At 43.9% G+C, this 72,089-nt stretch overlaps 3 protein-coding genes and 1 long non-coding RNA gene across 5 annotated transcripts in view; 3 read left to right on the forward strand and 1 right to left on the reverse strand.

Moving 5' to 3' along the window:
* LOC127925880 (uncharacterized) overlaps positions 1 to 2,672 on the reverse strand; it is a 3,307-nt gene extending 635 nt beyond the window's left edge. The window contains exon 1 of the long non-coding RNA XR_008122689.1: positions 2,478 to 2,672. This is a non-coding gene — a long non-coding RNA (uncharacterized LOC127925880). The remainder of the gene's footprint in view (positions 1 to 2,477) is intronic.
* A 7,628-nt stretch (positions 2,673 to 10,300) lies between these two features.
* On the forward strand, positions 10,301 to 26,539 carry LOC127925882 (caldesmon-like). Its single transcript, XM_052511186.1, has 3 exons — positions 10,301 to 10,501; positions 24,991 to 25,266; positions 25,510 to 26,539. The coding sequence occupies exons 1-3, from the start codon at positions 10,301 to 10,303 to the stop codon at positions 25,681 to 25,683; spliced, it is 651 nt and encodes a 216-aa protein (XP_052367146.1). The 3' UTR covers positions 25,684 to 26,539.
* A 2,648-nt stretch (positions 26,540 to 29,187) lies between these two features.
* Positions 29,188 to 38,154, forward strand: LOC118372371 (zinc finger protein 436-like). 2 transcript variants are annotated; one of them, XM_052511183.1, is made up of 3 exons: positions 29,188 to 29,300; positions 35,223 to 35,916; positions 36,917 to 38,154. In XM_052511183.1, exons 2-3 carry the CDS (start codon positions 35,229 to 35,231, stop codon positions 37,999 to 38,001), a joined length of 1,773 nt encoding a protein of 590 aa, XP_052367143.1. In that variant the 5' UTR covers positions 29,188 to 29,300; positions 35,223 to 35,228; the 3' UTR covers positions 38,002 to 38,154. The 2 variants fall into 2 exon arrangements, with proteins under 2 accessions (XP_052367143.1, XP_052367144.1); XM_052511184.1 differs by having other exon boundaries at positions 29,198 to 29,293.
* An 8,453-nt stretch (positions 38,155 to 46,607) lies between these two features.
* mad1l1 (mitotic arrest deficient 1 like 1) overlaps positions 46,608 to 72,089 on the forward strand; it is a 90,449-nt gene continuing 64,967 nt past the window's right edge. The window contains exons 1-9 of the mRNA XM_052511180.1: positions 46,608 to 46,740; positions 48,157 to 48,336; positions 48,925 to 49,065; positions 49,346 to 49,525; positions 53,654 to 53,778; positions 54,142 to 54,223; positions 54,907 to 55,037; positions 57,633 to 57,747; positions 58,176 to 58,237. Of these exons, the coding sequence (XP_052367140.1) occupies positions 48,190 to 48,336; positions 48,925 to 49,065; positions 49,346 to 49,525; positions 53,654 to 53,778; positions 54,142 to 54,223; positions 54,907 to 55,037; positions 57,633 to 57,747; positions 58,176 to 58,237 (983 nt within the window). The 5' untranslated portion in view covers positions 46,608 to 46,740; positions 48,157 to 48,189. The remainder of the gene's footprint in view (positions 46,741 to 48,156; positions 48,337 to 48,924; positions 49,066 to 49,345; positions 49,526 to 53,653; positions 53,779 to 54,141; positions 54,224 to 54,906; positions 55,038 to 57,632; positions 57,748 to 58,175; positions 58,238 to 72,089) is intronic.

Below are 72,089 nucleotides of genomic sequence, written 5' to 3' on the forward strand. Positions count from 1 at the left end.
CTACAGAAGTAGTATTACAGTAGATAACTAAAACAGTATCCAATCTACAGAAGTAGTATTACAGTAGATAACTAAAACAGTATCCAATCTACAGAAGTAGTATTACAGTAGATAACTAAAACAGTATCCAATCTACAGAAGTAGTACTACAGTAGATAACTAAAACACTATCCAATCTACAGAAGTAGTATTACAGTAGATAACTAAACAGTATCCAATCTACAGAAGTAGTATTACAGTAGATAACTAAAACAGTATCCAGTCTACAGAAGTAGTACTACAGAGGATAACTAAAACAGTATCCAATCTACAGAAGTGGTACTACAGTAGATAACTAAAACAGTATCCAATCTACAGAAGTAGTATTACAGTAGATAACTAAAACAGTATCCAGTCTACAGAAGTAGTACTACAGAGGATAACTAAAACAGTATCCAATCTACAGAAGTAGTATTACAGTAGATAACTAAAACAGTATCCAATCTACAGAAGTAGTATTACAGTAGATAACTAAAACAGTATCCAATCTACAGAAGTAGTATTACAGTAGATAACTAAAACAGTATCCAATCTACAGAAGTAGTACTACAGTAGATAACTAAAACAGTATCCAATCTACAGAAGTAGTATTACAGTAGATAACTAAAACAGTATCCAATCTACAGAAGTAGTACTACAGTAGATAACTAAAACAGTATCCAATCTACAGAAGTAGTATTACAGAGGCAAACTAAAACAGTATCCAATCTACAGAAGTAGTACTACAGTAGATAACTAAAACAGTATCCAATCTACAGAAGTAGTACTACAGTAGATAACTAAAACAGTATCCAATCTACAGAAGTAGTATTACAGAGGCAAACTAAAACAGTATCCAATCTACAGAAGTAGTATTACAGTAGATAACTAAAACAGTATCCAATCTACAGAAGTAGTATTACAGTAGATAACTAAAACAGTATCCAATCTACAGAAGTAGTACTACAGTAGATAACTAAAACAGTATCCAATCTACAGAAGTAGTATTACAGAGGCTAACTAAAACAGTATCCAATCTACAGAAGTGGTACTACAGTAGATAACTAAAACAGTATCCAATCTACAGAAGTGGTATTACAGTAGATAACTAAAACAGTATCCAATCTACAGAAGTGGTACTACAGTAGATAACTAAAACAGTATCCAATCTACAGAAGTAGTATTACAGAGGCTAACTAAAACAGTATCCAATCTACAGAAGTGGGTACTACAGTAGATAACTAAAACAGTATCCAATCTACAGAAGTGGTATTACAGTAGATAACTAAAACAGTATCCAATCTACAGAAGTAGTACTACAGAGGCTAACTAAAAACAGTATCCAATCTACAGAAGTGGTACTACAGTAGATAACTAAAACAGTATCCAATCTACAGAAGTAGTACTACAGTAGATAACTAAAACAGTATCCAATCTCCACAGAAGTGGTACTACAGTAGATAACTAAAACAGTATCCAATCTACAGAAGTGGTATTACAGTAGATAACTAAACAGTATCCAATCTACAGAAGTAGTACTACAGAGGCTAACTAAAACAGTATCCAATCTACAGAAGTGGTACTACAGTAGATAACTAAAACAGTATCCAATCTACAGAAGTAGTACTACAGTAGATAACTAAAACAGTATCCAATCTACAGAAGTGGTATTACAGTAGATAACTAAAACAGTATCCAATCTACAGAAGTGGTACTACAGTAGATAACTAAAACAGTATCCAATCTACAGAAGTAGTATTACAGAGGCTAACTAAAACAGTATCCAATCTACAGAAGTGGTACTACAGTAGATAACTAAAACAGTATCCAATCTACAGAAGTGGTATTACAGTAGATAACTAAAACAGTATCCAATCTACAGAAGTAGTACTACAGAGGCTAACTAAAACAGTATCCAATCTACAGAAGTGGTACTACATTAGATAACTAAAACAGTATCCAATCTACAGAAGTAGTACTACAGTAGATAACTAAAACAGTATCCAATCTACAGAAGTGGTACTACAGTAGATAACTAAAACAGTATCCAATCTACAGAAGTGGTACTACAGTAGATAACTAAAAACAGTATCCAATCTACAGAAGTAGTACTACAGAGGCTAACTAAAACAGTATCCAATCTACAGAAGTGGTACTACAGTAGATAACTAAAACAGTATCCAATCTACAGAAGTAGTACTACAGTAGATAACTAAAACAGTATCCAATCTACAGAAGTGGTACTACAGAGGATAACTAAAACAGTATCCAATCTACAGAAGTAGTACTACAGTAGATAACTAAACAGTATCCAATCTACAGAAGTAGTACTACAGAGGATAACTAAACAGTATCCAATCTACAGAAGTAGTACTACAGAGGATAACTAAAACAGTATCCAATCTACAGAAGTAGTACTACAGTAGATAACTACATCAGTAAATCGTAAAACAACACACCAGATCTTCTAGGTCTTCGTCCGTCGGGATATCGCTGGCCACGAGAGACATCGTTGAAGTTTGATACAGATTATAAAATGATAAACTAATCTCTCTTTGGAGAAAGTGGACAGTTGGAGAACCTCTCCTTGCGTGTTCTTGTCATTTTCCTGTGCTTCATTTCGCTACGTTGACACGTTTGCCTTAGCTATAGCTGCGGGGAAAACAAGCATTTGGTAGAGATATAAAATAAAAATAAACGCCTCTTCCTTTGAGATCAAAACATAATCAAATGCCTGTCCTCAAAACGACACGAAAGCAACAATAGCCTCGCAGCTATAGCGATACCCCAAGCGATTATTTTAGATTTCGTACAATCTCTGGTATTACACCGTTAATCGGGAATAAACGATGCAGAAATGGAAATATAATTTAATAGTCTTCTATCATAAATCCTCTGATGTTGTTTCTCTGGCATCAGTAGTCTAGCAACAAACAACACAACAATTGTAGCGGAGCAGAAATACATTGATGTTCGTTTATGAGCGTCGTTGCTGCGCAGGTTTTACGCAGACCACGATCAGAGGGCTTCTTCTACGGTTTTCACTGTTCAGACAAATACCCCATAATCAGTGTAATAATATCTTATTATTATTGTGCATGTAAACGCACTCATTGACTAGCCTAACTCCAGGGTGTTATTGTGTGTATACATCGTTTGTGTGTTCATTTCAAGGTAAAGCTGTGCGCACTTCATCTGGAAAGTCATTGCTGTTTCATGCCAACGTGTGTATCCGCTCTCAGAAGCTTGTGTATGGCGTCATATGTTGCTGGAACTAGCTTGAATGCTAGCTAATGTGTGTGCTAACCCAGCTGGCTAGCTGTGTGCTGTTCCAAGGCAGGTATGGGACTCTGAATGTATGTCAGAGACACATGGTAACCCTAGCCTCCCTGTATGCTTGTTTGATCTCTACCAAGAGGTCTGGTCCTTCATGACACCGACAGAACAGGATTTCGCCAAAGATACTGATACAGTGCCTTGGGAGAATATTCAGACCCCTTGACTGTTTCCACATTTTGTTACGTTAAAGTGTTTTTCCCTCATCCCCTCATTTGCACTGTTGGTTAGAGCCTGTAGTAAGTAAGCATTTCACCTGTTGTATTTGGCGCACGTGACAAATAAACGTTGATTTGATTTGATAAAAGTACACACAATACACCATAATGACATCACAATACCCCATAATGACATCACAATACCCCATAATGACATCACAATACCCCATAATGACATCACAATACCCCATAATGACATCACAATACCCCATAATGACATCACAATACACCATAATGACATCACAATACCCCATAATGCCATCACAATACCCCATAATGACATCACAATACACCATAATGACATCACAATACCCCATAATGACATCACAATACCCCATAATGACATCACAATACACCATAATGACATCACAATACACCATAATGACATCACAATGCACCATAATGACATCACAATACACCATAATGACATCACAATACACCATAATGACATCACAATACCCCATAATGACATCACAATACCCCATAATGACAAAGTAAAAAAGAGGATTTTAGAAATGTTTCCTACAAAATAAAAATAATTGGATACTACCGTCAGGTGTCTGTAATCTGACACCTTGGTTAGATTTACAAGTTAAACCTATGTTTAATAGTTGTATCTTTTCAGAATTTTTACAATGAGTATTTCTGTATTTGAATTTGGCGCTCTGTAATCTCACTGGATGTTGGCCAGGTTGGACAGGTCCCTACATACCCCAGAGAGGTTTTAATGTTGTCGATGTTGGCCAGGTGGGACAGGTCCCTACATACCCCAGAGAGGTTTTAATGTTGTCGATGTTGGCCAGGTGGGACAGGTCCCTACATACCTTAGAGAGGTTTTAATGTTGTCGATGTTGGCCAGGTGGGACGCGTCCCTACATACCCTAGAGAGGTTTTAATGTTGTCGATGTTGGCCAGGTGGGACAGGTCTCTCTACCCCTCTCTACCACTCTCACTCTCTCTCACTCTCTCTACCTCTCTCTCTCTCTACCTCTCTCTCTCTGTTTTTACCTCTGTATCTGAAAGGGAGTTTATGGAGGTTAGGAGGTGTGGCGTCGACACTTGTGTGTGTTTGAGGATGTAGGACTGCTCATCTCCTCTCCTTCTCTTGTAGTTAGTGAAGAAACAGAATCAGTTCACAATAATGTGTCCAAATTCCTTTCACAAGAACAATAGACTCTCCCTCTCACTCTCTCATTCTCTGTCTCTCTGTCTCTCTACTTCTATCTCTCCCCCAGCTAGTCATGTTTAGGTTCTGTATTAGTGTTTTTCATCCCCCCTGTGTGTGTGTGTGTGTGTGTGTGTGTGTGTGTGTGTGTGTGTGTGTGTGTGTGTGTGTGTGTGTGTGTGTGTGTGTGTGTGTGTGTGTGTGTGTGTGTGTGTGTGTGTGTGTGTGTGTGTGTGTGTAGTAGTTACAGTACCCCACATAGTTCATGTTGTAATGAAATGACTGTGGAATGTCTTTAACTGAAACCAGACGCTCTAAGAACACACTATATTTACCAGTTACTATTCTATTAATATGAAGTTATATTACTATATTAATATATTACCATTCTATTAATATGAAGTTATATTACTATATTACTATTCTATTAATATGTAGTTATATTACTATATTACTATTCTATTAATATGTAGTTATATTACTATATTACTATATTACCATTCTATTAATATGAAGTTATATTACTAAACTACTATATTACCATTATATTAATATGAAGTTATATTACTATATTACTATATTACTATTCTATTAATATGAAGTTATATTACTATATTACTACTATATTACTATATTACTATATTACCATTATATTAATATGAAGTTATATTACTATATTACTATATTACTATTCTATTCATATGAAGTTATATTACTATATTACTATATTACTATTCTATTAATATGAAGTTATATTACTATATTACTATATTACCATTATATTAATATGAAGTTATATTACTATATTACTATTCTATTAATATGTAGTTATATTACTATATTACTATATTGCTATTCTATTAATATGGAGTATATTAACATCACCGATCAAGTAAAAGTGTACTAGGCAAGATGGCGGAGGCGGATGTTTTGTTTAAAACTGCTAGTCTGGTGAAGATAATTATTTATTTATATATATATATTCTGGTGAAGATAATAGCAGAGAGTGACAATGCGTGGGTTACCATGACGAAGAAGAAGGGAAACATGATAAATAAAGTTGTGGTGGATACTAGAAAACCCCAAGACTCGATTTTTGTCATAGTGATTGTAGCGCCCTCACATGGTCATAAACTGTACAGCACAGTTGGAGTCAGTTGGAGTTGTTTTCATTGTGAACGCAGCTGAACGTTTTTTGGGGATCTTCATGATTTCACAGCCGAAGCCTGAAATCCTGTCGGTGATTGTTCCGCCTGTGTGTGGATGTATTTTGGTTTTGACCGTGATGGGTTTTGTTTGTTGATGTGTTTATTTTGAATGTTGTCTGCACAGTTTCTTGAACATTATGAATGGACCATCTCTGATTGCTGCTCACGGACAGAAGAGATGGACTTCAAACATAAATAGCCAGGCGACTTTAACTTAATGTTAGCCAGCTAGGTGTTGATAGGGAGTGGTGTAACAGCTAGGTGTTGATAGGGAGTGGTGTAACAGATAGGTGTTGATAGGGAGTGGTGTAACAGATAGGTGTTGATGGGGAGTGGTGTAATAGCTAGGTGTTGATAGGGAGTGATGTAATAGATAGGTGTTGATAGGGAGTGGTGTAATAGCTGGGTGTTGATAGGAGTGGTGTAACAGATAGGTGTTGATAGGGAGTGGTGTAACAGATAGGTGTTGATAGGGAGTGGTGTAATAGCTAGGTGTTGATAGGGAGTGGTGTAATAGCTAGGTGTTGATAGGGAGTGGTGTAACAGATAGGTGTTGATAGGGACTGGTGTAACAGATAGGTGTTGATAGGGAGTGGTGTAATAGCTGGGTGTTGATCGGGAGTGGTGTAACAGATAGGTGTTGATAGGGAGTGGTGTAATAGCTAGGTGTTGATAGGGAGTGGTGTAATAGCTGGGTGTTGATAGGGAGTGGCGTAATAGCTAGGTGTTGATAGGGAGTGGTGTAATAGCTAGGTGTTGATGGGGAGTGGTGTACCAGCTAGGTGTTGATAGGGAGTGGTGTAATAGCTAGGTGTTGATAGGGAGTGGTGTAATGGCTAGGTGTTGATAGGAAGGGGTGAAATAGCTAGGTGTTGATAGGGAGTGGTGTAATAGCTAGGTGTTGATAGGGAGTGGTGTAATAGCTAGGTGTTGATAGGGAGTGGTGTAATAGCTAGGTGTTGATAGGGAGTGGTGTAATAGCTTGGTGTTGATAGGGAGTGGTGTACCAGCTAGGTGTTGATAGGGAGTGGTGTAATAGCTAGGTGTTGATAGGGAGTGGTGTAATAGCTAGGTGTTGATAGGGAGTGGTGTAATAGCTAGGTGTTGATAGGGAGTGGTGTACCAGCTCGGTGTTGATAGGGAGTGGTGTAATAGCTAGGTGTTGATAGGGAGTGGTGTAATAGCTAGGTGTTGATAGGGAGTGGTGTACCAGCTAGGTGTTGATAGGGAGTGGTGTAATAGCTAGGTGTTGATAGGGAGTGGTATAATAGCTAGGTGTTGATAGGGAGTGGTGTAATAGCTAGGTGTTGATAGGGAGTGGTGTACCAGATAGGTGTTGATAGGGAGTGGTGTAATAGCTATGTGTTGATGGGGAGTGGTGTAATAGCTAGGTGTTGATAGGGAGTGGTGTAATAGCTAGGTGTTGATAGGGAGTGGTGTAATAGCTGGGTGTTGATAGGGAGTGGTGTAATAGCTTGGTGTTGATAGGGAGTGGTGTACCAGCTAGGTGTTGATAGGGAGTGGTGTAATAGCTAGGTGTTGATAGGGAGTGGTGTAATAGCTAGGTGTTGATAGGGAGTGGTGTAATAGCTAGGTGTTGATAGGGAGTGGTGTACCAGCTCGGTGTTGATAGGGAGTGGTGTAATAGCTAGGTGTTGATAGGGAGTGGTGTAATAGCTAGGTGTTGATAGGGAGTGGTGTAATAGCTAGGTGTTGATAGGGAGTGGTGTAATAGCTAGGTGTTGATAGGGAGTGGTGTAATAGCTAGGTGTTGATGGGGAGTGGTGTACCAGCTAGGTGTTGATAGGGAGTGGTGTAATAGCTAGATGTTGATAGGGAGTGGTGTAATGGCTAGGTGTTGATAGGAAGGGGTGAAATAGCTAGGTGTTGATAGGGAGTGGTGTAATAGCTAGGTGTTGATAGGGAGTGGTGTAATAGCTAGGTGTTGATAGGGAGTGGTGTAATAGCTAGGTGTTGATAGGGAGTGGTGTAATAGCTTGGTGTTGATAGGGAGTGGTGTAATAGCTAGGTGTTGATGGGGAGTGGTGTAATAGCTAGGTGTTGATAGGGAGTGGTGTAATAGCTAGGTGTTGATAGGGAGTGGTGTAATAGCTAGGTGTTGATAGGGAGTGGTGTACCAGCTCGGTGTTGATAGGGAGTGGTGTAATAGCTAGGTGTTGATAGGGAGTGGTGTAATAGCTAGGTGTTGATAGGGAGTGGTGTAATAGCTAGGTGTTGATAGGGAGTGGTATAATAGCTAGGTGTTGATAGGGAGTGGTGTAATAGCTAGGTTTTGATAGGGAGTGGTGTAATAGCTATGTGTTGATAGAGAGTGGTGTAATAGCTAGGTGTTGATAGGGAGTGGTGTAATAGCTAGGTGTTGATAGGGAGTGGTGTAATAGCTAGGTGTTGATAGGGAGTGGTGTAATAGCTAGGTGTTGATAGGGAGTGGTGTAATAGCTGGGTGTTGATAGGGAGTGGTGTAATAGCTTGGTGTTGATAGGGAGTGGTGTACCAGCTAGGTGTTGATAGGGAGTGGTGTAATAGCTAGGTGTTGATAGGGAGTGGTGTAATAGCTAGGTGTTGATAGGGAGTGGTGTAATAGCTAGGTGTTGATAGGGAGTGGTGTACCAGCTCGGTGTTGATAGGGAGTGGTGTAATAGCTAGGTGTTGATAGGGAGTGGTGTAATAGCTAGGTGTTGATAGGGAGTGGTGTAATAGCTAGGTGTTGATAGGGAGTGGTGTAACAGATAGGTGTTGATAGGGAGTGGTGTAATAGCTAGGTGTTGATAGGGAGTGGTGTAACAGATAGGTGTTGATAGGGAGTGGTGTAATAGCTAGGTGTTGATAGGGAGTGGTGTAATAGCTAGGTGTTGATAGGGAGTGGTGTAATAGCTAGGTGTTGATAGGGAGTGGTGTAACAGATAGGTGTTGATAGGGAGTGGTGTAACAGATAGGTGTTGATAGGGAGTGGTGTAATAGCTAGGTGTTGATAGGGAGTGGTATAATAGCTAGGTGTTGATAGGGAGTGGTAATCTAGTTATGGAATCTATAAAACGTTAACCAGCTAAAGTTACTATAGCTAGATGTCTGTATGAAGAACCATTTATTTTTTAGCTAGTAGTTATTAAAACTGCATCGCCTGTCAATGCACGATTGTCATAGGTCTCAGTATCTGAGAGTTGTGGCATATTAGACAAGGGAACACATTTGGGGTTGTTTGCTAACGTTACATACAAATAAAGTGTCACTGGACTCATCGGGTCTGCTGTCTATTTGTCGGGCTGGAGACCAAGTTGCGGAGCCTTCTGCGGTCATTTGATTGATGAAGAGATCAGATCAGTAATCTAATTGTTGTTTCAGAGGAGTTCCTGCAAGAGGCAAAGGACATCCAGCAACGTGAACCAAGATTGCAAGTTGTTACATGTGTATATTTTTTTGTTGAACTGCATGCGTGGTAAAGCCTGAGATTTTGTATAATTTACTTGTCCTGTGTTAAATCTCCTGTGTCAAATCTGAAAGAGTCGCATTTCGCAAAATATCTAGCGAAGTCAATGAAAAAAAAACATTTGGTTGGCTTATCTCTCTAATGCTGTTCCTAAATGATGTATGGTGCTCTTAGTCTTTTAACCTAAAACAGTTTTTAGCAGTGTATGTTTTAGCTAATTTATTGTTTATTTTATTTTAGTAGCCCCTTTGGCGGGAAGGCGATGTCCGATCACCAAGGAGCAGTTTGAGTTCCTCATAGATTGTCATATGACTATAAGACTAATGGCAGATGTTCCCAATGTGTCGCACTCCGTGGTCAAGCTGCGCACGAGGTAAGTTATTGTAATTGAATAAAGAAATTGTAACACGAGAGGGTGATCTCTACATCCTGTCTAGATTTGATCACATTCCTGATTAATGTGTATTTTAGCGTTCTTTTTGTATTTAGTCATTTTCAGCTCATCAAATCAAATTGTATTTGTCACGTGCGCTGAATACAACAGGTGTAGGTAGATCAACAGTGAAATGCTTTACACGGAACCCAAACCGCGCGCCAACGAGTGACGCGGATCGCGCTGCAAGTTCTGCCTCTCCCATCTCATTGGTTATACCCACGTGGGTGACTGAAAGAGAACGAGGTCAGTGGCGTAAAGCACCTAATTTACATAAGTATTCAGACCCTTTGCTATGAGGCTCGAAATTGAGCTCAGGTGCATCCTGTTTCCATTGATCATCCTTGAGATGTTTCTACAACTTGATTGCAGTCCACCTGTGGTAAATTCAATTGATTGGACAGGATTTGGAAAGGCATGCCTGTCTATATAAGGTCCCACAGTTGACAGTGCATGTCACAGCAAAACCAAGACATGAGGTCGAAGGAATTATCTGTGGAGCTCCGAGACAGGATTGTGTCGAGGCACAGATCTGGGGAAGGGTACCAAAGAATTGCTGCAGCACTGAAGGTCCCCAAGAACACAGTGGCCTCCATTATTCTAAAATGGAAGAAGTTTGGAACCACAAAGACTCTTCCTAGAGCTGGCCGCCCGGCCAAACAGGCAGTGAACGAGGTAAGCTATACCAATCTCTGAACCTAACAGACAGTGGTGGAAAAAGTACCCAATTGTACAAAATACTAGAGTTAATGTATAGATCCCTTTTTAAAGAAAGTTACTCAAATGAAAGTCACCCAGTAAAAGTCTAAGTATTCGGTTCTAAATATTATTATTAAGTATCAAAAGTAAATGTTATTGGTGAAATATACTTAAGCAGTAAAAGTATAAATCATTTCGAATTCATTATATTAAGCAAAACAGATGGCACCATTTTCTTGTTTTTAAAATGTATGGATAGCCAGGGGTACACTCCAACACTCAGACATCATTTACAGATAGCCAGGGGCACACTCCAACAGTCAGACATCATTTACAGATAGCCAGGGGTACACTCCAACCCTACAACACTCAGACATCATTTACAGATAGCCAGGGGTACAATCCAACACTCCAACACTCAGATATAATTTACAGATAGCCAGGGGTACACTCCAACAGTCAGACATCATTTACAGATAGCCAGGGGTACACTCCAACAGTCAGACATCATTTACAGATAGCCAGGGGTACACTCCAACAGTCAGATATCATTTACAGATAGCCAGGGGTACACTCCAACAGTCAGACATCATTTACAGATAGCCAGGGGTACACTCCAACAGTCAGACATCATTTACAGATAGCCAGGGGCACACTCCAACAGTCAGACATCATTTACAGATAGCCAGGGGTACACTCCAACAGTCAGACATCATTTACAGATAGCCAGGGGTACACTCCAACACTCAGATATCATTTACAGATAGCCAGGGGTACACTCCAACAGTCAGACATCATTTACAGATAGCCAGGGGTACACTCCAACAGTCAGACATCATTTACAGATAGCCAGGGGCACACTCCAACAGTCAGACATCATTTACAGATAGCCAGGTGTAGACTCCAACAGTCAGACATCATTTACAGATAGCCAGGGGTACACTCCAACAGTCAGATATCATTTACAGATAGCCAGGGGTACACTCCAACAGTCAGACATCATTTACAGATAGCCAGGGGCACACTCCAACAGTCAGACATCATTTACAGATAGCCAGGGGTACACTCCAACAGTCAGACATCATTTACAGATAGCCAGGGGTACACTCCAACACTCAGATATCATTTACAGATAGCCAGGGGTACACTCCAACAGTCAGACATCATTTACAGATAGCCAGGGGTACACTCCAACAGTCAGACATCATTTACAGATAGCCAGGGGCACACTCCAACAGTCAGACATCATTTACAGATAGCCAGGTGTAGACTCCAACAGTCAGACATCATTTACAGATAGCCAGGGGTACACTCCAACACTCCAATACTCAGACATCATTTACAGATAGCCAGGGGTACACTCCAACAGTCAGACATCATTTACAGATAGCCAGGGGCACACTCCAACAGTCAGACATCATTTACAGATAGCCAGGTGTAGACTCCAACAGTCAGACATCATTTACAGATAGCCAGGGGTACACTCCAACAGTCAGACATCATTTACAGATAGCCAGGGGCACACTCCAACAGTCAGACATCATTTACAGATAGCCAGGGGCACACTCCAACAGTCAGACATCATTTACAGATAGCCAGGGGTACACTCCAACAGTCAGACATCATTTACAGATAGCCAGGGGTACACTCCAACAGTCAGACATCATTTACAGATAGCCAGGGGTACACTCCAACAGTCAGACATCATTTACAGATAGCCAGGGGTACACTCCAACAGTCAGACATCATTTACAGATAGCCAGGGGTACACTCCAACAGTCAGACATAATTTACAGATAGCCAGGGGTACACTCCAACAGTCAGACATAATTTACAGATAGCCAGGGGTACACTCCAACAGTCAGACATCATTTACAGATAGCCAGGGGTACACTCCAACAGTCAGACATCATTTACAGATAGCCAGGGGTACACTCCAACAGTCAGACATCATTTACAGATAGCCAGGTGTAGACTCCAACAGTCAGACATCATTTACAGATAGCCAGGGGTACACTCCAACACTCCAATACTCAGACATCATTTACAGATAGCCAGGGGTACACTCCAACACTCAGACATCATTTACAGATAGCCAGGGGTACACTCCAACACTCAGACATCATTTACAGATAGCCAGGGGTACACTCCAACACTCAGATATCCTTTACAGATAGACAGGGGTACACTCCAACACTCAGATATCCTTTACAGATAGACAGGGGTACACTCCAACACTCAGATATCATTTACAGACGATGCATTTGTGTTTAGTGAGTCTGCCAGATCAGAGGCAGTAGGGATGACCAGGGATGTTCTCTGTTTAGTGAGTCCACCAGATCAGAGGCAGTAGGGATGACCAGGCATGTTCTCTGTTTAGTGAGTCTGCCAGATCAGAGGCAGTAGGGATGACCAGGCATGTTCTCTGTTTAGTGAGTCTGCCGGGTCAGAGGCAGTAGGGAGGACCAGGTGTTCTCTGTTTAGTGAGTCTGTCAGATCAGAGGCAGTAGGGAGGACCACAGATGTTCTCTGTTTAGTGAGTCTGCCAGATCAGAGGCAGTAGGGAGGACCAGGCATGTTCTCTGTTTAGTGAGTCTGCCAGATCAGAGGCAGTAGGGATGGCCACAGATGTTCTCTGTTTAGTGAGTCTGCCAGATCAGAGGCAGTAGGGATGACCACAGATGTTCTCTGTTTAGTGAGTCTACCAGATCAGAGGCAGTAGGGATGACCAGGTCTTCTCTGTTTAGTGAGTCCACCAGATCAGAGGCAGTAGGGATGACCAGGGATGTTCTCTGTTTAGTGAGTCTACCAGATCAGAGGCAGTAGGGATGACCAGGTCTTCTCTGTTTAGTGAGTCTGTCAGATCAGAGGCAGTAGGGATGACCAGGTCTTCTCTGTTTAGTGAGTCTGTCAGATCAGAGGCAGTAGGGATGACCAGGTGTTCTCTGTTTAGTGAGTCTGTCAGATCAGAGGCAGTAGGGATGACCAGGGATGTTCTCTGTTTAGTGAGTCTGTCAGATCAGAGGCAGTAGGGATGACCAGGGATGTTCTCTGTTTAGTGAGTCTGCCGGGTCAGAGGCAGTAGGGAGGACCAGGTGTTCTCTGTTTAGTGAGTCTGTCAGATCAGAGGCAGTAGGGAGGACCACAGATGTTCTCTGTTTAGTGAGTCTGCCAGATCAGAGGCAGTAGGGATGGCCACAGATGTTCTCTGTTTAGTGAGTCTGCCAGATCAGAGGCAGTATGGATGACCACAGATGTTCTCTGTTTAGTGAGTCTACCAGATCAGAGGCAGTAGGGATGACCAGGTCTTCTCTGTTTAGTGAGTCCACCAGATCAGAGGCAGTAGGGATGACCAGGGATGTTCTCTGTTTAGTGAGTCTACCAGATCAGAGGCAGTAGGGATGACCAGGTCTTCTCTGTTTAGTGAGTCTGTCAGATCAGAGGCAGTAGGGATGACCAGGTCTTCTCTGTTTAGTGAGTCTGTCAGATCAGAGGCAGTAGGGATGACCAGGTGTTCTCTGTTTAGTGAGTCTGTCAGATCAGAGGCAGTAGGGATGACCAGGGATGTTCTCTGTTTAGTGAGTCTGTCAGATCAGAGGCAGTAGGGATGACCAGGGATGTTCTCTGTTTAGTGAGTCTGCCAGATCAGAGGCAGTAGAGATGACCAGGAATGTTCTCTGTTTAGTGAGTCTGTCAGATCAGAGGCAGTAGGGATGACCAGGGATGTTCTCTGTTTAGTGAGTCTGTCAGATCAGAGGCAGTAGGGATGACCACGTGTTCTCTGTTTAGTGAGTCTGTCAGATCAGAGGCAGTAGGGATGACCAGGGATGTTCTCTGTTTAGTGAGTCTGTCAGATCAGAGGCAGTAGGGATGACCAGGTGTTGTCAGATCAGAGGCAGTAGGGATGACCAGGTGTTGTCAGATCAGAGGCAGTAGGGATGACCACGTGTTCTCTTGATAACTGGGTGAATTAGACCATTTTCCTGCTAAGCACTCAACATGTAACGAGTACTTTTGGGTGTCAGGGAAAATGTACGGAGTAAAAAGTACATTATTCTTTAGGACTGTAGAGAAGTAAATGTTTAAAAAAATACCCCCCAAAAACGACTTAATTAAGTAGTACTTGAAAGTCTTTTCTCCTGAAGTACTTTCTACTGCTAACAGGCTGGGGTGGTGGTGGGAGCTACAAGCCAGAGCACAGCAGCAGCTGTACAGAACATCTGTTTACCCCTATACATAATACACATCCATTATCTCCAAGGTAATGTACAGAACGTCTGCGTTTACCCCTTTACATAATACACATCCATTATCTCCAAGGTAACGTACAGAACGTATGCGTTTACCCCTTACATAATACACATCCATTATCTCCAAGGTAATGTACAGAACGTCTGTGTTTACCCCTATACATAATACACATCCATTATCTCCAAGGTAATGTACAGAACGTCTGCGTTTACCCCTTTACATAATACACATCCATTATCTCCAAGGTAACGTACAGAACGTATGCGTTTACCCCTTACATAATACACATCCATTATCTCCAAGGTAACGTACAGAACGTCTGTGTTTACCCCTTTACATAATACACATCCATTATCTCCAAGGTAATGTACAGAACATCTGTTTACCCCTATACATAATACACATCCATTATCTCCAAGGTAACGTACAGAACAGAGGTGTTTACCCCTTTACATAATACACATCCATTATCTCCAAGGTAATGTACAGAACAGAGGTGTTTACCCCTTTACATAATACGCATCCATTATCTCCAAGGTAACGTACAGAACGTCTGCGTTTACCCCTTACATAATACACATCCATTATCTCCAAGGTAATGTACGGAACGTCTGTGTTTACCCCTATACATAATACACATCCATTATCTAAGGTAATGTACAGAACGTCTGTGTTTATCCCTTTACATAATACACATCCATTATCTCCAAGGTAACGTACAGAACGTCTGCGTTTACACCTTACATAATACACATCCATTATCTCCAAGGTAACGTACAGAACGTCTGCGTTTACACCTTACATAATACACATCCATTATCTCCAAGGTAATGTAGTAGATCTGTACCAGTACAGAGGGAGGGATCCTGAGAGGGGTGGTGTTAGTAGTAGATCTGTACCAGTACAGAGGGAGGGATCCTGAGAGGAGGGGTGTTAGTAGTAGATCTGTACCAGTACAGAGGGAGGGACTGAGAGGAGGGGTGTTAGTATTAGATCTGTACCAGTACAGAGGGAGGGATCCTGAGAGGAGTGGTGTTAGTAGTAGATCTGTACCAGTACAGAGGGATAGGAGGGGTGTTAGTATTAGATCTGTACCAGTACAGAGGGAGGGACTGAGAGGAGTGGTGTTAGTATTAGATCTGTACCAGTACAGAGGGAGGGATCCTGAGAGGAGGGGTGTTAGTAGTAGATCTGTACCAGAACAGAGGGAGGGATCCTGAGAGGAGGGGTGTTAGTAGTAGATCTGTACCAGTACAGAGGGATAGGAGGGGTGTTAGTAGTAGATCTGTACCAGTACAGAGGGAGGGACTGAGAGGAGTGGTGTTAGTAGTAGATCTGTACCAGTACAGAGGGAGGGACTGAGAGGAGGGGTGTTAGTAGTAGATCTGTACCAGTACAGAGGGAGGGACTGAGAGGAGTGGTGTTAGTAGTAGATCTGTACCAGTACAGAGGGAGGGATCCTGAGAGGAGTGGTGTTAGTAGTAGATCTGTACCAGTACAGAGGGAGGGATCCTGAGAGGAGTGGTGTTAGTAGTAGATCTGTACCAGAACAGAGGGAGGGACTGAGAGGAGGGGTGTTAGTAGTAGATCTGTACCAGTACAGAGAGAGGGATCCTGAGAGGAGGGGTGTTAGTAGTAGATCTGTACCAGTACAGAGGGAGGGATCCTGAGAGGAGGGGTGTTAGTAGTAGATCTGTACCAGAACAGAGGGAGGGATCCTGAGAGGATGGGTGTTAGTAGTAGATCTGTACCAGTACAGAGGGATAGGAGGGGTGTTAGTAGTAGATCTGTACCAGTACAGAGGGATAGGAGGGGTGTTAGTAGTAGATCTGTACCAGTACAGAGGGATAGGAGGGGTGTTAGTAGTAGATCTGTACCAGTACAGAGGGATAGGAGGGGTGTTAGTAGTAGATCTGTACCAGAACAGAGGGAGGGATCCTGAGAGGAGGGGTGTTAGTAGTAGATCTGTACCAGTACAGAGGGATAGGAGGGGTGTTAGTAGTAGATCTGTACCAGTACAGAGGGATAGGAGGGGTGTTAGTAGTAGATCTGTACCAGTACAGAGGGATAGGAGGGGTGTTAGTAGTAGATCTGTACCAGTACAGAGGGAGGGATCCTGAGAGGAGTGGTGTTAGTAGTAGATCTGTACCAGTACAGAGAGAGGGATCCTGAGAGGAGGGGTGTTAGTAGTAGATCTGTACCAGTACAGAGGGAGGGATCCTGAGAGGAGTGGTGTTAGTAGTAGATCTGTACCAGTACAGAGAGAGGGATCCTGAGAGGAGGGGTGTTAGTAGTAGATCTGTACCAGTACAGAGAGAGGGATCCTGAGAGGAGGGGTGTTAGTAGTAGATCTGTACCAGTACAGAGGGAGGGACTGAGAGGAGGGGTGTTAGTAGTAGATCTGTACCAGTACAGAGGGATAGGAGGGGTGTTAGTAGTAGATCTGTACCAGAACAGAGGGAGGGATCCTGAGAGGAGGGGTGTTAGTAGTAGATCTGTACCAGTACAGAGGGATAGGAGGGGTGTTAGTAGTAGATCTGTACCAGTACAGAGGGAGGGACTGAGAGGAGTGGTGTTAGTAGTAGATCTGTACCAGTACAGAGGGAGGGATCCTGAGAGGAGTGGTGTTAGTAGTAGATCTGTACCAGTACAGAGGGATAGGAGGGGTGTTAGTAGTAGATCTGTACCAGTACAGAGGGAGGGACTGAGAGGAGTGGTGTTAGTATTAGATCTGTACCAGTACAGAGGGAGGGATCCTGAGAGGAGGGGTGTTAGTAGTAGATCTGTACCATTACAGAGGGAGGGACTGAGAGGAGTGGTGTTAGTAGTAGATCTGTACCAGTACAGAGGGATAGGAGTGGTGTTAGTAGTAGATCTGTACCAGTACAGAGGGAGGGACTGAGAGGAGGGGTGTTAGTAGTAGATCTGTACCAGTACAGAGGGAGGGACTGAGAGGAGTGGTGTTAGTAGTAGATCTGTACCAGTACAGAGGGAGGGATCCTGAGAGGAGGGGTGTTAGTAGTAGATCTGTACCAGTACAGAGGGAGGGACTGAGAGGAGTGGTGTTAGTAGTAGATCTGTACCAGTACAGAGGGAGGGACTGAGAGGAGGGGTGTTAGTAGTAGATCTGTACCAGTACAGAGGGAGGGACTGAGAGGAGTGGTGTTAGTAGTAGATCTGTACCAGAACAGAGGGAGGGACTGAGAGGAGTGGTGTTAGTAGTAGATCTGTACCAGTACAGAGGGAGGGATCCTGAGAGGAGGGGTGTTAGTAGTAGATCTGTACCAGTACAGAGGGATAGGAGGGGTGTTAGTAGTAGATCTGTACCAGTACAGAGGGAGGGACTGAGAGGAGTGGTGTTAGTAGTAGATCTGTACCAGTACAGAGGGAGGGATCCTGAGAGGAGTGGTGTTAGTAGTAGATCTGTACCAGTACAGAGGGATAGGAGGGGTGTTAGTAGTAGATCTGTACCAGTACAGAGGGAGGGACTGAGAGGAGTGGTGTTAGTAGTAGATCTGTACCAGTACAGAGGGAGGGACTGAGAGGAGGGGTGTTAGTAGTAGATCTGTACCAGTACAGAGGGAGGGACTGAGAGGGGGTGTGTTAGTAGTAGATCTGTACCAGTACAGAGGGAGGGATCAACAAGTGATCCATGTTTCAGTAAGACTGGATTTTATCATTTTATAGTAATGGTTTTAAACTTTACTGCAGGGATGGAACGTAAAGTCACAGAAAACGTAGGTTGTGGTGGCAGCTGTAGAGAGGTATGTGGGTGTGTTATGTGGTAGAGGCAGAAGAGTTACACGGTGTGTTACGTGGTAGAGTCAGAAGAGTTACACGGTGTGTTACGTGGTGGAGTCAGAAGAGTTACACGGTGTGTTACGTGGTGGAGGCAGAAGAGTTACAGGGTGTGTTACGTGGTGGAGGCAGAAGAGTTACAGGGTGTGTTACGTGGTGGAGGCAGAAGAGTTACAGGGTGTGTTACGTGGTGGAGGCAGAAGAGTTACAGGGTGTGTTACGTGGTGGAGGCAGAAGAGTTACAGGGTGTGTTACGTGGTGGAGGCAGAAGAGTTACAGGGTGTGTTACGTGGTGGAGGCAGAAGAGTTACAGGGTGTGTTACGTGGTGGAGGCAGAAGAGTTACAGGGTGCGTTACGTGGTGGAGGCAGAAGAGTTACACGGTGTGTTACGTGGTGGAGGCAGAAGAGTTACAGGGTGTGTTACGTGGTAGAGTCAGAAGAGTTACAGGGTGTGTTACGTGGTGGAGGCAGAAGAGTTACAGGGTGTGTTACGTGGTGGAGGCAGAAGAGTTACAGGGTGTGTTACGTGGTAGAGTCAGAAGAGTTACAGGGTGCGTTACGTGGTAGAGTCAGAAGAGTTACAGGGTGCGTTACGTGGTAGAGTCAGAAGAGTTACAGGGTGTGTTACGTGGTGGAGGCAGAAGAGTTACAGGGTGTGTTACGTGGTGGAGGCAGAAGAGTTACAGGGTGTGTTACGTGGTGGAGGCAGAAGAATTACAGGGTGTGTTACGTGGTGGAGGCAGAAGAGTTACAGGGTGTGTTACGTGGTGGAGGCAGAAGAGTTACAGGGTGTGTTACGTGGTAGAGTCAGAAGAGTTACAGGGTGTGTTACGTGGTGGAGGCAGAAGAGTTACAGGGTGTGTTACGTGGTGGAGTCAGAAGAGTTACAGGGTGTGTTACGTGGTAGAGGCAGAAGAGTTACAGGGTGTGTTACGTGGTAGAGTCAGAAGAGTTACAGGGTGTGTTACGTGGTGGAGGCAGAAGAGTTACAGGGTGTGTTATGTGGTAGAGTCAGAAGAGTTACAGGGTGCGTTACGTGGTAGAGTCAGAAGAGTTACAGGGTGTGTTACGTGGTGGAGGCAGAAGAGTTACAGGGTGTGTTACGTGGTAGAGTCAGAAGAGTTACAGGGTGTGTTACGTGGTGGAGGCAGAAGAGTTACAGGGTGTGTTATGTGGTGGAGGCAGAAGAGTTACAGGGTGTGTTACGTGGTAGAGTCAGAAGAGTTACAGGGTGTGTTACGTGGTGGAGGCAGAAGAGTTACAGGGTGTGTTACGTGGTGGAGGCAGAAGAGTTACAGGGTGTGTTACGTGGTGGAGGCAGAAGAGTTACACGGTGTGTTACGTGGTGGAGGCAGAAGAGTTACAGGGTGTGTTACGTGGTGGAGGCAGAAGAGTTACAGGGTGTGTTACGTGGTGGAGGCAGAAGAGTTACAGGGTGTGTTACGTGGTGGAGGCAGAAGAATTACACGGTGTGTTACGTGGTGGAGGCAGAAGAGTTACAGGGTGTGTTACGTGGTGGAGGCCCATCCTTTCAGGCTGTTGCCCTGAGGTAGGACCCCTTACGGAAACAAGTACAGTATAACTACAGTATGCTGCAAATACTGCGTACAAAATATATATTTTTTATTGCAGTATTTTTGTATTGTAACTGCAGTTATAGTGGCGCATAACTGCAGTTCAACTTTGAGTGTAGGGTATTTGTAGATTATTATTGTTTTAAGCGAAGTATAAGGGAGTTATACTCCAGTCTAGTATGTGGCGGTAATGCAACATTTATTGGATACCAAACGCCGTTAAACATCGAAGAAGAGTGGCTAGCTAGTATCTGTAGCAACTTCTCAAAGTCAAGTTCCAAGGTAAGATTAAGCTTTATTCGGAAGTTGAATCAGGGGTGAAAGTAAGGCGAGACGGTCCCGCCGTCAGGCGTCCCGGTAAAATATATAGTGGGCGTACGAGGTGCGCGTGGACAACAGTAGATGCTGCAATTCAGGCTACAAGTGTAGGCCTTGTGACAATCGCAGAATTGCAATACACCACACGTAGTTTTGAATCTATTTCCAGTCATTAAATTGGGGTTTGGGATGTAACGTAAGTCACAGAAAACGGAGGTTGTGGTGGCAGCTGTGGAGAGGTATGTGGGTGTGCGCGACGTGACGTCAGAAGAGTTACACGGTGTGTTACGTGGTATAAACTGAAATGATTGCGACTGAACGAATGTCTGCGGGTAGCCTATAGGTGCGCGGTTAAGTGTTTTGTTTGACAATGAAAATGATAACTGCTTGTGTTTATGACACATCAAAACGGCATAAAGGAAATTGAAAATGATATCCTAATTAGCGTACTCCTGTTTATACAGAAATAATTCGAAATGGGCTACTACACTAGAAAGCATAATATGGGCACAGAGGATCATTAGCTTATTTAAAAAAATAAAAACACATTGTCGACCGTCTGAAGGGTCCGCGATTTGAGCAGCGCGCGCTTCCAATACCAAAATAGATAATTGTTAAGTTGCGACTGTCAGTGAAAAGCAGAGACCCAGCCGGGCATATCGCAATATTTAAAAATACAATCGCGGAAAAACTGTTTGAAAAGCAAATGGCTGTAAATGGATGACAATGAAAAGACTCCAATCTGTTTTTTTAGTTATCAAAATTCTTAACTTAATTGAGCGAACAGTATGTTATTGGCACTAGCGGAGAACATCGGCCATATCCCCGGTGACAAAAAATGTACCATGGCACTACAATGGTACTTTCATTCATACCATGGTACTTCTATGGTACTTTGACTTATATACACTGAACCATGGATGGTACTGCCATGCACCTAAATAATGCCATGGTGGAGTAAAGGTGGTCTGTAAATAATGCCATGGTGAAGTAAAGGTGGTCTGTAAATAATGCCATGGTGAAGTAAAGGTGGTCTGTAAATAATGCCATGGTGGAGTAAAGGTGGTCTGTAAATAATGCCATGGTGGAGTAAAGGTGGTCTGTAAATAATGCCATGGTGGAGTAAAGGTGGTCTGTAAATAATGCCATGGTGGAGTAAAGGTGGTCTGTAAATAATGCCATGGTGGAGTAAAGGTGGTCTGTAAATAATGCCATGGTATTGCATCATTCATACCATGTGGATCATGGAAATACCATGGTTTTAAACTACATTATATGTTCAACCATGGTATTGCACAATTATGATAAACGGTACCAAAACTGATCAAATAGTACCGTCTTTATGAATTGCGTGTTACCATAGTACACAGACAGTATAATACATTATATAAATAAACCCCCTCAGGTCAAGAGGTTGGTATTATATTGATGAATTTATACCTGTATGGAAAAGTTTCTGATAAAGTAGGAGACAGGCTACCATTGTTGGACCTACTTTGTCTGTAACATCAAAGTTAAATGGACCGAGTTGCTGTGAAAAAGAGGCACTACTTTATGTATTAATAGAACTGTTATTTTTGCTGATGTTTGGGTGTCCTTGTGTTGCCAACCTGAGATGTGAGATAATCATGTTGTTATCATTTATAGTATTTATAGTCAAGGGGTTGTTTCGGGCCCACAGAGGAAGCCGCTCGCTCTAGTGGTTCTCGCGCCAGCCTGTCAGAGTCCGTTGCCAAGGCAACTGTAAAGCGAAGAGAAAAGCTTCGCTTCTTGTTGGGATATGTACGTACTGTCACTGTGGGCACGACATCGTCAATGCAGTTAGTCACTGGCTTGGTAGTATGAGGTGGTATAATCCTCATTGGATGAATCGCGGAACATATTCCAGTCTGTGCTGCTAAACAGTCCTGTAGCGTAGCATCTGCCTCATCAGACCACATCGGTTATTGATCTAGTCACTGGTACTTCTTGCTTTAGTTTTAGCTTGTAAACAGGAATCGGGAGGATGGAATTATGGTCAGATTTGCCAGATGGAGGTCGAGGAGAGCTTTGTATGCTTCTCTGTGTGTGGAGTGAAGGTGGTCCAGAGTTTATTATTTCATTTTATTATTTTTTTCCTCTGGTTGCACATGTGACATCCTGGTAGAAACCAGGTACAATGGATTTTAGTTTGCCTGCATTAAAGTCCCCGGCCACTAGGAGTGCCACTTCTGGATCAGTGTTTTCCTGTTTGAATATGTCCTTATACAGCTGGTTGAGTGCTTCTCTTAGTGCATCGGTCTGTGGTAGTAAATAGACGGCTACGGAAAGTACAGATGAGAACTCTCTCAGTAGATAGTGTGGTCTACAACTTATCATGAGGTACTCTACCACAGGCGAGCAATACCTCAAGACTTTAATATTAGACATTGCACACCAGCAGTTATTGACAAATAGACACACACATCCCCGCGCCCCTCGCCTTACCAGACGTAGCTGCTCTGTCCTGCCGAAACACAAAGAAGCCAGACAGCTTTATTTGATCCTTGTCGTCGTTCAGCCGCGACTCGGTAACACACCAGATATTACAGTTGGTAGGATAGTCTGGATCGTTCAGCCGCGACTCGGTAACACACCAGATATTACAGTTGGTAGGATAGTCTGGATCGTTCAGCCTCGACTCGGTAACACACCAAATATTACAGTTGGTAGGATAGTCTGGATCGTTCAGCCGCGACTGTCAACTCATTAGTCAGAAGGTGTTACACCTGTGCTGGTTTGTCATCTCATTAGTCAGAATGTGTTACACCTGTGCTGGTTTGTCATCTCATTAGTCAGTATGTGTTACACCTGTGCTGGTTTGTCATCTCATTAGTCAGAATGTGTTACACCTGTGCTGGTTTGTCATCTCGTTAGTCCGTATGTGTTACACCTGTGCTGGTTTGTCATCTCATTAGTCAGTATGTGTTACACCTGTGCTGGTTTGTCATCTCATTAGTCAGAAGGTGTTTCACCTGTGCTGGCTTGTCATCTCATTAGTCAGTATGTGTTTCACCTGTGCTCTTTCAGGGTTTTATTTTGTTTACCTCTTGGGCAGATTTAGTGTGTCATTTTGTTCCCAGTTGTTGTTGCTAGTCAACTTTCAGTAGAAACCTCCATGAGTGTCTTTCAGAACCTGTCCTAGAACCCCACCTGTTTCGCTTAGGTTGTTGTCAGTGACTCTGTTAGTTTCCACTTCTGTTTGAGTGTTAATGTTTGGTTTCTTGCTGGGAAACGTAACATAAAAGAAAGACCTATAAACTTACCCGCCATCACAGCTAACAGGTGGACATTGTGCAATCAGTCTTAGTGGTAACCTGGTAACGCACGTCGTGATTGACAGGTGGTTGCGCCAGACAACATGGCCCATGTGAGCTGTCACCAACCAACCATTGTAGAGTATGGCTGGTCTATGAAACTTCATCTGATCGGTTAAAAGAAACCTGTCCCACCTCCCAGAGCTCCTTCTCTCGCTCTCCTTGCTTGCAAAACGCTGTTTGCACATCTATAAAAAAAAATTGTCAGGGTTGGGCGCTAAACCACTGCCAGAAGACTGAGCATGCGAAATTAACATGCGCAGGTTTACAGATGCAAATATTAAGTTACAAGTTTGCAAATGCAATTATAGATTATTCTTTCATGTTCACAACTCAGTTACACACTTTGCAAATTGTGTTTACAACTACACATCTATTCTACATGCTCAAGTCATTATGTAGATTATTTAACTTCATAATTCATAACATTCTATGTACTTATGACTGTTTTTAGTAGTCTGATTATTTGTCGACCTACCCCCAATCAACATGTCTCGACAAAAAGCCACATGTTTAACACAGTTAGCTAGCTAGCTACTAGGTGCTAACTAGGTTACTGCTAGGTTGTCATCTTCAACCTCTACGCTAACGCTAATTGTGAATGATCACATTTTTTTTATCAAGTCATCAATGTCCGATATGTGATGTGTGAATTGTTCATCTCAATCAGGCAACACTGATCACTAGCTAACGTTAGTAAGTTAGCATGGCTAGTTAGCCAGGCCGTGTGTTAGCTAGCTAGCCAACCTTAGTTACCTAACTTCAAATTTAGCAAATCATTTACGTAGTTAGCCATTTGTCCAGTGTGATTACAAAACAAATTCACATTTTGGTTCGGCTTTAAACTAACTTTGTGCTTGTAATTGAGTCATCTAGCTAGATCACATCCCACCGCAGTGAGAAAGGTGAACCAGTAAACTGCAGTTAACCCAATAAAGCAAAAAAAAAAAAAAAAGTTACCAGTAAGCTAAAGTTAACCCAATTAGCTCAAATGGCTAACATTAGCGATCGTTGCCACAGCAATGTTAGCTAGCTAGCTACATTTTCTTAGCAGAATCCTAGAAGCCGAAATATTTTGCATGCATGGTCTATCCCTTTTTTGTTAGCAAAGCTGTTCTAGTGAAACTCACCCTGTTTTGTGAAACTCACCATTCACTTTTTTTGTGCCTCTTCTGAATCCATCTGTAGCCTTCCATGTCTGAACCCAAGTCTATGGAGTCCCCAGGTTCTGGCTGTGGTGTTCCAGACCAGAGAACCTCACAGCAGGGTCCAGAGATGGTCTCAGTGAAGCTGGAGGACTGCAGTCAAACACTGGAACTCAATGTGATTGTCAAAGAGGAGCCAGAAGTCCTAGAGGAAGAGATGGCTGTCAAAGAGGAGGAGGCGGAGGAGGAGAGAGCAGTCGGAGAGGAGGCGGAGAGAGCAATCACAGAGGCGACGGAGGAAAGACCACTCAAAGAGGAGGTGGAGGAGAGAGCAATCAAAGAGGAGGAGGAGAGAGCAATCAAAGAGGAGGAGGAGGAGGAGGAGGAGGAGGAGAGAGCAGTCGGAGAGGAGGTGGAGGAGAGAGCAATCAAAGAGGAGGAGGAGAGAGCAATCAAAGAGGAGGAGGAGAGAGCAGTCGGAGAGGTGGAGGAGAGAGCAATCAAAGAGGTGGAGGAGAGAGCAGTCAGAGAGGCCACGGAGGAAAGACCACTCAAAGAGGAGGTGGAGGAGAGCGGAGTCAACGACGAGGAGAGTCCAGTCAAAGAAGAGAACAGGGATGGGTCTTCGCCAGATCTAGAGGAAGAGGAAGTAGATAGTATCACTGATCCAGGTAAGCAGGAGATTCCACAACTGTTATTGACAGCTCACTTCCCACAACTATTATTGTTAAAGTGAGCTCCGCTTCTAGACAGAGATTGTGGTAGTGTAACAGTTTAGCATTCGTCCGTCCCCTCGCCCCGACCTGGGCTCGAACCAGGGACCCTCGGCACACATAGACAACAGTCACCCACGAAGCATCATTACAAAAGCCGCGTTCCTTGCAGAGCAAGGGGAACAACTACTTCAAGAGCTTTGGTCGGGCAGGATCTCTGAAGACACAACAGCTAACTCACACAGAGGAGAAGCCTTACCACTGCTCTCAATGTGGGAAGAGCTTTGGTCGGGCAGGATCTCTGAAGAAACACCAGCGAACTCACACAGAGGAGAAGCCTTACCACTGCTCTCAATGTGGGAAGAGCTTTGGTCGGGCAGGATCTCTGAAGAAACACCAGCGAACTCACACCGGAGAGAAGCCTTACCACTGCTCTCAATGTGGGAAGAGCTGCAGTCAGACAGCAGACCTAAAGAGGCACCAGCTAACGCACACCGGAGAGAAGCCTTACCACTGCTCTCGGTGTGGGAAGAGTTTTAGGTATTTAACAACTCTGAAGATGCACCAGATGAGAAGCTTTTCCACTGCTGATAGTGTGGGAAGAGTTTTAGGCATTTAACAACTCTGAAGATGCACCAGATGAGAAGCCTTACCACTGCTCTCGGTGTGGGAAGAGTTTTAAATGCATAAAATAACATCAGAAGATGTTGCCCAACACTGACCTTTATAATGGTGTTGCCAAGCTGGGCATCTAACCAATATTGACTGAGTTGGTTTTTTTTCTTCTCCAACCTGATGTACATTGTCATATAAAAAATGTACCAAAGCTTATGAAATATGACACGAGGGTCACATTTTAAATTAAAGTGTCTATTCCTCCAGAAATGTATTCAGTTTCTATCTTCATAAATCACTAGTTTCTTCGCCACACTTCTATTATCGAAAAAAGTCAACCGCTCTCCTCTTGAACGTTTGATTTGCACATTGATGTTATTGCACCAGTGTTGGGGAAACACATTAGTAACACAGGGGGTTACAGTAACACAGGGGGTTACAGTAACACAGGGGGTTACAGTAACACAGGGTTTTACAGCAACACAGGGTTTTACAGTAACACAGGGGGGTTACAGTAACACAGGGGGGTTACAGTAACACAGGGGGGTTACAGTAACACAGGGGGGTTACAGTAACACAGGGTTTTACAGTAACACAGGGTTTTACAGTAACACAGGGGGTTACAGTAACACAGGGGGGTTACAGTAACACAGGGGGTTACAGTAACACAGGGGGGTTACAGTAACACAGGGGGTTACAGTAACACAGGGGTTACAGTAACACAGGGGGGTTACAGTAATAGCATTACATTACTCAGTAACAAGATAACAACAACAACAGTTGAAATCTGTATTTAAATAGTAACTAGTTAGCAACGTGTTACTTTCCTAATAGAGTTGCAGTGTAAAGCCGTGTGGCGTTTCCCATGATGTGAAGGCATTTCACCTGCCAGGAGAGGCACCTGGTTTACAGGTAAATACATGAAGCCTCACTCACCTGCCAGGAGAGGCAGAGAACCTGGTTTATTGGTAAATACATGAGAAGCCTCACCTACCTGACCATGCATCCATGATAGTTTTGAAGCTATATAGTGTTGGTTTACATTTACTTTGTTTATCAACACTGGAGTAAAACAGGCTTTATTTAATATGTTGGGTTCTGACGGGGTGAGAGTTTATCTAAGCTTTGTGAGGAATTTATATTCTTCAAAAATCGATGGGTACATGAATGTAGGCAGCAACATAATGATTTAGTGCAGTTGTGCAGTGTATGCATCTATCGCAGCCTTGACTGTCCTGAGATCACAGATAGTTATTCTCACGATGACAGTGAAGTGAAGGCGTAAGAATGGCAAAAAGATCAGTCCTCCGTCTCACTGTTTACCACCTTTGCCTTGAGTACAGACCTACATCTCCTGAATACAAACCAACTAAACGTACGTGTAACTCTTCATGCTCTCTTGAAAACTTTGCGGATCTTGAAATGGAACCAGTTGGCTATGCTGAGCGCTCTGATGTTGAGCCAGACCAGGATGAAGTGGGCCGACCAGCAGTGACCGGTGTAGTGGAGATTTTTGGAAAGAGGATTCCTGCTTTTTTGGCCGACCCACACAGTGTCGGGCCGGGGAAAGGACAAACTGGGAATGGTTACATCTGTGAACGTTTCGAGAATTGTTGAGATTTTGTTTTGTGCATCCTCCGCTCAGAGGAAGCGGACGTGTTGTGATTTGCTCTAGGGAGTAGGGCGCCACTCAGAGGTGATCAGTGTTATGATTTGCTCTAGGGAGTAGGGCGCCACTCAGAGGTGATCAGTGTTGTGATTTGCTCTAGGGAGTAGGGCGCCACTCAGAGGTGATCAGTGTTGTGATTTGCTCTAGGGAGTAGGGCGCCACTCAGAGGTGATCAGTGTTGTGATTTGCTCTAGGGAGTAGGGCGCCACTCAGAGGTGATCAGTGTTGTGATTTGCTCTAGGGAGTAGGGCGCCACTCAGAAGTGATCAGTGTTGTGATTTGCTCTAGGGAGTAGGGCGCCACTCAGAAGTGATCAGTGTTGTGATTTGCTCTAGGGAGTAGGGCGCCACTCAGAAGTGATCAGTGTTGTGATTTGCTCTAGGGAGTAGGACGCCACTCAGAGGTGATCAGTGTTGTAAACATATTCCTGGTGATTGTTAAACCCGCCGTTGGGTAAGACAGAGAATGGCGAGTCTGAGAATACGCTGTCTGTCTTGTTGAGCTGTGACACCGACCTTTCTATTGGCGCCCTGCTCCTGAGAGCAACGAAATGCACAACTCTTGTCCCGAGAAACGTGGAGCGCTTGATCCCTCTGGATGGAAGAAACGCAACAAATCACCAACAGTCCACTTTGAGTTACTTTCAATGACTCAACAGTCCACTTTGAGTTACTTTCAATGACTCAACAGTCCACTTTGAGTTACTTTCAATGACTCAACAGTCCACTTTGAGTTACTTTCAATGACTCAACAGTCCACTTTGAGTTACTTTCAATGACTCAACAGTCCACTGAGTTACTTTCAATGACTCAACAGTCCACTGAGTTACTTTCAATGACTCAACAGTCCCCAACCTCTTCTCCACTCAACCAGAACTAGGTCTGTGATGTTATTCCGGCAGACTACCATAGAAGATGATCTCGTCAAAGATTGTTTTTATAACTAACTCAAGATGGACCACAGCCTGTCCTTTAAAGTGGGAACAAATTCGTTTTTTTTTTTTCTACTTTGGCAAAGGGTAAAAATCTACAAAAATGTGTCATAACAGATGCTAATTTTGGGAACAAAAAACTGTATTGAGATCAAACGTTTCACCGATGTGAAAGTTTGCATGAATTCGTACAACATCGATCTTCTCCCACTGCCGGCCACTGGGCATCCTCTCATCACCATATTTGGTAGTGAGTGGAAACGCCAACCGGATGCTTCACGCTAATATATTTCCGGTGAAATATCTGTCTCATTGTTCTATCTGTGACGTCGTTCTGGGAAAGGAGGCGGTTCGGAGTTACGCTAGTTAGCTGTTGTTGCTAGCTAGTATCGTCGGTAGTCAACATTTCAAAGTCCAGGTACAAAGTAAGATCAAGCTTTTAAAACATTCTATAACGATTCTTTCTATATGTACATAACACATTATTTTATCTACACAAAAAGCGAGTCTTCGGGACATTAGATACGGTCTAGCCATGTTATCTAGCTAACGTTAGCTATAGTGGGTTGAAGTTGCCTAGGTTTTCATCTTCATCCGAGGCTAGCTAGCTATCTTCAAGACGTTGTATTTTGTGACTGATCACATTATTCGTCATCAATGTCAAATATGTAATTAGTGAATCGTTCATTTCAACCAGGCAGCCTGATCACTAGATAGTAAGTGGGCTGGGACGGCGCCAGAACGAATCAGTTGGACAGGCATTTGATTAACTATTGTGGTTGTCGGTGCCGTGTAAGATGAGGGAGGACCATTGGCGATGTTAGCATGTACATCTTGGTGGGAAAAAACAACAACAACAACAAATGTGGCTTGAGAGCAAAGACACAACACAACACTAAACAATACAGTCATTACATTATAACGGTGACAAACGGTGCCCACAAACGGTTAGGACCTACATAAAGCTGTCCCAACACCTTACCACTGCTACTCTTGGCTATCAGCGAATCAGTTCATTCAGACTCATTTACTGCCTTAAAAAAAACAGCTGATATGGCTGACTTGCTTAAAGAAATGTGGTTTCTAATGACAATTGAGACGTACAAACTATGTCATAAGGGACGACACGCGGATAAGAGGAAATCCATAATTGTGCGGCAAAAATCATGCGTCATTGACAGCATGGCCAATGTTGAATGTTTATCAATTTAAACTTGGAACATAGCCCCTTAATCCCAGATTTGAGACCACGCTGCCACTGATTCCTCCAAACCACTCGTTGAATTTGCGATTTCCAACTTGTTGTGTAATGTTTATGTCCGATGAGCACCGATATGTTTTCTCAATAATTTATCTTCATAAAACAAGGATTAAAAATGATTTTCCAGTAGATTGTCGACTTGATTCATGATGATTACTGCTAGCTAAGATTGTGAAAGTATAATGTCCAATCATAGCTACTGTAGATATAGTGTGATTTGACGTATTTTATCTGTGGCCAATGACCTTGCGCCTTCTTGGATGGGCACTTCTATGGCAGCAGCCGAAGGGCTAGAATTTAAGGTCTGCTCTTACACTTGGCAGTGAGTAAAGTCCTCATGAGTGACAGAACACTAAGCCAATCACAGCACGACGCTCTGTTTTTTTTCCTGCTGGCTGAAACACCTGAGTTTTGTAGCTGCCTAACTCAAGAAAACAAAAAAGGGACTTTATTTATTTATTACATTGTTTGCAGACTGATGTGACACATTAATGCTAAAATAACATGCACATCAGGCAAGCCCCCCCCCCCCCAATTAAAAAAAATATATATATATATATTTTTTTTTTTTGGTGCTAAAATGTGGGGCTCGAAACAGGTGGGGCTCTGCCCTGAGTGACTGGTCCCCACTTGGAGGATCATAATGTATTGTATGAGCAAGGCCTTGTGTCTATTACAGCTTATTGGATGTCTCCATTCACCCAGCTCAGTGTAACATCTATAGGTTTAGGTTACGACATGGTTCCTAACATGACTCCATTCACCCAGCTCAGTGTAACATCTATAGGTTTAGGTTACGACATGGTTCCTAACATGACTCCATTCACCCAGCTCAGTGTAACATCTATAGGTTTAGGTTACGACATGGTTCCTAACATGTCACATTAACTCCTCCCTGGCATTTTCATTCGTTGTCATGTCAACCAACACTGTATTCAAAGCTCCCACTACTATTTATATTCTGTCTATAGAATTATAATAAACATTATATTTCCAGGATTCCAATAAACATTATATTTCCAGGATTCCAACAGTTCACCCAAGTGTTCTGATCTAAATCGCAATTGCAACATTTGGTTAAAAATAAGGCCTAGTTTTGTTTTACCCCCCTTTCTCCCCAAATTCGTGGTAGTTGGTCTTGTCTCATCGCTGCAACTCCTGTACGGACTCGGGAGAGGTGAAGGTTGAGAGCCGTGCGTCCTCCGAAACCTAACCAAACTGCACTACTTCTTGACACAACGCCCACTTAACCCGGAAGCCAGCCGCACCAATGTGTCGGAGGAAACGCCGTACACCTGGCCACCGTATCACCGTATCACTGTGCCCGGCCCGCCACAGGGGTCGCTGGTGCACGATGGGACAAGGACATCCCCGTCGGCCAAACCCTCTCCTAACCCGGACGACGCTGGGTCTATTGTGCGCTGCCCCATGGGTCTCCCGGGCACACAAACACCCAGAATCCCTAGTGGCACAGCTAGCAGTGTGATGAGGTGCCCCATGGGTCTCCTGGTCACACAGACACCCAGAATCCCTAGTGGCACAGCTAGCAGTGTGATGAGGTGCCCCATTGGTCTCCTGGTCACACAGACACCCAGAATCCCTAGTGGCACAGCTAGCAGTGTGATGAGGTGCCCCATTGGTCTCCTGGTCACACAGACACCCAGAATCCCTAGTGGCACAGCTAGCAGTGTGCTGCGGGGCCTCAGTCCACTGCGGCACTTGGAAGGCCTCGGCCGTGTTCTTTCTGCCCGTATCGTGAACCCGTAACGTGAACCCGTAACGTGGCCGTGTGGAAATGATCTCATATGAGTGTAGAAGCAGGAAATCATTTTTGGTTGAAGTTGAATTGTTTCATAACTGTTCAATCAGAATGGATCACTTTACTACTGAAGCACATTTACAACTTTTATTACTAAAACACATAAAATACCGTCATAAATTAGAAACATAGTGTGATATGATATTTTGGTCATGTTGCTCAGCCCCTTCCTTCTCTGAGGAACCTCCACTTAGATAGTTAATATTTTTACGGGACCTCCCTGTGGGTGCCTGCTTGTACCTGGACACATGTTCAGAGGTGGTGGGTTAGGGGGCGGTGGGTTAGGGGCGGTGGGTTAGGGGGTGGCGGGTGTTAATTTAGGCCCTGATGGCAATGATCAGTTTATTTTTTATAATTTTACGGGAGATTAATATAATTTACATAAGAAATGTTAGTTTGTAAATTTAGAACATTTGAAAATGAATAAACATGTATTATTTAAGAGGTTATTTGGAACCTCTGTACCCATTAAGCCCAGTCTGGATTCTTCACATTTTAATCAAGTCATACAGTGCCTTGCGAAAGTATTCAGCCCCCTTGAACTTTGCGACCTTTTGCCACATTTCAGGCTTCAAACATAAAGATATAAAACTGTATTTTTTTGTGAAGAATCAACAACAAGTGGGACACAATCATGAAGTGGAACGACATTTATTGGATATTTCAAACTTTTTTAACAAATCAAAAACTGAAAAATTGGGCGTGCAAAATTATTCAGCCCCTTTACTTTCAGTTCAGCAAACTCTCTCCAGAAGTTCAGTGAGGATCTCTGAATGATCCAATGTTGACCTAAATGACTAATGATGATAAATACAATCCACCTGTGTGTAATCAAGTCTCCGTATAAATGCACCTGCACTGTGATAGTCTCAGAGGTCCGTTAAAAGCGCAGAGAGCATCATGAAGAACAAGGAACACACCAGGCAGGTCTGAGATACTGTTGTGAAGAAGTTTAAAGCCAGATTTGGATACAAAAAGATTTCCCAAGCTTTAAATATCCCAAGGAGCACTGTGCAAGCGATAATATTGAAATGGAAGGAGTATCATGCAAATCTACCAAGACCTGGTCGTCCCTCTAAACTTTCAGCTCATACAAGGAGAAGACTGATCAGAGATGCAGCCAAGAGGCCCATGATCACTCTGGATGAACTGCAGAGATCTACAGCTGAGGTGGGAGACACTGTCCATAGGACAACAATCAGTCGTATATTGCACAAATCTGGCCTTTATGGAAAAGTGGCAAGAAAGCCATTTCTTAAAGATATCCATAAAAAGTGTCGTTTAAAGTTTGCCACAAGCCACCTGGGAGACACACCAAACATGTGGAAGAAGGTGCTCTGGTCAGATGAAACCAAAATTGAACTTTTTGGCAACAATGCAAAACGTTATGTTTGGCGTAAAAGCAACACAGCTCATCACCCTGAACCTACCATCCCCACTGTCAAACATGGTGGTGGCAGCATCATGGTTTGGGCCTGCTTTTCTTCAGCAGGGACATGGAAGATGGTTAAAATTGATGGGGAGATGGATGGAGCCAAATACAGGACCATTCTGGAAGAGAACCTGATGGAGTCTGCAAAAGACCTCAGACTCGGACGGAGATTTGTCTTCCAACAAGACAATGATCCAAAACATAAAGCAAAATCTACAATGGAATCGTTAAAAAATAAACATATCCAGGTGTTAGAATGGCCAAGTCAAAGTCCAGACCTGAATCCAATCGAGAATCTGTGGAAAGAACTGAAAACTGCTGTTCACAAATGCTCTCCATCCAACCTCACTGAGCTCGAGCTGTTTTGCTAGGAGGAATGGGAAAAAATGTCCTTCTCTCGATGTGCAAAACTGAATAGAGACATACCCCAGGCGACTTACAGCTGTAATCGCAGCAAAAGGTGGCGCTACAAAGTATTAACTTAAGGGGGCTGAATAATTTTGCACGCCCAATTTTTCAGTTTTTGATTTGTTAAAAGAGTTTTAAATATCCAATAAATGTCGTTCCACTTCATGATTGTGTCCCACTTGTTGTTGATTCTTCACAAAAAAATACAGTTTCATATATTTATGTTTGAAGCCTGAAATGTGGCAAAGGGTCGCAAAGTTCAAGGAGGCTGAATACTTTCGCAAGGCACTGTAAATCTTCATATTAGATATTATTCTTTAATTTTATATCCACTTTTCTTACAAAAGTTTAGGGCAGTATATGTTAGAGATGTTTAAACTGATATTTTGGTGGCCATAATGTGTACACTTAACCTACCATCCATTTTTACTCTGTTCAATTTGAATTGAAATCACTCAAAAGTTCATTGTAATGTGCTGGTTGTAGCTGGTGTAATGTGGGCATGCTATGCGTCTACAATGTTAATGACAGTGGATTACCCACACGTGTCACAACACCTCTTTATGATGTCATAATGGGCATCGTATGGTATGTAATGGTCATCACACTGGATTATTGATCTAGTAGAAATATATCACGCTCACTCACGTCTGTGTGTGTGTGTGTGTGTGTGTGTGTGTGTGTGTGTGTGTGTGTGTTGGTAATGTCATGACTGTAAACACGATCTTTACCAATGTAACATTTGATAAACCACACCGTCTACTTGATAAGGTGCCAAAATGAAATCCACCATTTGGTATCGTTTTGACTATGGAAGATTGAATACGTGTGGTTCAAGCTGTTTTCTTGGAGTTGATTTGAAGCCATTGTCTCTATCTGAGCATGACAGCATCCAACTCAGTTTCCCCTCCCAGAAAACACATGACACCGTATAGTGTTGTGTATTTGCAAATTCACGAGGAAACTGAAGAGCGGATGGCTTTACCGAGTTTGAGTGTTGACTCACTTGACCGCAGTGTTTGTTTGTTAACCGTAGCTAGCTAACTTCAATTATATTAATAATTTACTTAATCATTCACCCAGCGTGATATCAAATGTCATTTTGGTTCGGCTTTGCTTTAAACTAGCAAACTTCTTGCTTGTAATTGTATGTAGCATTCCAGCTAGATATCATCCCACCCTATTGAGAAAGGTGACGACGGTAAAATGTCTCAGTAAGCTAAAGTTAACCCAATTAGCTCAAATGGCTAACGTTAGCGATCTTTGCCATCACCACACCAATGTTAGCTAGCTAGCTATATTTTCTTAACAGAATCCTAGTAGATAGACCATGCATGCAACATTTTCCATCTTCCTTTTTATAAGCAAAACTGTTCTAGTGAAACTCACTTTTCATTTTTTTGTGCCTCTTTTGAATCCATCTGTAGTCTTCCATGTCTGAACCAAAGTCCACAGAGTCCCCGGGTTCTGGCTGTGGTGTTCCAGCCCAGAGAAGCTCACAGCTGGGTCCAGAAGTGGTGTCAGTGAAGCTGGAGGACTGCAGTCAAACACTGGAACTCAATGTGATTGTCAAAGAAGAGCCAGAAGTCCTAGAGGAAGAGATGGCTGTCAAAGAGGAGGCGGCGGAGGAGGAGAGAGCAGTCGGAGAGGAGGAGAGAGCAGTCGGAGAGGAGGAGAGAGCAGTCGGAGAGGAGGAGAGAGCAGTCGGAGAGGAAGAGGAGGAGAGAGCAGTCAAAGAGGAAGAGGAGGAGAGAGCAGTCGGAGAGGAGGAGAGAGCAGTCGGAGAGGAAGAGGAGGAGAGAGCAATCAAAGAGGAAGAGGAGGAGAGAGCAGTCAAAGAGGAAGAGGGGGAGAGAGCAGTCAAAGAGGAGGAGGAGGCAGAGGAGAGAGCTGTCAAAGAGGAGGAGGAGGAGAGGACAGTCGAAGAGGTGAGAGCTGTGAAGGAGGAGGTGGAGAAGAGAGCTGTGAAGGAGGAGGTGGAGGAGAGAGCTGAGGAGGAGGAGAGAGCTGAGGAGGAGGAGGAGGAGGAGGAGAGAGCTGTGAAGGAGGAGGAGGAGGAGGATAGCAGAGAAGTGTCTGATCCAGATCTGGAGGAAGAAGTAGATAGTATCACTGACCCAGGTAAGTTCAGGTGTGGAGAACAGAGAGAGGTTGGTGTCTCAGGGGATTCTAAAATTATTATTGCTATTATTGACAGCTCACTTCCCACAACTATTGTTAAAGTTATCCCAGCTTTTAGACAGAGATGATATATTATTGTTAAAGTTAGCCCAGCTTTTAGACAGAGATGATATTATATTGTTAAAGTTAGCCCAGCTTTTAGACAGAGATTATATTATATTATTAAAGTTATCCCAGCTTTTAGACAGAGATGTTATACTATTGTTAATGTTATCCCAGCTTTTAGACAGAGATGCTATACTATTGTTAAAGTTAGCCCAGCTTTTAGGCAGAGATGCTATACTATTGTTAAAGTTAGCCCAGCTTTTAGACAGAGATGATAGCCCAGCTTTTAGACAGAGATGATGTACTATTGTTAAAGTTAGCCCAGCTTTTAGACAGAGATGCTATACTATTGTTAAAGTTAGCCCAGCTTTTAGACAGATGATTTATTATTGTTAAAATTAGCCCAGCTTAAAGTTAGCCCATCTTAAAGTTAGCCCAGTTTTTAGACAGAGATTATATATTATTGTTAAAATTAGCCCAGCTTTTAGACAGAGATGCTATACTCCGTGTAGCAGTATACCAACCTTTGTCTCTGACTGTTTGACAACTCTTTCCCCAAGTCGGTGTGTGTATATCTGTGGATGGTAGATGGTTGTGATTACAAAGTCGTTGTTTTCATCGCCCAGTAAATAATCTGCTGTTAATTAATGAAACAATGAATAAAGAGTTGTAAGCTTGGGCTCGTGCCATCACCTGCTGTTGTGCCCTTGACTAAGACTCTTAACCGCCCACAGCAACTGGTCCACATGCCCCCATAGTACGGCAGCCCACTATTCCGTTGGAATCCTTGTGTTCTAATTGGACAAATAAAGGGATCTTAATCGTTTTTTAGACGAGTCTAAAGCCAATGCTTCTGTTCCTGATTCTAACCCCATATCTGTTCATATTCCCACAGGAGAGATCTCCAACCCAGGTTCAGACAGTGAGCCCAGTTCCACAGCATCAGGAAACCATAAACAACACAGACGGAGGAACTCAAGACAGAAACATCACCACTGCATGGACCGACCCTGCTCAGATTGTAGAGGCAGTTTTGTGTGTCCAAATCACCTCCTACCACGCAAAAAGACCCTCAAAAGAAAGAAGATGTACCCGTGTGGTCAATGTGGGAAGAGATTTCAGACACCAAGCAGCTTGAAGACGCACCAGCTTACTCACACAGGAAAGAAGTTGTACCACTGCTCCCAGTGTAGGAAGACTTTCAGTTGTTCGTTCAATTTGAAGAGGCATCAGAGAATACACACAGGAGAGAAACCTTTCCACTGCTTCCAATGTGGGAAGAGCTTCCGTATGGAAGGACAGCTAAACGAACACAAGAGAATACACACAGGAGAGAAGCCGTACCACTGCTTTCAGTGTGGGAAGAGCTTTGGTCGGGCAGGAGCTCTAAAGGCACACCAGCTAATTCACACAGGACAGAAGCCGTACCACTGCTCTCAGTGTGGGAAGAGCTTCAGCCAGGCAGGACACCTGAAGACACACCATCGAATTCATTCGGGAGAGAAGCCATACCACTGCTCTGTTTGTGAGATGAGTTTTCCTCTTTTACAGACCTTAAATAGACACCAGCTTACTCACACAAGAAAGATGCCTTATCACTGCTCCCAGTGTGGGAAGAGCTTCAGTCAAACAGGAAGCCTGAGGGCACACCAGTTAACTCACACAGTAGAGAAGCCTTACCACTGCCTTCAATGTGGAAAGAGTTTCAGTCATTCATCAAATGTGACGGCCCACCAGTTAACTCACACAAGAGAGAAGAATTACCACTGCACTCAGTGTGGGAAGAGCTTCAGTCTGGCAAGATACCTGAAGAAACATTGTCAAACGCACACGGGAGAGAAGCCTTACCACTGCCCTCAGTGCGGGAAGAGTTTCCGTCAGTCATCACATCTGAGGGCACACAAGTTAACTCACACAGGAGAGAAGCCCTGTACCGCTTCTCTCAGTGTGGGAAGATCTTCAGGCAGACAGCAGACTTAAAGAGACACCAGCTAAACGTGGACACGTTTTTATCCCGATCTACAGGCTCCAGATCCGATCTCGGCCCATTGACTGTTCCTAGGCCGTCATTGAAAATAAGAATTTGTTCTTAACTGACTTGCCTAGTTAAATAAAGGTAAAACTTATCTACAGGCTCTTACGACTGTCACAATAATTTAACATGTTGAATATATTGGGCCTCAAATCAACCATTATTGCTGAGTGCAAGCAGTGCTCACGTCAGCCAATCATCTCCTCAGAAAGCTAACGTTGGCTAGGCTAATAGCTAAGGTTGGCTAGGCTAATAGCTAAGGTTGGCTAGGCTAATAGCTAAGGTTGGCTAGGCTAATAGCTAAGGTTGGCTAGGCTAATAGCTAAGGTTGGCTAGGCTAATAGCTAAGGTTGGCTAGGCTAATAGCTAAGGTTGGCTAGGCTAATAGCTAAGGTTGGCTAGGCTAATAGCTAAGGTTGGCTAGGCTAATAGCTAAGGTTGGCTAGGCTAATAGCTAAGGTTGGCTAGGCTAATAGCTAAGGTTGGCTAGGCTAATAGCTAAGGTTGGCTAGGCTAATATTGGCTAGGCTAATAGCTAAGGTTGGCTAGGCTAATAGCTAAGGTTGGCTAGGCTAATAGCTAAGGTTGGCTAGGCTAATAGCTAAGGTTGGCTAGGCTAATAGCTAAGGTTGGCTAGGCTAATAGCTAAGGTTGGCTAGGCTAATAGCTAAGGTTGGCTAGGCTAATAGCTAAGGTTGGCTAGGCTAATAGCTAAGGTTAGCTGGCGGACTCGCTTGTTGGCTAAGATAATTGCATACAGCAAACATTTTAAGATAATTGGTTAGATGGAAGGGCTGGATATTGATGCACGGACCGGTTTGGGTTTTTACTTTACATTCTATGTCGGCCGTCAATGTAATTATGAATTTGTTTTCATTGGACTTGCCTACTTAAAGATTGTATTTTTTTATAAATATAACGGTATTTGAATGTTTGGTTTGTTAAACGTGATATGCCGTGTGTAACGTCCATTTTGATAATTTACTCTGCTACTTGAGTCATCTCTCTCTGCTCTCCCTCTCTCTCTATGCCGCGTTGCCACACAGACCTAGCCCCGCCCCTTTCATTCAAGGAGCTCACGTGTTGTTTCTGGTCCACCAGACACGTGCGTTCAGTCTGCATGGTCAATGCAGCACACGCAACAATATCAATACACTTCTAGAATGTATCCTTCCTTTTGTTTGTTACACCTGCAAACTGCTGGTTTGTCTTTTCTTAGCGAGTTGTTCTATATCGTGTTAGCCACTAGCTAGATAATAGATGTACCGAGTCAGAGCAAAGATAGCTAGTTATACAGCCTGATACCAGTGATGGTGGAGGCCTAAATCAGCATGTTTGTGAAACAGTATCTTCTAAACCAATAAGATCAGGAGAAGCATGAATATATTATCTACATGAAGTAGCTCATCCCTGGCATTTCTATTTGTTGTCATGCCAACCAGCACTGTATTCAAAATTCCCACTTATTTATATTCTATTTCTATGATTTCAACGGTTCCCCAAGTGTTTTGATATAAATTAGAAGTGAAATCGCAATTACATTTGGTAAAAATAAATCCTTGATTTTTTTGGGGGTCCAATATCGTGAAGCCCTGCGTGGCAGTGTGAAAATAATCACAAATTATTCCAGGAAATGAAGAAATTGATGGAAATGTAGGACATTGTATTTGGTTAAAGTTGATTTGTACAATATAAAACAATAAGAATGAAGAAAGAATTTTGTATTATTCAAAACCCTCAAATCCTGTCAAATACCGTCCTATGTGATATTATATACTTGGGCCATATCGCCCAGCCCTATTAGATGGTGTTATGTATTAGCGACACTTTGGTTTACTTTAATGTAGCTGTAAGCTGGGTGCTGATAGCAACTGGCTGACTCATTCATTGCTAACGTAACGCTAGCAGGCTGGTAGGGCTAACGCTCGCAGGCTGGTAGGGCTAACGCTCGCAGGCTGGTAGGGCTAACGCTCGCAGGCTGGTAGGGCTAACGCTCGCAGGCTGGTAGGGCTAACGCTCGCAGGCTGGTAGGGCTAACGCTCGCAGGCTGGTAGGGCTAACGCTCGCAGGCTGGTAGGGCTAACGCTCGCAGGCTGGTAGGGCTAACGCTCGCAGGCTGGTAGGGCTAACGCTCGCAGGCTGGTAGGGCTAACGCTCGCAGGCTGGTAGGGCTAACGCTCGCAGGCTGGTAGGGCTAACGCTCGCAGGCTGGTAGGGCTAACGCTCGCAGGCTGGTAGGGCTAACGCTCGCAGGCTGGTAGGGCTAACGCTCGCAGGCTGGTAGGGCTAACGCTCGCAGGCTGGTCGGGCTAACGCTCGCAGGCTGGTCGGGCTAACGCTCGCAGGCTGGTCGGGCTAACTCTCGCAGGCTGGTAGGGCTAACTCTCGCAGGCTGGTAGGGCTAACGCTCGCAGGCTGGTAGGGCTAACGCTCGCAGGCTGGTCGGGCTAACGCTCGTAGGGCTAACGCTCGCAGGCTGGTAGGGCTAACGCTCGCAGGCTGGTAGGGCTAACGCTCGCAGGCTGGTAGGGCTAACGCTCGCAGGCTGGTAGGGCTAACTCTCGCAGGCTGGTAGGGCTAACTCTAGCAGGCTGGTAGGGCTAACGCTCGCAGGCTGGTAGGGCTAACTCTAGCAGGCTGGTAGGGCTAACGCTCGCAGGCTGGTAGGGCTAACTCTCGCAGGCTGGTAGGGCTAACGCTCGCAGGCTGGTAGGGCTAACGCTCGCAGGCTGGTAGGGCTAACGCTCGCAGGCTGGTAGGGCTAACGCTCGCAGGCTGGTAGGGCTAACGCTCGCAGGCTGGTAGGGCTAACGCTCGCAGGCTGGTAGGGCTAACGCTCGCAGGCTGGTAGGGCTAACGCTCGCAGGCTGGTAGGGCTAACGCTCGCAGGCTGGTAGGGCTAACGCTCGCAGGCTGGTAGGGCTAACGCTCGCAGGCTGGTAGGGCTAACTCTCGCAGGCTGGTAGGGCTAACTCTCGCAGGCTGGTAGGGCTAACGCTCGCAGGCTGGTAGGGCTAACGCTCGCAGGCTGGTAGGGCTAACGCTCGCAGGCTGGTCGGGCTAACGCTCGCAGGCTGGTCGGGCTAACGCCAATCACATCCACGCCAGACGTCAATCACAATGAGAATACACAAAGAGCCCTTCACTGAACAGAGAACAAAGAGGGGGAGGGGTGGCTTACCAGCAGAGGGGGGAGGGGCCGCTCCCGGTAGGCTCCCAACAGAGGGGAAGGGGCCACTCCCAACATGATTTGTCGTCCTCTTTTGCTCATCTCACATCTCTAGTCTACATCAAAGCTCCTCCCATCAGCTCGAAGGCGGTAAGTTTAACCCAGTGGTCCACAGACTGCCTGCCAGAGACATGGACACAGCAGAGTTCTGACCAAGAGTGACGATGACTTCAACACAGCCAGGGAACTTCTCCATTGGAGAGCCTCTCCCGGCAGGCTCCCAGCAGAGGGGGGAGGAGCCTCTCCCGGCAGGCTCCCAGCAGAGGGGGGAGGAGCCTCTCCCGGCAGGCTCCCAGCAGAGGGGGGAGGAGCCTCTCCCGGCAGGCTCCCAGCAGAGGGGGGAGGAGCCTCTCCCGGCAGGCTCCCAGCAGAGGGGGGAGGAGCCTCTCCCGGCAGGCTCCCAGCAGAGGGGGGAGGAGCCTCTCCCGGCAGGCTCCCAGCAGAGTTCTGACGAAGAGTGACGATGACTACAACACAGCCAGGGAACTTCTCCATTGGAGAACCATCTGCTGCACGCAAAAGTGCCTCAAACTCATATTTCCTCAAGCAGACCACGTAAACGGACTGAACCTGACATGGTTAACAGTGTTTGTGTGTAATAAGATGCCATTTTAGAATGTGTGTGATTTATGCTTTTGTGACAATGACCAGGTGTCCACGGAAAAGTGTACTGTTTGGTATCTGTGCGATCTTAGTCTTCAGTCTTCGCACAGGCGGTGGTAGATGTTATGAGAGGACAAAGTACCCTCCATTTATGTGGACAGTTGATTAACTCGTGCCCTGCCCTGAGCCAATTACAGCTCTCCTCACCTGACTCGTGCCCTGCCCTGAGCCAATCACAGCTCTCCTCACCTGACTCGTGCCCTGCCCTGAGCCAATTACAGCTCTCCTCACCTGACTCGTGCCCTGCCCTGAGCCAATCACAGCTCTACTCACCTGACTCGTGACCTGCCATGAGTCAAAGATCAATGCAGATGATGACTGCTATTCCCTCACCTGAGCCAATCACAGCTCTCCTGACGGTAGGCTTCACCTCATCCTGACCAGGACTATAAACTGAATGTATGAGTCCCACTCATTGTGTTCGCACGGTGACCAGGACTATAAACTGAATGTATGAGTACCACTTATTGTGTTCGCACGGTGACCAGGACTATAAACTGAATGTATGAGTACCACTTATTGTGTTCGCACGGTGACCAGGACTATAAACTGAATGTATGAGTACCACTCATTGTGTTCGCACGGTGACCAGGACTATAAACTGAATGTACGAGTACCACTCATTGTGTTCGCACGGTGACCAGGACTATAAACTGAATGTATGAGTACCACTCATTGTGTTCGCACAGTGACCAGGACTATAAACTGAATGTATGAGTACCACTCATTGTGTTCACACGGTGACCAGGACTATAAATTGAATGTATGAGTACCACTCATTGTGTTCACACGGTGACCAGGACTATAAACTGAATGTATGAGTCCCACTCATTGTGTTCGCACGGTGACCAGGACTATAAACTGAATGTATGAGTACCACTCATTGTGTTCACACGGTGACCAGGACTATAAACTGAATGTATGAGTACCACTCATTGTGTTCGCACGGTGACCAGGACTATAAACTGAATGTATGAGTACCACTCATTGTGTTCACACGGTGACCAGGACTATAAACTGAATGTATGAGTACCACTCATTGTGTTCGCACGGTGAACCGGAACTGTGAACTTAATGTGACCCTACACCGGGGAACGTTCCCTGAAGACCCTACACCGCAGAACGTTCCCTGAAGACCCTACACCATGGAACGTTCCCTGAAGACCCTACACCATGGAACGTTCCCTGAAGACCCTACACCGCAGAACGTTCCCTGAAGACCCTACACCATGGAACGTTCCCTGAAGACCCTACACCATGGAACGTTCCCTGAAGACCCTACACCATGGAACGTTCCCTGAAGACCCTACACCATGGAACGTTCCCTGAAGACCCTACACCATGGAACGTTCCCTGAAGACCCTACACCATGGAACGTTCCCTGAAGACCCTACACCATGGAACGTTCCCTGAAGACCCTACACCGCAGAACGTTCCCTGAAGACCCTACACCATGGAACGTTCCCTGAAGACCCTACACCATGGAACGTTCCCTGAAGACCCTACACCATGGAACGTTCCCTGAAGACCCTACACCATGGAACGTTCCCTGAAGACCCTACACCATGGAACGTTCCCTGAAGACCCTACACCATGGAACGTTCCCTGAAGACCCTACACCGCAGAACGTTCCCTGAAGACCCTACACCGCAGAACGTTCCCTGAAGACCCTACACCGCTGAACGTTCCCTGAAGACCCTACACCATGGAACGTTCCCTGAAGACCCTACACCATGGAACGTTCCCTGAAGACCCTACACCATGGAACGTTCCCTGAAGACCCTACACCATGGAACGTTCCCTGAAGACCCTACACCGCAGAACGTTCCCTGAAGACCCTACACCGCAGAACGTTCCCTGAAGACCCTACACCGCAGAACGTTCCCTGAAGACCCTACACCATGGAACGTTCCCTGAAGACCCTACACCATGGAACGTTCCCTGAAGACCCTACACCATGGAACGTTCCCTGAAGACCCTACACCATGGAACGTTCCCTGAAGACCCTACACCATGGAACGTTCCCTGAAGACCCTACACCATGGAACGTTCCCTGAAGACCCTACACCGTGGAACGTTCCCTGAAGACCCTACACCGTGGAACGTTCCCTGAAGACCCTACACCGTGGAACGTTCCCTGAAGACCCTACACCGTGGAACGTTCCCTGAAGACCCTACACCGCGGAACGTTCCCTGAAGACCCTACACCGCAGAACGTTCCCTGAAGACCCTACACCGTGGAACGTTCCCTGAAGACCCTACACCGCGGAACGTTCCCTGAAGACCCTACACCGTGGAACGTTCCCTGAAGACCCTACACCGTGGAACGTTCCCTGAAGACCCTACACCGCGGAACGTTCCCTGAAGACCCTACACCGTGGAACGTTCCCTGAAGACCCTACACCGCGGAACGTTCCCTGAAGACCCTACACCGCGGAACGTTCCCTGAAGACCCTACACCGCGGAACGTTCCCTGAAGACCCTACACCGCGGAACGTTCCCTGAAGACCCTACACCGCGGAACGTTCCCTGAAGACCCTACACCGCAGAACGTTCCCTGAAGACCCTACACCGCAGAACGTTCCCTGAAGACCCTACACCGCAGAACGTTCCCTGAAGACCCTACACCGTTGGTTCCAGACAGGATATACATAATAGTATCCATTGTTCCCTGATTTTACTGTAAGCATGTAACCTGTAGGCTATGGTACTTCTCTTATTACCTATCTATTTATATCACATTCTATTTCTATATTATGATCCCTACCTGGTCAAAACATATAGATTCAATGGTTGTAAAGATGATGGTCTGTCCGTAGTAAAGAGATTTCTGACACCACAAAGAAGTCCTGCAGGCTCTAGTTTAGGCTCTAGTTTTATCTGATCTAGATTAATGTCCAGCCGTATGTTTAGGCTCTAGTTTTATCTTATCTAGATTAATGTCCAGCCGTGTGTTTAGGCTCTAGTTTTATCTTATCTAGATTAATGTCCAGCCGTGTGTTTAGGCTCTAGTTTTATCTTATCTAGATTAATGTCCAGCTGTATGTTTAGGCCCTGCAAAGAAAGACCTAGTTAAGCTGCAGCCCAGAACAGAGCGGCAGATCTTGCTCTTCATTGTAACCAGAGGGCACACAGTCTTGCTCTTCATTGTAACCAGAGGGCACACAGTCTTGCTCTTCATTGTAACCAGAGGGCACACAGTCTTGCTCTTCATTGTAACCAGAGGGCACACAGTCTTGCTCTTCATTGTAACCAGAGGGCACACAGTCTTGCTCTTCATTGTAACCAGAGGGCACACAGTCTTGCTCTTCATTGTAACCAGAGGGCACACAGTCTCTCTTGGCTGAGAGTTGAGGAAAGACACTAATTGTTTTAATAACAAAGTGTTAGAAATTCCAAATAGTTTCCATAGTCACCGTACACACAGCTCTGACACACACACTTACCCCACCAGACACGCCACCAGGGGTCTTTTCACAGTCAAGGAAACATACAGTATTATACACGCGCGTGAGTGCCTAGTGCTCCCTTCTATCTTATATACAGTATTATACACAGCCGTGAGTGCATGGTGCTCCCTTCTATCTTATATACAGTATTATACAGAGTCGTGAGTGCATGGTGCTCCCTTCTATCTTATATACAGTATTATACAGAGCCGTGAGTGCCTGGTGCTCCCTTCTATCTTATATACAGTATTATACACAGCCGTGAGTGCCTAGTGCTCCCTTCTATCTTATATACAGTATTATACAGAGCCGTGAGTGCCTGGTGCTCCCTTCTATCTTATATACAGTATTATACAGAGCCGTGAGTGCCTGGTGCTCCCTTCTATCTTATACAGTATTATACACAGCCGTGAGTGCATGGTGCTCCCTTCTATCTTACATACAGTATTATACAGAGCCGTGAGTGCCTAGTGCTCCCTTCTATCTTATACACAGCCGTGAGTGCCTAGTGCTCCCTTCTATCTTATATACAGTATTATACAGAGCCGTGAGTGCATGGTGCTCCCTTCTATCTTATATACAGTATTATACACAGCCGTGAGTGCATGGTGCTCCCTTCTATCTTATATACAGTATTATACAGAGCCGTGAGTGCATGGTGCTCCCTTCTATCTTATATACAGTATTATACAGAGCCGTGAGTGCCTGGTGCTCCCTTCTATCTTATATACAGTATTATACAGAGCCGTGAGTGCCTGGTGCTCCCTTCTATCTTATATACAGTATTATACAGAGCCGTGAGTGCCTGGTGCTCCCTTCTATCTTATATACAGTATTATACAGAGCCGTGAGTGCCTGGTGCTCCCTTCTATCTTATACACAGTATTATACACCACTTTATTTGTACTATTTTCTACATTGTAGAATAACAGAAACATCAAAACTATGAAATAACACATGTAGTAACCAGAAAAGTGTGAAACGAATCAAAATATATTTGAGATTTTTCAAAGGAGCTACCCTTTGCCTTGAGGACAGCTTTAAACACTCTTTGGCATTCTCTCAACCAGCTTCATGAGGTGGAATGCATTTCAGTTTACATAAAAATCACTTCCAAACCAAATGGTATAACGATATAAAGATCTTACTCGGAAGTATTTAGTGAATTGCTCGATATGCGCATCGAGCGCAGCCTTGACTCTCTTTTTAGAACGCAGCAGGTAATCTCGCGATAACAGCACAGATCTTGTTCTAAGGAAAGGAGGGAGTTCGAAGTTATGCTAGCTAGCTGTTGTTACTATCTATAACTACCTAACTAGTCAACTTTTTAAACATCAAGTTCCAAGGTAAGATCTGATCAAACTGTATAATAAATTCTATAACGTGTCCATATGATTTAATAGTCGGATTATTTGCCGATCAACATGTGTCGACAATTTTCCGATTGAGCTTGCTAGCTAACGTTAGCTAACTAGGGGATTCGAGACGTCTAGGTAACCAACGTTAACTATCATAGAGAAGTTGTTGTGATGACATTATTCATGTTCATCAACTACGACGTGTGACTCGTCCATCCTTAAAATAACCGAGTAAATCCATAGTTATTAGGCAACACTGGTAGCAGGTTAGCATGGCTAGTTGGTTACTCGTTCACGTTAGTAGTGGTCATTGGCGTTACATGCGGCTTCATCTTTCCAATTGTGCAAAGTCACTAAAGTACCGACCAACTTTTTTCTCTTGTATGCGCTTTTCAAACATCATGTCGCGACTTTCGAACACTTTTTCTTTTTATTTAACCCCAGACTAGCTTTGCGCATGTGTCGGATCAGCAGTACGAGTTGTGCATCCGACGCTAGCTTTTTATTTCTTTATTTAACTGAACCCTAACCCGGAAGACGTTGGGCCAATTATGATACAGCCTGCCATCGAACCAGGGTCTGTAGTGACGCCTGTAGTACTGAGATGCAGTGCCTTAAACTGCTGCGCCACTCTGGAGCTAGCTAACATGCATCTTCTTGCCCACCAGAGATAGTCGCCCCAAAATGCTCGTTGACCATGGACATAGCCTCCTATGTCACATAGGAATATGAAGCTACTGAAAATGTTTCCAGCTAATTACCCTCTCTGTTCTAGCGCAGTAAGCTTGTAAAAAAATAAACAGTTGACCACCATGGACATTGTATGTAGCTCCTGTAAATGTTGCTCTCTCTCTTATAGAGGCTACATCAACCTTGTAAACAGTTGACCACCATGGACATTGTATATAGCTCCTGTAAATGTTGCTCTCTCTCTCTTATAGAAGCTACAGCAACCTTGTAAACAGTTGACCCCATGGACATTGTATGTAGCTCCTGTAAATGTTGCTCTCTCTCTTATAGAAGCTACAGCAACCTTGTAAACAGTTCACCATGGACATCGTAGCTCTCTCTCTCTTATAGAAGCTACAGCAACCTTGTAAACAGTTGACCCCATGGACATTGTATGTAGCTCCTGTAAATGTTGCTCTCTCTCTCTTATAGAAGCTACAGCAACCTTGTAAACAGTTGACCCCATGGACATTGTATGTAGCTCCTGTAAATGTTGCTCTCTCTCTCTTATAGAAGCTACAGCAACCTTGTAAACAGTTGACCCCGTGGACATTGTATGTAGCTCCTGTAAATATTGGTCTCTCTCTCTTATAGAAGCGACAGCAACCTTGTAAACAGTTGACCCCATGGACATTGTATGTAGCTCCTGTAAATATTGGTCTCTCTCTCTTATAGAAGCGACAGCAACCTTGTAAACAGTTGACCACCATGGACATTGAGGATGACACGACGGTGTTCTCCACTCTGAAGTCCTTTAAGAGTTTCATCTCTCTTCCGGACATGTCTCGGAACCAGGGAGAACCCGCCCCGGTGCAGAGCCACGTCCTACAGAACCAGTACCTGCAGAGGTTACAGGTGGGTGGAGTAGGACAGACACACACAGAGCCACGTCCTACAGAACCAGTACCTGCAGAGATTACAGGTGGGTGGAGTAGGACAGATACACACAGACCCACGTCCTACAGAACCAGTACCTGCAGAGATTACAGGTGGGTGGAGTAGGACAGATACACACAGACCCACGTCCTACAGAACCAGTACCTGCAGAGATTACAGGTGGGTGGAGTAGGACAGACACATAGAGCCACGTCCTACAGAACCAGTACCTGCAGAGATTACAGGTGGGTGGAGTAGGACAGACACATAGAGCCACGTCCTACAGAACCAGTACCTGCAGAGATTACAGGTGGGTGGAGTAGGACAGACACATAGAGCCACGTCCTACAGAAACAGTACCTGCAGAGATTACAGGTGGGTGGAGTAGGACAGACACACAGAGCCACGTCCTACAGAACCAGTACATACAGAACCAGTATTTAGAGGACAGAGGTGGTGGGACTGTGACACATTGTGTTGTTGTGAATGACCAGAGACTGCAGAGAGAAGGTTCAGTCTGAAACCTGTGTATGTAAGACACAGGAAGTGACCCGTGTGTCTCTGTAGTTGCTGGAGGCAGCAGAGAAGGTTCAGTCTAAGACCCAGCTGATCCAGATGGACCAGGAGAAGAGACAGATGGAGATCAGTCACAAGAGAGCACGCATCGAACTGGAGAAGAACGCTACGCTGAGCGCTAGGGACTTTGAGGTATGTAACACACACACCTGGAGGTAACACACACACACACACACCTGGAGGTAACACACACACACCTGGAGGTAACACACACACACACACACACACACACACGCACACACCTGGAGGTACACACACACACACACACACACACACACCTGGAGGTAACACACACACACACACCTGGAGTATTCTGTGTATTCATATTCTGTGTATTCATATTCTGTGTTCTAAATTCTGTGTTCTGAATTCTGTGTTCTGACTTCTATGGCCCACGTTCTAATTGTTCCAGCGTGAGGTGGACCGTAACCAGGACCTGCTGGGACGAATCAGACGCCTGGAAGAGAGGGAGGCGGAGTCTAGCCAGAGCCTATCGGAAAAGGCAGAGGCAAACCGTGCTCTACATCGGACCCTGGAGTCTCTCAACAGGAGGGTGGAGGAGAGGGATGGATGGCTCAACACCTCTAACCAGGTACACCTGTAACAGAGATCAGATTATACCATGAAATCATTCCTCTAACCAGGTACACCTGTAACAGAGATCAGATTATACCATAAAATCACTCCTCTAACCAGGTACACCTGTAACAGAGATCAGATTATACCATAAAATCACTCCTAACCAGGTACACCTGTAACAGAGATCAGATTATACCATAAAATCACTCCTCTAACCAGGTACACCTGTATCAGAGATCAGATTATACCATAAAATCACTCCTCTAACCAGGTACACCTGTAACAGATCAGATTATACCATAAAATCACTCCTCGAACCAGGTACACCTGTAACAGATCAGATTATACCATAAAATCACTCCTCTAACCAGGTACACCTGTAACAGATCAGATTATACCATCAAATCACTCCACAACTAGATGTGTCTCCACTAGGGGTCGACTGATGATGATTTTTCAACGCATGGGGCGGCAGGGTAGCCTAGTGGTTAGAGCGTTGGACTAGTAACCGGAAGGTTGCAAGTTCAAACCCCCGAGTTGACAAGGTACAAATCTTTCGTTCTGCCCCTGAACAGGCAGTTCCGAGGCCGTCATTGAAAATAAGAATTTGTTCTTAACTGACTTGCCTAGATAAATAAAGGTCAAATAAAAAAAATATTTAAAAAATAATGAAACATGTTTAATTTGGTTTAAATAATGCAAAAACAAACTGTTGGAGAATAAAGTAAAAGTGCAATATGTGCCATGTAAGAAAGCTAACGTTTAAGTTCCTTGCTCAGAACATGAGAACATATGAAAGCTGGTGGTTCCTTTTAACATGGGTCTTCAATATTCCCAGTTCTTCAATATTCCCAGTTCTTCAATGTTCCCAGGTAAGAAGTTTTAGGTTGTAGTTATTATAGGAATTATGACATGTCGACTATTTCTCTCTCTACCATCTGTATTTCATAGACCTTTGACTATTGGATGTTCTAAACGGTGAGCGGTTTAAAGGATGAGATTGAGGATGATGACTACACTGTGTGTTATTTGTCCCTGTAGACGGTGAGCGGTTTAAAGGATGAGGTTGAGGATGAGGTTGATGACTACACTATGTGTTATTTGTCCCTGCAGACGGCGAGCGGTTTAAAGGATGAGATTGAGGATGATGACTACACTGTGTGTTATTTGTCCCTGTCGACGGCGAGCGGTTTAAAGGATGAGATTGAGGATGATGACTACACTACGTGTTATTTGTCCCTGTAGACGGCGAGCGGTTTAAAGGATGAGGTTGAGGATGAGGTTGATGACTACACTGTGTGTTATTTGTCCCTGTAGACGGCGAGCGGTTTAAAGGATGAGATTGAGGATGAGGTTGATGACTACACTGTGTGTTATTTGTCCCTGTAGACGGTGAGCGGTTTAAAGGATGAGGTTGAGGATGAGGTTGATTACTACACTTGGTGTTATTTGTCCCTGTAGACGGCGAGCGGTTTAAAGGATGAGATTGAGGATGAGGTTGATGACTACACTATGTGTTATTTGTCCCTGTAGACAGCGAGCGGTTTAAAGGATGAGGATGAGGTTGATTACTACACTAGGTGTTATTTGTCCCTGTAGACGGTGAGCGGTTTAGAGGATGAGGTTGATTACTACACTATGTGTTATTTGTCCCTGTAGACGGCGAGCGGTTTAAAGGATGAGGTTGAGGATGAGGTTGAGGTTGATGACTACACTGTGTGTTATTTGTCCCTGCAGACGGCGAGCGGTTTAAAGGATGAGGATGAGGTTGATGACTACACTGTGTGTTATTTGTCCCTGTAGACAGCGAGCGGTTTAAAGGATGAGGATGAGGTTGATTACTACACTAGGTGTTATTTGTCCCTGTAGACGGTGAGCGGTTTAGAGGATGAGGTTGATTACTACACTATGTGTTATTTGTCCCTGTAGACGGCGAGCGGTTTAAAGGATGAGGTTGAGGATGAGGTTGAGGTTGATGACTACACTGTGTGTTATTTGTCCCTGCAGACGGCGAGCGGTTTAAAGGATGAGGATGAGGTTGATGACTACACTGTGTGTTATTTGTCCCTGTAGACAGCGAGCGGTTTAAAGGATGAGGTTGAGGATGAGGTTGAGGATGAGGTTGATTACTACACTGTGTTATTTGTCCCTGTAGACGGTGAGCGGTTTAAAGGATGAGGTTGAGGATGAGGTTGAGGATGAGGTTGATTACTACACTGTGTGTTATTTGTCCCTGTCGACGGCGAGCGGTTTAAAGGATGAGGTTGATGATGAGGTTGAGGATGAGGTTGATTACTACACTGTGTTATTTGTCCCTGTAGACGGTGAGCGGTTTAAAGGTTGAGGTTGAGGATGAGGTTGATTACTACACTGTGTGTTATTTGTCCCTGTCGACGGCGAGCGGTTTAAAGGATGAGGTTGAGGATGAGGTTGATTACTACACTGTGTGTTATTTGTCCCTGTAGACGGTGAGCGGTTTAAAGGATGAGATTGAGGATGAGGTTGATTACTACACTGTGTGTTATTTGTCCCTGTCGACGGCGAGCGGTTTAAAGGATGAGATTGAGGATGATGACTACACTGTGTTATTTGTCCCTGTAGACAGCGAGCGGTTTAAAGGATGAGGTTGAGGATGAGGTTGATGACTACACTGTGTGTTATTTGTCCCTGTAGACGGTGAGCGGTTTAAATGATGAGGTTGAGGATGATGACTACACTGTGTTATTTGTCCCTGTAGACAGCGAGCGGTTTAAAGGATGAGGTTGATGACTACACTGTGTGTTATTTGTCCCTGTAGACGGTGAGCGGTTTAAAGGATGAGGTTGATGACTACACTAGGTGTTATTTGTCCCTGTAGACAGCGAGCGGTTTAAAGGATGAGGTTGATTACTACACTAGGTGTTATTTGTCCCTGTAGACAGCGAGCGGTTTAAAGGATGAGGTTGATGACTACACTGTGTGTTATTTGTCCCTGTAGACGGTGAGCGGTTTAAAGGATGAGGTTGATGACTACACTAGGTGTTATTTGTCCCTGTAGACAGCGAGCGGTTTAAAGGATGAGGTTGATTACTACACTGTGTGTTATTTGTCCCTGTAGACGGTGAGCGGTTTAAAGGATGAGGTTGAGGATGAGGTTGATGACTACACTGTGTGTTATTTGTCCCTGTAGACGGTGAGCGGTTTAAAGGATGAGATTGATTACTACACTATGTGTTATTTGTCCCTGTAGACGGCGAGCGGTTTAAAGGATGAGGTTGAGGATGAGGTTGATGACTACACTGTGTGTTATTTGTCCCTGTCGACGGCGAGCGGTTTAAAGGATGAGATTGAGGATGATGACTACACTATGTGTTATTTGTCCCTGTAGACGGCGAGCGGTTTAAAGGATGAGGTTGATGACTACACTATGTGTTATTTGTCCCTGTAGACAGCGATCGGTTTAAAGGATGAGGTTGAGGATGAGGTTGATTACTACACTTGGTGTTATTTGTCCCTGTAGACGGCGAGCGGTTTAAAGGATGAGGTTGAGGATGATGACTACACTGTGTGTTATTTGTCCCTGTAGACAGCGATCGGTTTAAAGGATGAGGTTGAGGATGAGGTTGATTACTACACTTGGTGTTATTTGTCCCTGTAGACGGTGAGCGGTTTAAAGGATGAGGTTGATGACTACACTAGGTGTTATTTGTCCCTGTAGACGGTGAGCGGTTTAAAGGATGAGGTTGAGGATGAGGTTGATGACTACACTAGGTGTTATTTGTCCCTGTAGACGGTGAGCGGTTTAAAGGATGAGTTTGATGACTACACTAGGTGTTATTTGTCCCTGTAGACGGTGAGCGGTTTAAAGGATGAGGTTGAGGATGAGGTTGATTACTACACTAGGTGTTATTTGTCCCTGTAGACAGTGAGCGGTTTAAAGGATGAGGTTGATGACTACACTAGGTGTTATTTGTCCCTGTAGACGGTGAGCGGTTTAAAGGATGAGTTTGATGACTACACTAGGTGTTATTTGTCCCTGTAGACGGTGAGCGGTTTAAAGGATGAGGTTGATTACTACACTAGGTGTTATTTGTCCCTGTAGACAGTGAGCGGTTTAAAGGATGAGGTTGATTACTACACTAGGTGTTATTTGTCCCTGTAGACGGTGAGCGGTTTAAAGGATGAGATCCGGGACCTGAAGCAGCAGGTCCAGACGCGGGACAGCACCATCTCTAACCAGACACTGGAGAACCAGGGACTACAGGAACAAGTGGAGCTACAACACAGGTAACACACACTACTTCCTGGATTTCCTTTCTTCTGATTGGTCCTGTCTGGATTTTGTTTCTTCTGATTGGTCCTGCCTGGATTTCCTTTCTTCTGTTTGGTATTTCCTGGTTTCCCTTCCCTCTGACTGTTCCTGCCTCAATTTTTTAATTTTACCTTTATTTAACCAGGCAAGTCAGTTAAGAACAAATTCTTATTTCCAATGACAGCCTAGGAACAGTGGGTTAACTGCCTGTTCAGGGGCAGAATGAAAGATTTGTACCTTGTCAGCTCGGGGATTTGAACTTGCAACCTTCCGGTTACTAGCCCAACGCTCTAACCACTAGGCTACACTTCCTCCCCCCTGACTGGTCCTCTTTACAGGAAGTACCAGGAAGTGTCTCAGCGGTGCCAGGCCCTCCAGTTAGCATCATCCACCTGCTCCGACCACGAACTCAAGATTAAGGTGAGGCTAGGATTATTTTTGTTCAAAGTAGGACTAAAATGAATGATGTCTAGATTAAGATTGGTATTAATACAGTTCAGATTGGGACTAGGTTTAGAAAACTAGGAGGTTAGGACTGATAGGTTGACTGATGTATGACGATTGAGACTGATTGTACCTGAATTCAAATTAGGACTGGGGTTGAGATTGGGACTAGAGTTGGGGAGCTAGGTTAGGATTAGGACTGGGGTTGAGATTGGGACTAGAGTTGGGGAGCTAGGTTAGGATTAGGACTGGGGTTGAGATTGGGACTAGAGTTGGAGCTAGGTTAGGATTAGGACTGGGGTTGAGATTGGGACTAGAGTTGGGGAGCTAGGTTAGGATTAGGACTGGGGTTGAGATTGGGACTAGAGTTGGGGAGCTAGGTTAGGATTAGGACTGGGGTTGAGATTGGGACTAGAGTTGGGGAGCTAGGTTAGGATTAGGACTGGGGTTGAGATTGGGACTAGAGTTGGAGCTAGGTTAGTTGGACTAGAGTTGGAGCTAGACCTGCCATCAAATGAAGAGATGCTATTAACTCTTCAGTCTCACGCGCAACCTCAAACTCCACACGATGTTCACCTTTCAGGTTGTCATTAAATCTCTCTTTCATGAGCGGAGAATACAACTCAAAGGTGTGTGTCTGTGTGTGTGTCCCCTCCCAGGAGTTGGAGAGGAAGTTGGCTCTGCAGGAACAGGATGTTGTCATAGTGAAGAACATGAGGTCAGAGGTCGCTAGGGTCCCAGATATGGACAAGGAGCTCCGACAGCTAAGGGAGGAGAATGTTTACCTCAGGTAACACTACTAGAACACATGGAGCAGGACAGCTAAGACATTTACATTTACATTCAAGTCATTTAGCAGACGCTCTTATCCAGAGCGACTTACAAATTGGTGCATTCACCTATGACATCCAGTGGAACAGCCACTTTACAATAGTGCATCTAAATCTTTTGGGGGGGGGGGGTGAGAAGGATTACTTATCCTATCCTAGGTATTCCTTAAAGAGGTGGGGTTTCAGGTGTCTCCGGGAGGTGGTGATTGACTCCGCTGTCCTGGCGTCGTGAGGGAGTTTGTTCCACCATTGGGGGGCCAGAGCAGCGAACAGTTTTGACTGGGCTGAGCGGGAACTGTACTTCCTCAGTGGTAGGGAGGCGAGCAGGCCAGAGGTGGATGAACGCAGTGCCCTTGTTTGGGTGTAGGGCCTGATCAGAGCCTGGAGGTACTGAGGTGCCGTTCCCCTCACAGCTCCGTAGGCAAGCACCATGGTCTTGTAGCGGATGCGAGCTTCAACTGGAAGCCAGTGGAGAGAGCGGAGGAGCGGGGTGACGTGAGAGAACTTGGGAAGGTTGAACACCAGACGGGCTGCGGCGTTCTGGATGAGTTGTAGGGGTTTAATGGCACAGGCAGGGAGCCCAGCCAACAGCGAGTTGCAGTAATCCAGACGGGAGATGACAAGTGCCTGGATTAGGACCTGCGCCGCTTCCTGTGTGAGGCAGGGTCGTACTCTGCGGATGTTGTAGAGCATGAACCTACAGGAACGGGCCACCGCCTTGATTTTAGTTGAGAACGACAGGGTGTTGTCCAGGATCACGCCAAGGTTCTTAGCGCTCTGGGAGGAGGACACAATGGAGTTGTCAACCGTGATGGCGAGATCATGGAACGGGCAGTCCTTCCCCGGGAGGAAGAGCAGCTCCGTCTTGCCGAGGTTCAGCTTGAGGTGGTGATCCGTCATCCACACTGATATGTCTGCCAGACATGCAGAGATGCGATTCGCCACCTGGTCATCAGAAGGGGGAAAGGAGAAGATTCATTGTGTGTCGTCTGCATAGCAATGATAGGAGAGACCTGTGAGGTTATGACAGAGCCAAGTGACTTGGTGTATAGCGAGAATAGGAGAGGGCCTAGAACAGAGCCCTGGGGGACACCAGTGGTGAGAGCGCGTGGTGAGGAGACAGATTCTCGCCACGCCACCTGGTAGGAGCGACCTGTCAGGTAGGACGCAATCCAAGCATGGGCCGCGCCGGAGATGCCCAACTCGGAGAGGGTGGAGAGGAGGATCTGATGGTTCACAGTATCGAAGGCAGCCGATAGGTCTAGAAGGATGAGAGCAGAGGAGAGAGAGTTAGCTTTAGCAGTGCTGAGCGCCTCCGTGATGCAGAGAAGAGCAGTCTCAGTTGAATGACTAGTCTTGAAACCTGACTGATTTGGATCAAGAAGGTCATTCTGAGAGAGATAGCGGTAGAGCTGGCCAAGGACGGCACGTTCAAGAGTTTTGGAGAGAAAAGAAAGAAGGGATACTGGTCTGTAGTTGTTGACATCGGAGGGATCGAGTGTAGGTTTTTTCAGAAGGGGTGCAACTCTCGCTCTCTTGAGGACGGAAGGGACGTAGCCAGCGGTCAGGGATGAGTTGATGAGCGAGGTGAGGTAAGGGAGAAGGTCTCCGGAAATGGTCTGGAGAAGAGAGGAGGGGATAGGGTCAAGCGGGCAGGTTGTTGGGTGGCCGGCCGTCACAAGACGCGAGATTTCATCTGGAGAGAGAGGGGAGAAAGAGGTCAGAGCACAGGGTAGGGCAGTGTGAGCAGAACCAGCGGTGTCGTTTGACTTAGCAAACGAGGATCGGATGTCGTCGACCTTCTTTTCAAAATGGTTGACGAAGTCATCTGCAGAGAGGGAGGAGGGGGGGAGGGCGAGGTGGATTCAGGAGGGAGGAGAAGGTGGCAAAGAGCTTCCTAGGGTTAGAGGCAGATGCTTGGAATTTAGAGTGGTAGAAAGTGGCTTTAGCAGCAGAGACAGAGGAGGAAAATGTAGAGAGGAGGGAGTGAAAGGATGCCAGGTCCGCAGGGAGGCGAGTTTTCCTCCATTTCCGCTCGGCTGCCCGGAGCCCTGTTCTAAGAGAGGAGAATGTTTACCTCAGGTAACACTACTAGAACACATGGAGCAGGACAGCTAAGAGAGGAGAATGTTTACCTCAGGTAACACTACTAGAAAACATGGAGCAGGACAGCTAAGAGAGGAGAATGTTTACCTCAGGTAACACTACTAGAATACATGGAGCAGGACAGCTAAGAGAGGAGAATGTTTACCTCAGCTAACACTACTAGAACACATGGAGCAGGACAGCTAAGAGAGGAGAATGTTTACCTCGGGTAATACTACTAGAATACATGGAGCAGGACAGCTAAGAGAGGAGAATGTTTACCTCAGGTAACACTACTAGAACACATAGAGCAGGACAGCTAAGAGAGGAGAATGTTTACCTCAGGTAACACTACTAGAACACATGGAGCAGGACAGCTAAGAGGTTATTTGTAGGTTGTAAAAGAAGACAACTATCATTAATGTCTCTTAAACCTCTCTCTCACTGTCTCCCCTCATTCCGTATCCCAGGGAGACGAGGGAGAATGTGTTCCTGCTGAAGGAGGAAACTGAGGGTTTGAGACGTAAGGTAGAACGCATGGAGAAGATGAAAGAGGAGATGGTGAACGTGGAGCTGGAGAAGGAGGTGTGTGACCTGTTTAAATGTGAAACTGGGCTGGAGGAGAAACATTTGCAGTGTGCCGTCTGTTCTGATACACAACTGAAATGGAAACGTAACTTCAAAGATAAATAATTTGTATTTTTTTTATTTTACCTTTATTTAACCAGGCAAGTCAGTTAAGAACAAATTCTTATTTTCAATGAAGGCCTAGGAACAGTGGGTTAACTGCCTGTTCAGGGGCAGAACGACAGATTTGTACCTTGTCAGCTCGGGGGTTTGAACTCGCAAACTTCCGGTTACTAGTCCAACGCTCTAACCACTCGGCTACCCTAGTTAGCGACAAACAAATCTCAGGGTTGGAAACAATCTGCATAGTAGTTGAATTTGTAAATGTGAAACCTTGAATCCCGACACCCTGGTGTGTCATCCTGTCCCTTCCTCTCCTCCTTCAGAAACTGTCTGAGAAACTGCAGGCCTGGGAGAACCTGGGACAGTCTACTGGACTCAACATACGGTCAGTTGGAATGTCTGTAGTCTAATATTTCACCACTTGGTGGAGCTCTTGAGTCATGAAAAATACTGGTGCCTCATTCTCTCTGCGAAGAGAGTGAGGTTTTATTTGTGTGTGTGTGTGTGTGTGGTGTGTGTGTTCTGGGCTGAAAGCCCGTAATGACAGAATGATTGCATGTTTCCATATGAGCAGCGAAGCACATCAGACACATTACAAACACTGCACTGCACATCTAACACACACACACACACACACACACACACACACACACACACACACACACACACACACACACACACACACACACACTATATTTTTCTCTCAGGACTACCCCAGTGTTTGATGTACACTGAGTGGCCAGATTATTAGATACATCACCCTGTTCACCAAAATAGATGGCTCCTACAGACAGGGAGTCTATAGAAAGCAGGCAGACGGGCATCGAGGCATTCAGTTACTGTTTGATTGAACGTCAGGATGGGAGAACGAGAGACGTTGAGAGACGTTGAGCGTGGTATGGTCCTCAGTGCCTGCTGCACCGGATCCAGTGTCTCAGAAACATGGCTGTACCTAATAAACTGTGTGAATTGATTGTTAAATGGTGCATGTCCTCTCTCCCATACACCCCTTATACATAGCATTACCCCCCCTCTATCCCATACGATACTGATACATAGCATTACCCCCCCTCTCTCCCATACACCCCTTATACATAGCATTACCCCCTCTATCCCATACAATACTGATACATAGCATTACCCCCCCCTCTCTCCCATACACCCCTTATACATAGCATTACCCCCTCTATCCCATACGATACTGATACATAGCATTACCCCACCCCCCCTCTATCCCATACGATACTGATACATAGCATTACCCCCCTCTCTCCCATACGATACTGATACATAGCATTACCCCCCCTCTCTCCCATACACCCCTTATACATAGCATTACCCCCCCTCTATCCCATACAATACTGATACATAGCATTACCCCCTCTCTCCCATACACCCTTATACATAGCATTACCCCCTCTATCCCATACGATACTGATACATAGCATTACCCCCCTCTCTCTCCCATACGATACTGATACATAGCATTACCCCCCTCTCTCCCATACGATACTGATACATAGCATTACCCCCCTCTCTCTCCCATACGATACTGATACATAGCATTACCCCCCTCTCTCTCCCATACGATACTGATACATAGCATTACCCCCCCTCTCTCTCCCATACGATACTGATACATAGCATTACCCCCCCTCTATCCCATACGATACTGATACATAGCATTACCCCCCCCTCTATCCCATACGATACTGATACATAGCATTACCCCCCTCTATCCCATACGATACTGATACATAGCATTACCCCCCTCTATCCCATACGATACTGATACATAGCATTACCCCCTCTCTCCCATACGATACTGATACATAGCATTACCCCCTCTCTCCCATACGATACTGATACATAGCATTACCCCCTCTCTCCCATACGATACTGATACATAGCATTACCCCCTCTCTCCCATACGATACTGATACATAGCATTACCCCCTCTCTCCCATACGATACTGATACATAGCATTACCCCCCTCTCTCCCATACGATACTCTCACATAGCATTACCCCCCTCTCTCCCATACGATACTGATACATAGCATTACCCCCCTCTCTCCCATACGATACTGATACATAGCATTACCCCCCTCTCTCTCCCATACGATACTGATACATAGCATTACCCCCCTCTCTCCCATACGATACTGATACATAGCATTACCCCCTCTCTCCCATACGATACTGATACATAGCATTACCCCCTCTCTCTCCCATACGATACTGATACATAGCATTACCCCCTCTCTCTCCCATACGATACTGATACATAGCATTACCCCCTCGCTCCCATACGATACTGATACATAGCATTACCCCCTCTCTCCCATACGATACTGATACATAGCATTACCCCCCTCTCTCCCATACGATACTGATACATAGCATTACCCCCCCTCTCTCTCCCATACGATACTGATACATAGCATTACCCCCCTCTCTCTCCCATACGATACTGATACATAGCATTACCCCCTCTCTCTCCCATACGATACTGATACATAGCATTACCCCCTCTCTCTCCCATACGATACTGATACATAGCATTACCCCCCTCTCTCCCATACGATACTGATACATAGCATTACCCCCCTCTCTCCCATACGATACTGATACATAGCATTACCCCCCCCCCCTCTCTCCCATACGATACTGATACATAGCATTACCCCCCTCTCTCCCATACGATACTGATACATAGCATTACCCCCTCTATCCCATACGATACTGATACATAGCATTACCCCCCTCTCTCCCATACGATACTGATACATAGCATTACCCCCCTCTCCCACACGATACTCTCACATTGCATTACCCCCCTCTCCCATACGATACTCTCACATCTGAGACGTTTACTCTTCACAATAAAAGCATTTACAGTTACCCAGGGCATCTCTAGCGGTGGGGCAGCTTTAGCTGTGGGGCGGCTCTAGCTGTGGGGCGGCTCAGCTCTAGCGGCGGGGCAGCTCTAGCGGCGGGGCAGCTCTAGCGGCGGGGCAGCTCTAGCGGCGGGGCAGCTCTAGCGGCGGGGCAGCTCTAGCGGCGGCTCAGCTCTAGCGGCGGCTCAGCTCTAGCGGCGGGGCAGCTCTAGCGGCGGGGCAGCTCTAGCGGCGGCAGCTCTAGCGGGGCAGCTCTAGCAGCGCCTCAGCTCTAGCGGCGGGGCAGCTCTAGCGGCAGGGCAGCTGGGCGGCTCAGCTCTAGCGGCGGGGCAGCTCTAGCGGCGGGGCAGCTCTAGCGGCGGGGCAGCTCTAGCGGCGGCTCAGCTCTAGCGGCGGCTCAGCTCTAGCGGCGGCTCAGCTCTAGCGGCGGGGCCCCCTCTCTCCCACACGATACTCTCACATAGCATTACCCCCTATCTCCCATACGATACTCTCACATAGCATTACCCCCCCTCTCCCATACGATACCCTCACATAGCATTACCCCCCTCTCCCACACGATACTCTCACATAGCATTACCCCCCCTCTCTCCCATACGATACTCTCACATCTGAGACGTTTACTCTTCACAATAAAAGCATTTATAGTTACCCAGGGCATCTCTAGCGGTGGGGCAGCTTTAGCTGTGGGGCGGCTCTAGCTGTGGGGCGGCTCAGCTCTAGCGGCGGCTCAGCTCTAGCGGCGGGGCAGCTCTAGAGGCGGGGCAGCTCTAGCGGGGGGCAGCTCTAGCGGCGGGGCAGCTCTAGAGGCGGGGCAGCTCTAGCGGCGGGGCAGCTCTAGCTGTGGGGCGGCTCTGCTCTAGCGGCGGCTCAGCTCTAGCGGCGGGGCAGCTCTAGCGGCGGGGCAGCTCTAGCGGCGGGGCAGCTCTAGCGGCGGCTCTGCTCTAGCGGCGGCTCAGCTCTAGCGGCGGCTCAGCTCTAGCGGCGGCTCAGCTCTAGCGGCGGGGCAGCTCTAGCGGCGGGGCAGCTCTAGCGGCGGGGCAGCTCTAGCGGCGGCTCAGCTGGGCAGCTCTAGCGGCGGGGCAGCTCTAGCGGCGGGGCAGCTCAAGCTGGGCTAAAATACGACCAACTGACTTCTTGGAACGGTGGCATCTTATGACGGTGTTGAACGTCACTGAGCTCTTCAGTAAGGCCTTTCTACTGTGTGTCTATGGAGATTGCAAGGCTGTCTGCTCGATTTCATACACTTGTCATGAAACATGGTTTTACATGTTGCATTTATATATTTCTGTTCAGTTAAACTGTCACGGTGTTTAACAGGGTAGTAACCATTAATAAACTGTCACAGTGTTTAACAGGGTAGTAACCATTAATAAACTGTCACGGTGTTTAACAGGGTAGTAACCATTAATAAACTGTCACAGTGTTTAACAGGGTAGTAACCATTAATAAACTGTCACGGTGTTTAACAGGGTAGTAACCATTAATAAACTGTCACGGTGTTTAACAGGGTAGTAACCATTAATAAACTGTCACAGTGTTTAACAGGGTAGTAACCATTAATAAACTGTCACGGTGTTTAACAGGGTAGTAACCATTAATAAACTGTCACGGTGTTTAACAGGGTAGTAACCATTAATAAACTGTCACAGTGTTTAACAGGGTAGTAACCATTAATAAACTGTCACGGTGTTTAACAGGGTAGTAACCATTAATAAACTGTCACGGTGTTTAACAGGGTAGTAACCATTAATAAACTGTCACGGTGTTTAACAGGGTAGTAACCATTAATAAACTGTCACAGTGTTTAACAGGGTAGTAACCATTAATAAACTGTCACGGTGTTTAACAGGGTAGTAACCATTAATAAACTGTCACGGTGTTTAACAGGGTAGTAACCATTAATAAACTGTCACGGTGTTTAACAGGGTAGTAACCATTAATAAACTGTCACGGTGTTTAACAGGGTAGTAACCATTAATAAACTGTCACAGTGTTTAACAGGGTAGTAACCATTAATAAACTGTCACGGTGTTTAACAGGGTAGTAGTAACCATTAATAAACTGTCACGGTGTTTAACAGGGTAGTAACCATTAATAAACTGTCACGGTGTTTAACAGGGTAGTAACCATTAATAAACTGTCACGGTGTTTAACAGGGTAGTAACCATTAATAAACTGTCACGGTGTTTAACAGGGTAGTAACCATTAATAAACTGTCACTGTGTTTAACAGGGTAGTAACCATTAATAAACTGTCACGGTGTTTAACAGGGTAGTAACCATTAATAAACTGTCACAGTGTTTAACAGGGTAGTAACCATTAATACACTGTCACGGTGTTTAACAGGGTAGTAGTAACCATTAATAAACTGTCACGGTGTTTAACAGGGTAGTAACCATTAATAAACTGTCAGTGTTTAACAGGGTAGTAACCATTAATAAACTGTCACAGTGTTTAACAGGGTAGTAACCATTAATAAACTGTCACAGTGTTTAACAGGGTAGTAACCATTAATAAACTGTCAGTGTTTAACAGGGTAGTAACCATTAATAAACTGTCACGGTGTTTAACAGGGTAGTAACCACTAATAAACTGTCATAGTGTTTAACAGGGTAGTAACCATTAATAAACTGTCACAGTGTTTAACAGGGTAGTAACCACTAATAAACTGTCATAGTGTTTAACAGGGTAGTAACCATTAATAAACTGTCACAGTGTTTAACAGGGTAGTAACCACTAATAAACTGTCATAGTGTTTAACAGGGTAGTAACCACTAATAAACTGTCATAGTGTTTAACAGGGTAGTAACCATTAATAAACTGTCACGGTGTTTAACAGGGTAGTAACCACTAATAAACTGTCATAGTGTTTAACAGGGTAGTAACCATTAATAAACTGTCACAGTGTTTAACAGGGTAGTAACCATTAATAAACTGTCACAGTGTTTAACAGGGTAGTAACCATTAATAAACTGTCACAGTGTTTAACAGGGTAGTAACCATTAATAAACTGTCACAGTGTTTAACAGGGTAGTAACCATTAATAAACTGTCATAGTGTTTAACAGGGTAGTAACCATTAATAAACTGTCACGGTGTTTAACAGGGTAGTAACCATTAATAAACTGTCACAGTGTTTAACAGGGTAGTAACCACTAATAAACTGTCACGGTGTTTAACAGGGTAGTAACCATTAATAAACTGTCACGGTGTTTAACAGGGTAGTGTTTAACAGGGTAGTAACCACTAATAAACTGTCACGGTGTTTAACAGGGTAGTGTTTAACAGGGTAGTAACCATTAATAAACTGTCACGGTGTTTAACAGGGTAGTAACCACTAATAAACTGTCACGGTGTTTAACAGGGTAGTAACCATTAATAAACTGTCACAGTGTTTAACAGGGTAGTAACCATTAATAAACTGTCACAGTGTTTAACAGGGTAGTAACCATTAATAAACTGTCACAGTGTTTAACAGGGTAGTAACCATTAATAAACTGTCACGGTGTTTAACAGGGTAGTAACCATTAATAAACTGTCACGGTGTTTAACAGGGTAGTAACCATTAATAAACTGTCACAGTGTTTAACAGGGTAGTAACCATTAATAAACTGTCACAGTGTTTAACAGGGTAGTAACCATTAATAAACTGTCACGGTGTTTAACAGGGTAGTAACCATTAATAAACTGTCACAGTGTTTAACAGGGTAGTAACCATTAATAAACTGTCACAGTGTTTAACAGGGTAGTAACCATTAATAAACTGTCACAGTGTTTAACAGGGTAGTAACCATTAATAAACTGTCACAGTGTTTAACAGGGTAGTAACCATTAATAAACTGTCATAGTGTTTAACAGGGTAGTAACCATTAATAAACTGTCACGGTGTTTAACAGGGTAGTAACCATTAATAAACTGTCACAGTGTTTAACAGGGTAGTAACCATTAATAAACTGTCACGGTGTTTAACAGGGTAGTAACCATTAATAAACTGTCACAGTGTTTAACAGGGTAGTAACCACTAATAAACTGTCACGGTGTTTAACAGGGTAGTAACCACTAATAAACTGTCACAGTGTTTAACAGGGTAGTAACCACTAATAAACTGTCACGGTGTTTAACAGGGTAGTAACCATTAATAAACTGTCACGGTGTTTAACAGGGTAGTGTTTAACAGGGTAGTAACCACTAATAAACTGTCACGGTGTTTAACAGGGTAGTGTTTAACAGGGTAGTAACCATTAATAAACTGTCACGGTGTTTAACAGGGTAGTAACCACTAATAAACTGTCACGGTGTTTAACAGGGTAGTAACCATTAATAAACTGTCACAGTGTTTAACAGGGTAGTAACCATTAATAAACTGTCACAGTGTTTAACAGGGTAGTAACCATTAATAAACTGTCACAGTGTTTAACAGGGTAGTAACCATTAATAAACTGTCACAGTGTTTAACAGGGTAGTAACCATTAATAAACTGTCAGTGTTTAACAGGGTAGTAACCATTAATAAACTGTCACAGTGTTTAACAGGGTAGTAACCATTAATAAACTGTCAGTGTTTAACAGGGTAGTAACCATTAATAAACTGTCACGGTGTTTAACAGGGTAGTAACCATTAATAAACTGTCAGTGTTTAACAGGGTAGTAACCATTAATAAACTGTCAGTGTTTAACAGGGTAGTAACCATTAATAAACTGTCAGTGTTTAACAGGGTAGTAACCATTAATAAACTGTCAGTGTTTAACAGGGTAGTAACCATTAATAAACTGTCAGTGTTTAACAGGGTAGTAACCATTAATAAACTGTCAGTGTTTAACAGGGTAGTAACCATTAATAAACTGTCAGTGTTTAACAGGGTAGTAACCATTAATAAACTGTCAGTGTTTAACAGGGTAGTAACCATTAATAAACTGTCAGTGTTTAACAGGGTAGTAACCATTAATAAACTGTCAGTGTTTAACAGGGTAGTAACCATTAATAAACTGTCAGTGTTTAACAGGGTAGTAACCATTAATAAACTGTCAGTGTTTAACAGGGTAGTAACCATTAATAAACTGTCAGTGTTTAACAGGGTAGTAACCATTAATAAACTGTCAGTGTTTAACAGGGTAGTAACCATTAATAAACTGTCACGGTGTTTAACAGGGTAGTAACCATTAATAAACTGTCAGTGTTTAACAGGGTAGTAACCACTAATAAACTGTCACGGTGTTTAACAGGGTAGTAACCATTAATAAACTGTCACGGTGTTTAACAGGGTAGTAACCATTAATAAACTGTCACAGTGTTTAACAGGGTAGTAACCATTAATAAACTGTCAGTGTTTAACAGGGTAGTAACCATTAATAAACTGTCACGGTGTTTAACAGGGTAGTAACCACTAATAAACTGTCAGTGTTTAACAGGGTAGTAACCATTAATAAACTGTCACAGTGTTTAACAGGGTAGTAACCATTAATAAACTGTCACGGTGTTTAACAGGGTAGTAACCATTAATAAACTGTCAGTGTTTAACAGGGTAGTAACCATTAATAAACTGTCACGGTGTTTAACAGGGTAGTAACCATTAATAAACTGTCAGTGTTTAACAGGGTAGTAACCATTAATAAACTGTCAGTGTTTAACAGGGTAGTAACCATTAATAAACTGTCACAGTGTTTAACAGGGTAGTAACCATTAATAAACTGTCAGTGTTTAACAGGGTAGTAACCATTAATAAACTGTCACAGTGTTTAACAGGGTAGTAACCACTAATAAACTGTCACAGTGTTTAACAGGGTAGTAACCACTAATAAAATGTCACAGTGTTTAACAGGGCAGTAACCACTAATAAACTGTCACTGTGTTTAACAGGGTAGTAACCATTAATAAACTGTCACAGTGTTTAACAGGGTAGTAACCACTAATAAACTGTCACAGTGTTTAACAGGGTAGTAACCACTAATAAACTGTCACAGTGTTTAACAGGGTAGTAACCACTAATAAACTGTCACAGTGTTTAACAGGGTAGTAACCACTAATAAACTGTCACAGTGTTTAACAGGGTAGTAACCATTAATAAACTGTCACGGTGTTTAACAGGGTAGTAACCATTAATAAACTATCACTGTGTTTAACAGGGTAGTAACCATTAATAAACTGTCACAGTGTTTAACAGGGTAGTAACCACTAATAAACTGTCACAGTGTTTAACAGGGTAGTAACCACTAATAAACTGTCACAGTGTTTAACAGGGTAGTAACCACTAATAAAATGTCACAGTGTTTAACAGGGCAGTAACCACTAATAAACTGTCACTGTGTTTAACAGGGTAGTAACCATTAATAAACTGTCACAGTGTTTAACAGGGTAGTAACCATTAATAAACTGTCACAGTGTTTAACAGGGTAGTAACCATTAATAAACTGTCAGTGTTTAACAGGGTAGTAACCATTAATAAACTGTCAGTGTTTAACAGGGTAGTAACCATTAATAAACTGTCACTGTGTTTAACAGGGTAGTAACCATTAATAAACTGTCACGGTGTTTAACAGGGTAGTAACCATTAATAAACTGTCAGTGTTTAACAGGGTAGTAACCATTAATAAACTGTCACGGTGTTTAACAGGGTAGTAACCATTAATAAACTGTCAGTGTTTAACAGGGTAGTAACCATTAATAAACTGTCACTGTGTTTAACAGGGTAGTAACCATTAATAAACTGTCAGTGTTTAACAGGGTAGTAACCATTAATAAACTGTCACAGTGTTTAACAGGGTAGTAACCATTAATAAACTGTCACAGTGTTTAACAGGGTAGTAACCATTAATAAACTGTCACAGTGTTTAACAGGGTAGTAACCATTAATAAACTGTCAGTGTTTAACAGGGTAGTAACCATTAATAAACTGTCAGTGTTTAACAGGGTAGTAACCATTAATAAACTGTCACAGTGTTTAACAGGGTAGTAACCATTAATAAACTGTCACAGTGTTTAACAGGGTAGTAACCATTAATAAACTGTCAGTGTTTAACAGGGTAGTAACCATTAATAAACTGTCACGGTGTTTAACAGGGTAGTAACCATTAATAAACTGTCACAGTGTTTAACAGGGTAGTAACCATTAATAAACTGTCAGTGTTTAACAGGGTAGTAACCATTAATAAACTGTCACGGTGTTTAACAGGGTAGTAACCATTAATAAACTGTCAGTGTTTAACAGGGTAGTAACCATTAATAAACTGTCACGGTGTTTAACAGGGTAGTAACCATTAATAAACTGTCACAGTGTTTAACAGGGTAGTAACCATTAATAAACTGTCACGGTGTTTAACAGGGTAGTAACCATTAATAAACTGTCACAGTGTTTAACAGGGTAGTAACCATTAATAAACTGTCACGGTGTTTAACAGGGTAGTAACCATTAATAAACTGTCACAGTGTTTAACAGGGTAGTAACCATTAATAAACTGTCACGGTGGTGTTTAACATTAATAAACTGGTGTTTAACAGGGTAGTAACCATTAATAAACTGTCACGGTGTTTAACAGGGTAGTAACCATTAATAAACTGTCACAGTGTTTAACAGGGTAGTAACCATTAATAAACTGTCACAGTGTTTAACAGGGTAGTAACCATTAATAAACTGTCACTGTGTTTAACAGGGTAGTAACCATTAATAAATCAAACAGGGTAGTAACCATTAATAAACTGTCACGGTGTTTAACAGGGTAGTAACCATTAATAAACTGTCACGGTGTTTAACAGGGTAGTAACCATTAATAAACTGTCACGGTGTTTAACAGGGTAGTAACCATTAATAAACTGTCACAGTGTTTAACAGGGTAGTAACCATTAATAAACTGTCACGGTGTTGAACAGGATAGTAACTATTAATAAACTGTCAGTGTTTAACAGGGTAGTAACCATTAATAAACTGTCACTGTGTTTAACAGGGTAGTAACCATTAATAAACTGTCACTGTGTTTAACAGGGTAGTAACCATTAATAAACTGTCACAGTGTTTAACAGGGTAGTAACCATTAATAAACTGTCACAGTGTTTAACAGGGTAGTAACCATTAATAAACTGTCACAGTGTTTAACAGGGTAGTAACCACTAATAAAATGTCACAGTGTTTAACAGGGCAGTAACCACTAATAAACTGTCACAGTGTTTAACAGGGTAGTAACCATTAATAAACTGTCACAGTGTTTAACAGGGTAGTAACCATTAATAAACTGTCACGGTGTTTAACAGGGTAGTAACCATTAATAAACTGTCACTGTGTTTAACAGGGTAGTAACCATTAATAAACTGTCAGTGTTTAACAGGGTAGTAACCATTAATAAACTGTCACGGTGTTTAACAGGGTAGTAACCATTAATAAACTGTCACAGTGTTTAACAGGGTAGTAACCATTAATAAACTGTCAGTGTTTAACAGGGTAGTAACCATTAATAAACTGTCACAGTGTTTAACAGGGTAGTAACCATTAATAAACTGTCACAGTGTTTAACAGGGTAGTAACCATTAATAAACTGTCAGTGTTTAACAGGGTAGTAACCATTAATAAACTGTCACAGTGTTTAACAGGGTAGTAACCTAATAAACTGTCACGGTGTTTAACAGGGTAGTAACCATTAATAAACTGTCAGTGTTTAACAGGGTAGTAACCATTAATAAACTGTCAGTGTTTAACAGGGTAGTAACCATTAATAAACTGTCAGTGTTTAACAGGGTAGTAACCATTAATAAACTGTCAGTGTTTAACAGGGTAGTAACCATTAATAAACTGTCAGTGTTTAACAGGGTAGTAACCATTAATAAACTGTCAGTGTTTAACAGGGTAGTAACCATTAATAAACTGTCAGTGTTTAACAGGGTAGTAACCATTAATAAACTGTCAGTGTTTAACAGGGTAGTAACCATTAATAAACTGTCAGTGTTTAACAGGGTAGTAACCATTAATAAACTGTCAGTGTTTAACAGGGTAGTAACCATTAATAAACTGTCAGTGTTTAACAGGGTAGTAACCATTAATAAACTGTCAGTGTTTAACAGGGTAGTAACCATTAATAAACTGTCAGTGTTTAACAGGGTAGTAACCATTAATAAACTGTCACAGTGTTTAACAGGGTAGTAACCATTAATAAACTGTCAGTGTTTAACAGGGTAGTAACCATTAATAAACTGTCACGGTGTTTAACAGGGTAGTAACCATTAATAAACTGTCACGGTGTTTAACAGGGTAGTAACCATTAATAAACTGTCACAGTGTTTAACAGGGTAGTAACCATTAATAAACTGTCAGTGTTTAACAGGGTAGTAACCATTAATAAACTGTCACGGTGTTTAACAGGGTAGTAACCATTAATAAACTGTCAGTGTTTAACAGGGTAGTAACCATTAATAAACTGTCACAGTGTTTAACAGGGTAGTAACCATTAATAAACTGTCACGGTGTTTAACAGGGTAGTAACCATTAATAAACTGTCAGTGTTTAACAGGGTAGTAACCATTAATAAACTGTCACGGTGTTTAACAGGGTAGTAACCATTAATAAACTGTCAGTGTTTAACAGGGTAGTAACCATTAATAAACTGTCACAGTGTTTAACAGGGTAGTAACCATTAATAAACTGTCACAGTGTTTAACAGGGTAGTAACCATTAATAAACTGTCAGTGTTTAACAGGGTAGTAACCATTAATAAACTGTCACAGTGTTTAACAGGGTAGTAACCATTAATAAACTGTCACAGTGTTTAACAGGGTAGTAACCATTAATAAAACTGTCACAGTGTTTAACAGGGTAGTAACCACTAATAAACTGTCACTGTGTTTAACAGGGTAGTAACCATTAATAAACTGTCACAGTGTTTAACAGGGTAGTAACCATTAATAAACTGTCAGTGTTTAACAGGGTAGTAACCATTAATAAACTGTCACTGTGTTTAACAGGGTAGTAACCATTAATAAACTGTCAGTGTTTAACAGGGTAGTAACCATTAATAAACTGTCACAGTGTTTAACAGGGTAGTAACCATTAATAAACTGTCACGGTGTTTAACAGGGTAGTAACCATTAATAAACTGTCACTGTGTTTAACAGGGTAGTAACCATTAATAAACTGTCACAGTGTTTAACAGGGTAGTAACCACTAATAAACTGTCACAGTGTTTAACAGGGTAGTAACCACTAATAAACTGTCACAGTGTTTAACAGGGTAGTAACCACTAATAAACTGTCACAGTGTTTAACAGGGTAGTAACCACTAATAAACTGTCACAGTGTTTAACAGGGTAGTAACCATTAATAAACTGTCACAGTGTTTAACAGGGTAGTAACCATTAATAAACTGTCACAGTGTTTAACAGGGTAGTAACCATTAATAAACTGTCAGTGTTTAACAGGGTAGTAACCATTAATAAACTGTCACAGTGTTTAACAGGGGGTAGTAACCATTAATAAACTGTCACAGTGTTTAACAGGGTAGTAACCATTAATAAACTGTCACAGTGTTTAACAGGGTAGTAACCATTAATAAACTGTCACAGTGTTTAACAGGGTAGTAACCATTAATAAACTGTCACAGTGTTTAACAGGGTAGTAACCATTAATAAACTGTCAGTGTTTAACAGGGTAGTAACCATTAATAAACTGTCACAGTGTTTAACAGGGTAGTAACCATTAATAAACTGTCACAGTGTTTAACAGGGTAGTAACCATTAATAAACTGTCACAGTGTTTAACAGGGTAGTAACCATTAATAAACTGTCAGTGTTTAACAGGGTAGTAACCATTAATAAACTGTCACAGTGTTTAACAGGGTAGTAACCATTAATAAACTGTCACAGTGTTTAACAGGGTAGTAACCATTAATAAACTGTCAGTGTTTAACAGGGTAGTAACCATTAATAAACTGTCAGTGTTTAACAGGGTAGTAACCATTAATAAACTGTCACGGTGTTTAACAGGGTAGTAACCATTAATAAACTGTCACAGTGTTTAACAGGGTAGTAACCATTAATAAACTGTCAGTGTTTAACAGGGTAGTAACCATTAATAAACTGTCACAGTGTTTAACAGGGTAGTAACCATTAATAAACTGTCACAGTGTTTAACAGGGTAGTAACCATTAATAAACTGTCACAGTGTTTAACAGGGTAGTAACCATTAATAAACTGTCACAGTGTTTAACAGGGTAGTAACCATTAATAAACTGTCACAGTGTTTAACAGGGTAGTAACCATTAATAAACTGTCACAGTGTTTAACAGGGTAGTAACCATTAATAAACTGTCACAGTGTTTAACAGGGTAGTAACCATTAATAAACTGTCACAGTGTTTAACA

The sequence above is a fragment of the Oncorhynchus keta genome, unplaced genomic scaffold, assembly GCF_023373465.1.
Source record: "Oncorhynchus keta strain PuntledgeMale-10-30-2019 unplaced genomic scaffold, Oket_V2 Un_contig_6399_pilon_pilon, whole genome shotgun sequence".
Classification (NCBI taxonomy): Eukaryota; Metazoa; Chordata; class Actinopteri; order Salmoniformes; family Salmonidae; genus Oncorhynchus; species Oncorhynchus keta.

Coding starts and splice junctions, on each gene's coding strand:
- LOC127925882 (XM_052511186.1), top strand. CDS start 10,301: ATGAGGTCGAAGGAATTATCTGTGGAGCTCCGAGACAGGATTGTGTCG. Junction 10,502..24,990: donor CCAAACAGGCAGTGAACGAG/GTAAGCTATACC, acceptor ATCCATCTGTAG/CCTTCCATGTCTGAACCCAA. Junction 25,267..25,509: donor AAAGACCACTCAAAGAGGAG/GTGGAGGAGAGA, acceptor CTCAAAGAGGAG/GTGGAGGAGAGCGGAGTCAA.
- LOC118372371 (XM_052511183.1), top strand. CDS start 35,229: ATGTCTGAACCAAAGTCCACAGAGTCCCCGGGTTCTGGCTGTGGTGTT. Junction 35,917..36,916: donor AGATAGTATCACTGACCCAG/GTAAGTTCAGGT, acceptor ATATTCCCACAG/GAGAGATCTCCAACCCAGGT.